Source organism: Dromiciops gliroides, chromosome 3 (assembly GCF_019393635.1).
Source record: "Dromiciops gliroides isolate mDroGli1 chromosome 3, mDroGli1.pri, whole genome shotgun sequence".
NCBI classification, from domain to species: domain Eukaryota; kingdom Metazoa; phylum Chordata; class Mammalia; order Microbiotheria; family Microbiotheriidae; genus Dromiciops; species Dromiciops gliroides.
This window is the reverse complement of record NC_057863.1, coordinates 466,283,908-466,355,996: the sequence shown is the minus strand read 5'-3', so window position 1 is coordinate 466,355,996 and position 72,089 is coordinate 466,283,908.

Below are 72,089 nucleotides of genomic sequence, written 5' to 3'. Positions count from 1 at the left end.
GCTTATCTTGATTTCATTATTCTTTCTGGGGTACTACCACTCACTCAACCTCCCACATTTGTAATCTTGGTGTTATCTTACTTTTCTTCATATCAAATCCATGTCCAGATCTGGTTTCCATGTCCATATTTTTACTGGGAATAGCAAGTGCATATCTCTAATCCCTGGTATTGGGGAGACGGAAGCTAATGGATTACTTGAATTTAGGAGTACTGAGCTGCAATATCCTAAGCTGATCTGGTACCCACACTAAGTCTGTGAGAGATTGGGGGTGGGGCAAACTAGCCCAGGTCAGAAACAGAACAAGTCAAAACTCCCTTGCTTTGATCAATTGTGAGATCAGGACCATGAGTGGTCTTGCACTTCCAGCCCAGGTGAGATAGGGAGAACTAGTCTCTCCCTCCCTCCCTCCCTCCCTCCCTTTCTCTCTCTCTCTCTCTTTCTCTCTCTCAATTACCCTTATATTTGTTCCTTAATTTCTCTTTCAACTGACCAACTTAATACAGGTTCTTATTATAATTCATATGGACTATTGCAATAGTCACCTTAAAGATCATTTGACATTCTCTCTTGCCAGATTAATCTTTCTTTTGCGTGGATATGCTCATGTCCCCCCCCCCCCCTTCTCAAGAATCTTCAGTAGCTCCCTGTTGCCTGCTAAGGAAATTTCAAATTCCTCTGCCTGGCATTCAAAGTCTTTAACCTGATCTATTTAGTGCAAACGTACTAGCCTAGTGAACAGGTTTCTCCATAATATGTCACCAACTTATCTCTCTAGTCTTATCTCATACTACTCCATCTTGTGTACAACCATATGTTGTTGGCTTTCTTATTTCTGCATCTTGGTTCACAATGTTCTCTATGCCTGGAATGCACTCTAGCTTTTCATAACCTGCTCATCCTTCAAGGCATTTTTTAAAACGCAGCTCAAGCACCGCTTCCTCTTGATTTCTTTAGATGGAATCATCTTTCTTTCAGCATTTTCTTTTTCACCAAAGTACTTTGCACTCATCTCAGATACTTCTCATATTCTAATGTTTATTATATTACATGCCTTATCAATCCTGCTAGACTTACAGCTCTAGAATAGGGATAGTATCATATTTATCCTTGAATTTCCCAAAAGTGGCTGACAGTATATTGCATGCATTATAATGCATAGTGAATGAATGAATGAATGAATGAATGAATGAAGTTAAGGGAATATGAGATATCTCATACTTGAAGGCCTTCATATTCTCTGTGAAGTGGGAATTGTGGTTATCTCAGATTGAAAAAGGATTTAAGGAAAAAGGAAAATATCTGGTATTCCTAGTGGGCTAGGAAGTTAATAAGAGATGAATAAAAGGACTGACAAGAATTGTTGCTATTCAGTCATGTCTGACACTTTTTGACCACATTTGGTGTTTTCTTGGCAAAGATATTAGAGCAGTTCGCCATTTCCTTTCCAGATAATTTTATATATGAAGAAACTGAGGCAAACAAGGGTAAATGACTTGCCCAGGGTCACACAGCGAGGAAGTATTTAAGATGAGATTTTAACTTAGTTTGTCCTGACTCCAGGTCCAGTGCTCTATCTAGTGCTTTATCCATTGAACCATTTAGATGCCTCCAGATGAGAAAAAAGCCCAGTTAAAGTTTGATTAAGAGGGGGGATCCATTGATCATCTCAGCTTCTTAAAATTAATTATCTTTGCTAGGTAAGAACAATTCTTGACAATAGCTTGGATGTAGAATTCTGCCTTTTAAGGATGAAGTATAGAGTACAGTCAAATTGGTTTCTGATTGGTGGAGACATGAAGAGGGAAAAAAAATTTTGAGATTAAAGATTCCTAAATGTATCATCAATATTGATGTTGAAATCATTTAAGATGAAAATAAGGGACAAGGTAGATAGGATCCAGGTGATCCAGGTGGTTGGACATAGGTGACTCAGCAGGATAGGGATTATGCTTTAGCTAAATTTTATATTTCCCCTGCACTTAACACAGTACTGCTTTCACAGTAGATGCTTAATAAGTGCTTATTGAATTGAATGATGGAAGGACCTACTGAGTATGTAGTTTTGCTGGAGCAAAAAGATTAGGGATGATGATATGAAGAGGGAGGTAAAGTTACATGGCATAGACTTCAATGATAAGAAACAGAGAGGTTGATATTTCCATGGTTCGATATCTGTTTTTCTCTTACTGAATTATGGAAGTAGGGGAACGTAATTTTCTCATAACAGAGAGGTGAGAGAAAACCAGATTACACAGTATCTTTAGGAGAGAACTATGTTACCACTAAGAAGAGAGATAGATTTTGTTAATTATTGGTAATGATATATTAACATACCATTAGCTTATTATTCTAGGATATTAAATGTGTGAAGGAGTAAGTGTACAGCTGAGAGTGTGTAACTTATTTTTATAGGGAGGATCTAACATTGTCTCAATCCATTCTTATCATTGTGTCATGCTTAGTATAGTGCCTTATCTAAAAGTGAGGCAGCTAGGCAGCTCAGTAGATGGAGCACTGGACCCAGAGTCAGGAAGACCTGAGTTCAAATCTGGCATCAGAAACAATCTCTGTTACCCTACTTAAGTCAAACCTTAGTTTCCTCAACTGTGAAATGGGGACAATAATAGTACCTACCTTCCAGGGTTGTGATCAAATGAGAAAATGTTTTTTAAAATGTTTAGCATAGAGCCTGGCTCACACTAAGAACTTATAATAAATGCTTATTTCCTTCACCATTTAATCTTTTTTTTGGCGGGGGGTGGGGGGTGGGGTGGGGTGGTGGTGGTGGTGGTGAGGCAATTGGGGTTAAGTGACTTGCCCAGGGTCACACAGCTAGTAAGTGTCAAGTGTCTGAGTCTGGATTTGAACTCAGGGCCTCCTGACTCCAGGCCCCGGTGCTCTATCCAGTGCACCACCTAGCTGTCCCCACCATTTAATCTTTACATATAAATAGGTAAGGATCAGTAATTGGGATGATAGTGCATTAGACTGAAAGAAAGTTCTAGGTTTTGAGACCTTGTATTTCTTATAGTGGTCTGAATTTTCTCTAAACACCTTCTTCTCCAGCCCGTTTTCTCTTCCTTTTTCTTGTTATCTTCTGTATTGAGAAATTTCTATGCCAGAAACTTATGTCTCCTATATATCCACAATGGGCAACTAGGTGGCACAGTGGATAAAGTGCTGGGCTTAGCATCAGTAAGACTCATCTTCCTGAGTTCAAATCTGTCCTGAGACACTTAGTAGATATGTGACCCTGGGCAAGTCACTTAACCCTGTTGACCTCAGTTTCTTCATCTGTAAAATGAGCTGGAGAAGAAAATGGCAAACCACTCTAGTATCTTTGCCAAGAAAACCCCAAATGGGGTTCACAAAGAGTCTGACACAACTGAAATGACTGAGCAACAACAAAAATACCCACAATAATTAACACTTCCCTGTGATATCAGAGATGGGAAAACAATTATATACACCTAAACAAGACCTACCCATCAGTATAAAACCCCTACTTTTCTTTATCACCTTTAATGGGCCCAGGAATCTCACCCACCAAAAAGATAGTGAGAGAAATGTCAAATGCAACTTGAAAGAAGAGATATGAGATAAGAGATATTGTTTTGTTTGAAAAGGCACCTCCGACCTACTCCTTCATGGAGGTAAAAGGTGGACAGGTATTGCACATAACACATATTTTCTGACCTTTTCAGTGTATTGATTGTGTTGGTTTTCCCTTCTGTTTCTTTTCTTTTGTCTTTTTAACATATTTGTTATACAATATGGCTCTTGGGGAGGGGGAAGGGAGAGGGAGACTGGGGAAAACTATGATGATGTAAAAACAAAAGGCATCAATAAAAGTTATTTAAAAAAAAAGGATAGTGAGGGTTTGAAGTTAGATATAACAGGTTCAGGGGACATGATTTTGCAAGAGCATCATAAGACTGCCTTCTGGTGATGTGACTGGAAGATAATCAATATCTGAGGCTCTGGCAACATCTCAGTTATGTTGTCTTCCTTCCCTGTTCTTTCCAGGCACATCTGGGATATCTCCCGGCTTGAGAGCTGCTCTAATTTTGTCAGGGTTGACTCCGCCTAAATTGGGACAGTGGGTTCTTCTTTAGTATCTTTGCTATGTTGCCACTGTCTCCTCCCCGTTCCTTGTGTTGGGCATACCTCAGGAAACAAAATTTCTGTTAAATGCCTCCCAAAGGACTATTGCTTTCAACATAGAATGTCTGGTCCATTTCCTTTGCAAAACAGATAGTGTTAGATATTATTTGAGGAAATTAAGGCCCAAGAATCCTGACCACAGAATGAGTCAGTGTTAGCATTATGAAGTTCATGATTTTACAACTTTTGCTTAATGTACTTCAGCCAAATGACCACTCCTGACAGCATGGCTCCCTATCATCTCCAGAATCAAGTATAAAATCCTCTCTGGAACTCAAAGCCTTATATAACCTGGTCTCCTCCTACATTTCCAGTTTCCTTACACTTAATTCCACTCCATGAACTGTGCAATCCAGGGTCATTGGACCCCTTGCTCTTTCTTGCGTGATATTCCATCTTCCAACTTTATGCACTTTCATTGGGAATTCTCCATGTCTGGACTTCTCTGCCTCATCTCTGTCTCCTGCCCTCTTTGGCTTCTTTCAAGTCTCAGCTAAAGGCACCCCCTCTGCAGGAAACCTTTCTCAGGCCTCCTTATTCTTTGTGCCTTCCTTCTAAGAAGACCCCCAATTTCTTCTGTGTGTATCTTGTTAGGATATAGTCTTTCACATATTGTCTCCCCTATTAGACTGTGCACTTCTTGACAGCAGGGACTGTCTTTTGCTTCTTTATATTCCCAGAATTTAATACATAGTAGATGCTTAATAAATGCTTGTTGCCTGCTTCCTTTTCACTTATCCATAGAATCCTTCCAGCTGTATTTTGCCCTGAAATCCTTCTTTGGGATTTAGTGATTGGGAACTAAAGAAAAAAAGCCCTTTTCCAATTAGTCATAGCTTTTGGTGGAAAACAAGTGATTAGAAGAAAGCTTGTTAGCAAATGAATGTAAAGGTAAAGGAGAGAGAGGTGAATTTTTTTGCATTGTCTGTTCTGAACTATACTTACCGAGTGCTGATAACTCTTAGAGTAAAGGATGGGTGCTGCGTGGTTCTGAGGTACACCAGGAGCAGATACTTTGCAAGTGGGTTTTAATCAGACCTTGCAACAGACATGCTCCCAGCCCCTTTAGAAAAGAAAATGACAGGTGTGCTAAAAAATACTGTCAGTTTTGTGATAAGGCACTGGACAGAGGCCACCAGGCTCTTGGCCCTCAGGATATTGTTTCCTTTCTTTCACCTCAACATCTGGCACACTTCACCGGATAACCACCTTTTGATGTTCCTTTAAAGGGGGTATATTTACATCGTGCCTTTGTGCAGACATGCATCATTCGCAGTGGCATCTGTTGACTCTTGTTTGTGATGGGGCCGAGCTAGTGACAATTTACCCACAGTATTCTCATTTAATTACAATTGAAGGAATAGCTCATGTTCATGTCACATGCCTCTGCATCATGGCATTTTTAGCATCTGGCACTGCATGTGCTGTCGTTAGGCTCATATGGCTATGTTGCAGGAGGAGGATGCCCAAGGCAAACAGAAATTGAAAACAAGATGACAAATACAGCCCAACTAACTGCACATCATTTTGGAAACATTGAAATATGGAACAGAACCTTAATATGGGCAGCAGATTCTACACATTCTTTTCCCCTGCTGTTGGTGGTGAAGGCAGTAATTTACAAGAATAAGAAAACTGATTGGGCCAGAAGCACCAGAAAAGAAGCCAAAAAGTATCCAGGAAAGAGAAAGGTTTGGCTATTTTGTTTGCTTATGCCACAGTGGTAAGAAGAATCATACTATGGTACAGTGGAAATGCAGTGGTTCTAGAATCAGAGGAACTGAGTTCAAATCCTGCTTCTGACAATTACTTTGTGTTTGCATGTCCTTAGTCAATTTGTTTAACTTTGTATAGGGCAGCTACATGATGAAGGGGAAAGAGCACTAGGTTTGGAATCAGGAATGCTTGTCTTAGTGGGTTAAAATCTGATTTCAGATACTTACTAGCTGTTTGACCCTGGGCATGTCACTTAACTTTGTTTTCCTTAGTTTCTCATCTGTAAAATGAGCTGGAAAAGGAAATGGCAAATTGCTCCAGTATCTTTGTCAAGAAAACTCCAAATGGGGTCATGGAGAGCCAGACACGACTGAAAAAACAACTAAACAACTTTGTGGGCCTCAGTTTTGTTGATTGTAAAATAAGGGAGTCGGAGTAGATAGCCTCTGAAGTCCTTTTTAGCGTGAGATCATTGATCTTTGTACCCCTCTTCCTCTTAGCATATTAATACATAGAAACTTAGATTTACAGAATGGGAAAGAACTTCACAGATGCCTTACTCTGACCTGCCACCCCCTTGCTGATGTATGAATTCTCTCAACAACATTCCTGCCAAGATCTCATCTGGCTCTGACTTGATCATCTTCACCAAAAACTCATTACCTCATGAGGCAACTCATTCCTTTTTTCAGTCAGCCCTAATTGCTGAAAAATTCTTTCACGTATAAAGCTCAAATCTGCCTCAACCTTAAAGCTTAGATTATGTGAGCACTGGTTCTCTGGTTAGTGTGTACAGATTTACAAGAAGCAATAACAACATGTAAAGAATTCCAAAAGACAAATGAAGAGAAATGAGATGAGGAGGGCAAATAAAAACAAATGCATTTTGGATTGCTTTTTAGAAATTCATTTTCAAGTGGAAGATGCCAGGAGAGAGAAGGTTTAAAGAAAGAGAAGAAAATACTCTCTACATTAATGTAAAGGGTTCTCCTCCAATTTCACTGTTTCCAGAAAGGCTCTCCTTCCTTGGCCTCCCTTCTTTCAGACTTTTCTTTTCATAGAATGGTGTCAGGATTAAGGTTCCTTAAATTAGTGCCAGCTTTGTTTGTAATTGAATAAGCATTGTTCATCAACAACCAATAAAACAAAATGCCCAATAAAAAGATATGTATGAACATGTGTGTTTTCTCCTGTGAATTAGTTCTTTGAGGACCAGGGCTACCTGTAAATGGTCTTCTTAGCATACTGTGCTTAAAGCCTAGAAGTTGAACAGCATTGTGACCCTTCCTTCCTTAGGCCTAGAAATGAAATAATGGTTATTTATATTAAAAGTAAGTAAGGAATTTCAGTGTTAACAATGCTACTTGGGATTGGTTCTTATAGTAAGCAATGAGAGCTTTTATTGATTTACTTCACAGGACAATTTCTATTGGCTTTCAAGAAAAGCTCTTCTAAGGGCAATATGGTTACTCTTTACAATATATGTGTCTGTCCGTCTTCAGACACGGGGCAGCTACATGGCACAATAGATAGAGCAATGGGCCGGAAAACAGACCTGTGTTCAAATCTAGCCTCAGACATTTACTAGTTCTATGACCCTGGGCAAGTCACTGAACCTCTGCTTGCCTCAGTTTCCTCAATTGTAAATGGGGATAATAACAGTACCTACCTCATAGGATGAAATGAGATCATATTTGTAAAGTGCTTAGCAAAGTGCCTGGCACATAGTAGAGACTATATAAATGCTTATTCTCTCCCCCCCACCCCCAACCCCGCCACCTCCAAACTTCATATGCTGGAATTTATTCTTTCTTTTTCTTTCTTTTCTTTTTTTTGGTGAGGCAATTGGGGTTAAGTGACTTGACCAGGATCACACAGTTAGTAAGTGTCAAGTGTCTGAGGCCAGCTTTGAACTCAGGTCCTCCTGAATCGAGGGCCGGTGCTTTATCTACTTGCACCACCTAGCTGCTCCTGGAACTGGTATTTTCTTACTGTATCCTCCTGCTTATCATTCTCTCCTCCATCTTTGTCTCACTCCTCTCCAAACCACCCCACTAAAAAAGAGAGAGAGAGAGAGAGAGAGAAACATTCTTTCTGGCCCAGGTTTTAAAACCTAGGTGTCACCCTCAACTCACTATCTCTTTCCCCCTTTCCCCCTCCACCCCATATCCACTCTACTGCTAAAGCCTGTTGATTTCACCTTTATAATATCTTTTCCATACCCTCCCTCCTCTCCTTCAACACTGCCACCACTCTGGTGAAGGACCTTATCACCACATACCTAGACTATTGAATACCCTGCTGCTTGGTTTCCCTGACACAAGTCTCTTCCCCATCCCAGTCCATCTTTTTTTTCTTTATATCCTTTCTTTTCTTTTTGCTGGGCAATGAGGGTTAAGTGACTTGCCCAGGGTCACACAGCTAGTAAGTGTCAAGTATCTGAGACTGGATTTGAACTCAGGGCCTCCTGAATCCAGGGCTGGTGCTTTATCCACTGTGCCACCTAGCTGCCCCCCCACCAGTCCATCTTTACTCAGCTGTTAATGTGATCTTTCTAAAAATGCAAATCTGATCATGTCATTAACCCATCCTTAATTAACTCTAGTGGTTCCCTATTACCTTCAGTATCAAATATAAAATCTTTTGTTCCACATTCAAATCCCTTCACAACCAGGAATTTGCCACTTTTCTCTCCTCCCCCTACTTTCCAGTATTATATATTCCAGTATTATATGTTATATATTATATATCACCTTAGTGATACTGATCATCTTGCTCTTTCTCAAACAAGATTCTCCATCTTTGAACTCCAAGTATTCTTTTCCTTTCTTTTTTAAAAGGATTTTTTATTGCTATTTTCTGCTTCTTATATCACCATAGTATCCCATAGTATCTCCCACTCCCCTTCTCGCTCCCAGAGAAACATCCCATAAGACAAATAGTATTTTTTTAAAGAGGAAAAAAGTCACACTAACTGATGAATACACCGAAAAAGTCTGAAAGCACATGCAATGTGTAACTCCTGTGGGCTTCCTACCTCTCTGACAACAACAGGGTGAATTGGGGGGTGGAGAGGGTCTTTTCATATCTCATCATTTAAATTTTGGTTAACCTTTATAATTTTGTTACATTTATTTTTAATTTTTTGGTGTGTCATGGTTCTTTCCATTTGCAATGTAGTTAATGAGTGTATTATTTTGTTAGCTCTGCTTACTTAGTTTTGCAGCAGGTCATATAGGCCTTTTGTTTGTGTGTGGGGTAATTAGGCTTAAGTGACTTACCCTGGGTCACACAGCTAGTAAGTGTCAAGTGTCTGAGACCAGATTTGAACTCAGGTCCTCCTGAATTGAGGGCTGGTGCTTTATCCACTGTGCCACCTAGCTGCCCCCATGAATTTTCACAGACTGTCTTCCATGCCTCCAGTGCCCATGTTCCTCATCCCTCTCTCTTATTTTTCCTGGTTTTGTTCAAATCCCAGCTAAAATCCTACTTCCTACAGGAAGCCTTTACTGATCTCCCTTAAATCTAGTCCTTCCCTATGTTTATTTTTAAAAATTCATCCTGACTACAGATTGTACATAGTTGTTTGCATGGTTTCTGCCCCATTAGACTGTGGTTTCTTGAGATGAGGGACTACTTTTCTTTGTATCCCTAACATTTATCACAGTGCTGGAACCTAATAGGCATATAATAGGTATTTATTGACTGACTGACACCCTTCCACCTTCTCATTTCATAAAATAAACAGAAAAATCTATACAAAGATGTAGTCTGTGCCTTACCCATGTCATTTAGACATGTTATGGACACCTAGAAGAGAAAGTGTGTAGATAGAATATTGAATGAATGATATAAAAAGTATTTATTAATTGCTTACTGTGTGTCAAAAATGATGCTTAATTCTCCGGGTAAGATGAAAAAAGAGAGAGACATTCCCTGCTTGCTTCAAGGAAGCATTCTAATTGTAGAAGACAACATATGTATTGCATTACATTCTAATTGTAGAAGACAGCATATGTAGGGTAGTGATGACCAAGAAAGGAAGTTTGTTCTGGAGAGCCTGAAGGCAGGGAATAGCAGATACCTAGCCGTAGGCAGATGGTGATGAAGCCTGAGTGAATGGCTGAATAGGAAGTGAAATTGAAGCATGGTCTGGTAGGGCCAGCAGTATATATAAAAGGCTAAATGAGTTAGTTTGCACAGACTCAGTCATTAATTAACTGATGCTCCCAAGGATGAGAGCATCAAAGATGAGTGAGATTAACTTTGGTGGGGGGTTGGGGCACATAGATTCTGGAAGACTCAGATGTGCAGGTCTGGAGTGCCTTACAAATGTTGAAACTAGATCTCCTAATGGCAGAAAGTCTGGTGGAATACATTGGCATCATCAGGAAATAAACAAGCACCTGCTTTTCATTCTCATAAAAATGCCCATAAAGTTTTTGATCACCAATGATTATAAAATTACCGCAGTTTCCTATGTTGATATAATACTGCTTTAACTAGTTGTCCTCATTTTAAGTATTTTACTCCCCCTGCGCTATTCTCTCTCACAATAATTAGCAATAGAGGATGGAACACAATTTTGTTGTGCTTACCACCATCAGTGAAGACAGCAACCATTTAAGTTCTATGTGTAAAACATGCTAATACAGGCACAGTGTGTTAATTTACCAATTTCTGATGAATAGATTTTTTGGGGGTGGGTAGGTGGGAGCTGGATCTGTGACTTAATTGATATAGGAACTGTTAGTGAGGAAAATCTACAAATGTCAATCATAAAGTTAAGGGACTTGCCCAGGGCCACCCAGTCAATATTGTCAGAAATGAGGCTTGAACTTGGATCTTATGGACTCCTAATCAAGCCCTTTATTGACTGTTTCATTGCCTCATGAGGAACTGCCTGAGTGCATGCACTTTATTTCCTGTGGTATGGAAGAAGGAATGCATATGAAAAGTAGTGTACACATATGCACTATAGAAAAAGAAAAAAACAACCCAGTTATATTGTCCTTTTTCAATGATAGTAACATCATTGAAACATCATTGAAACAAATAAGAATTATGATATAGCCCAGAAAGTGATGGTATTCTGCCAAAGATATTCTACCAAATTCCAGCCAACTAAGTTTTTTTGTGGGTTTTCAAAACTTTGTATATATTCATGGAAAATTCAGTGTACGTGAAATAATATTTAAAATGTATTGGCAGGGTAGAGTCAAGGTAGTGGATTAAAAATAGCAAACCAGGGGAATTCTCTACACATCCCCTTTCAAACAACTTTAAAATAATGCTTTAAGTCAAATTTTGGAGAGACGCAGCCAACAAAAGGATAGTGTGAGACATTTTTCTGGTCTAAGAAAATTTAAGAGGTTGGCAGGAGAGGTCTGTGACATAGGGGTGGAGGCCTGTCTAGAGCACATACATATAGTGGCAGTAACAGTGGTGGACCTTTGAGATGGAAGCAACAGCAGTGGGGGTTTGGGAAGCTCTCAGTCCAGAGACAGCAGAGGGGTTGGAAAATGGTCAGAAAGAGATTACAGAGAATTCTTTGCTCACACTGGGTACAGTTGTTACTGATTGGCAGCTGTCTTGTCCATATGAAATTCTGGGTCACAGTACCAGGGAAGAGGGGAGCACAAGGGAACAGGGGAGTATTAGTGTTTGTGGCTGCAGGGGATCAGCAGCCCTTCCTGGGCAAATACCAGAGCTCAGATCAGGAGAGCAGTGAGCAAACCTCTCCTTAGATCATATCACCTTGGAAGCAAAACTCTCAGAACTAACTCCAAAAACAGCAGCACAAAAATCCTAAATTTTGGGACAGTTCACCCCCAACTCCAGGTTAGCAGAGATTCAACTTTAACATAAAGTTCAAAGTGAAGAAATAGGCTGAAAAATGAGGAAACAATAAAAAATAACTTGACCATAATAAGCTAGTATGGTGGGAGGGAAGACTAAGACATAATATCAGAAGAAGACAACGAAGTTAAAAGAGCTAAAAGCCAAGCCTCAAAGAAGACAGCTAATTGATCACAAGCCCAACAAGAGTTTCTGGAAGAGTTAAAGAAAGAGATAAGAGTGGTAGAAGAAAAATTGGGAAAAGAAATGAGAGCGATGTGAGAAAATTATGAAAAGAGAATTAACAGCTTGGTAAAAGAGCCACAAAAATACTAAAAAAAACCCAAAAAAACCCCCCCAAACCTTAAAAATTAGAATTGGCCTAATGGTACAAATACAAAATTTCACTAAAGAAAAGAACTATTTAAAAATCAGAATGGGTAAAATGGAAAAAAAGGTACAAAAACTCACTGAAAGAAAATAATTCCTTGAAAATTAGAATTGGGAAAATGGATGCTAATGATTTTACAAGATATTAAGAAACAGACAAAAGCAAAAGAATGAATAAAGAAGGAAAAGTGAAATATTTCACTGGAAAAATAACTGGCTGGAAAATAGATTGACAGGAGATAATTTAAGAATTATTGGACTGCCTTAAAGCCATATTCTAAAAAGAGACTGGATATCATATTTCAAAAAATTATGAAGGAAAACTGCCTCAATATCTTAAGTTCCAGAGGGTAAAATAGAAAATGAAAGAATCTACTGATCACCTCTTGAAAGAGATTCCAAAATGAAAACTGACAGAAATATAGACAAATTCCAGAGCTCTTAGATCAAGATGAAACTATCACAAGTAACCAGAAGGAAACAATTCAAATATCATGGAACCACATTTAAGATCATGTAAAATTTAATAGCTTCAACATTAAAGGAGTGGAAGTCTTGGAATATGACAATCTGGAAGGCAAAGGAGTTAGGATTTACAGCGAATTATAACCTACCCAGCAAAATGGAATATAATCCTTCAGAGAATTAGAGGAATAGAAGACTCTTCATTTTTAAATTTTTAAAAAATTAAAAAAAAATTTTTTTGCAGGGAAATTAGGGTTAAGTGACTTGTTTAGGGTCACACAACTAGTAAGTGTCAAGTGTCTGAGCCCGGATTTGAACTCAGGTCTTTTTGAATCCAGGGCCAGTACCTTATCCTCTATGTCATGTAGCATAGAAGACTTTTAAACATTCTGATGAAAAGATCAGAACAAAATAGAAAATCTGACATTTAAAGACAACACTCAAAAGAAGCATAAAAATGTAAACATGAAAGAGTAATCATGAGGAATACAGTAAAGTGAAATTGTTTACCTTCTTACATGGGAAGATACAACATGTAACCCCTAAGAACTTTATCATTATTAGGCTATGGGTTGGAGTCAAGTATGTTGGAATGATTAAAAAAAAATGAAGGGGTGAGTAAAAGGGGTACATTGGAAGAAGGGGGAAGGGAGAGGTAGAATAGGGAAAGTTTTCTTCCATAAAAGAAGCAGGCAAGGAAGTTTTTTATAATGGAGGAGGAATTGTGGGGTAGCTGGCAACACTTGAACCTCACTTTCATTGGAATTGGTTCAAAGAGGGAAATACACACACACACTCAGTTTTGTATAGACATAGATGTTACCCAATAAAGAAATAGGAGGGGAAAGGGAAATGAAAGAGAAAGAGAGGGTGATTAGAAAAGGGAGGGCAGATTAAGGAAGTAAGTAGTTAGAAGCAAAACAAACTTTTGAAGAAGGACAGAACAAGAGGAGAGGAAGAAGAAACAGAAGTAATTGGGATGGAGGGAAATACACAGTTAGAAACCATAACTATGAGTGTGAATAGGATGAGCTCACCCATAAAATGGAAAAAGAAAGCAGTGTGGATTAGAAATCAGAGTCCAATATATTTTTTTTTAAACAAAAGACACACTTGAAACAGAAAGACAGCGTTATAATAAAGGTTTGGAGCAGAAACTAATATTCTTTACAAGAAGTAAAAAAAAAGGCAGGGGTAGCAAGACAAAACAAAAGCAAACATAGCCCTAATTAAAAGAGAGAATAAGGGAAACTACATTTTTCCTAAAAAGTACTGTAGTCAATGAAGTAATATGAAAAAATTTACAGTAAGTTTCTCTGATAATTTGTCAAACTATATTGAGTATGGAATTGAGTAAAATTTATAAAAATAAGAGCCATTCTCCAGTTGATATCAAGGGATATGAATAGGCAGTTTTCAGAAGAAGAAATCAAAGCCATCTATAGTCAATGAAAAAAGATGCTCCAAATCACTATTCATTAGAGAAGTGCAAATTAAAACAACTCTGAAGTATCACCTATTAGATTGACTAATATGACATAAAAGGAAAATGTTGGAGAAGATGTAGGAAAATTAATGCATTATTGGTAGAGTTGTGAACTGATCCAAACATTCTGGAGAGCAATTAGGAACTGTGCCTAAAGGGCTATTAAATTGTGAATACCCTTTGATCCGGCAATACCACTACTAGATCTGTATCCCAAAGAGATCATAAAAAACATGAGTACCTACATGTACAAAAATATTTATAACGGTTCTTTTTGTGGTGGCAAAGAATTGTATTTTGAGGGGATGTACATCAATTGGGGAATGGCTGAAAAAGTTATGGCATATGATTGTGATGGTGCTATTGTGCTATAAGAAATGAGGAGGGATGTAGTTTCAGAAAAAAACATGGCAAGTCCAAATGAACTGATGATACAAAGTAAAGTGAAAAGATCTAGGAGATCATTGTTCACAGTAATAGCAAGGTTGTTTTAATGATGTTTTAATGATGATCAACTGTCAAATATTTGGCTACTGTGATCAATCCAACAATCCAAGACAACTTTAAAGGACTCATGATGAAAAATGCTATCCACCTCCAGAGAGAGAACTGATGAACTCAGTACAAATTGAAGCATGATTTTCTTAAAATTTTCTTGCTTTTTTTTTTGGTTTTGCAATATGACTAATATGGAAAATGTGTATCCCATGATTTCACATATATATATATATATTTGATGTATTGCTTGCCTTCTCAGTGGATGGAGGAGGGGTGGGTGGAAGGGAGAAAATCTGGGACTAAAAATTTAAAAAGAAAAGAATCCTAAAAACAGACAAATAAATAATTATAAAAGAAAATGTATTGGAAAACTGACCTAGTTTTCTTTGTGCTCAACATAGTGTCTCTGAGAGATGCACTAGGATCAGGCAAACCTGGGTCCAAGTTCTGCCTTTGACACATAGTAGTTGTGTGACCTTGGGTAAGTCATTTAACCTTAGTTTTTATATCTATAAAATGAGGAAAATATTAGCACCCACCTCACAAAATTATTATGAAGTTCAAGTGAGAGGAATAAATGAAGAAAATAGGCACTTTTATTTCAAGTGCTGTGTAAAAGTGTTGGCAATTCAGAAACAAAGGCAAAGATAATTTCTGCCCTTAAACGATAGGGAGTAAATGTCTATTAATTGACTACTATATGCCAGGCACTGTTTTAAGGGCTAGGGAATAAAAATACTAAAAAGAAAAATAGTCCTTGTCTCCATGGAACTAAAAATATGATGAGGGAAGACAATACACAAAAGGAAGTTGAAAAGGGTATCATAGCAAGGAGAAGGTCTGATGAATCTGAATGAATGCAGCTGAGTGGGAAATGAAGAGATGCTTTGTCCAAGCTTTCTTCTTAAATAGAGGTTTTTGTGAGGAACTCTTCCTCTAGTTCTCTGATCAGGGGGCAGAGGATACTGATTAAGTGTGAGTACCAAGGCTGATGTGATCTTGAAGGATGATGAGGTTCCTGGGAAGGGGGGGGCATGGTTGAGAAGGTCAAAGGAGTGTCTGTGTATGTATGTATGTATGTATATGTATATGTGTACATATATGTATATATGACTAGAAAATTATTTAGACAGTTTGGAAATTGAAAGTTATCACTCAGCTTTTAAAAAATATTTCTGCCTGATAGTCTGGCTTTTGTTTAAGTGATATTCTCAAATCATTCCCATATCATATATGTATATATGATACACACATATATAATATACCAGCTCTTTAATATATACATACGTACACACATACAAAGAGACAGACAGACAGAGAGACAGAAAGAGACAGAGAGCACCAACTTTAAAGTGCTATACAAGTGTCAGCTAGTATTATTACAACTTAAAAAAAATACCTTTCTTTGGATTCATTTTGCAAAGCAAACAATTCTTGGAAGCCATGTACAGTTGGATTTTTGTTGAGCAAGTTTGCTTAAAGTAAGGCATACCTGCATTCTCTCTCTCTCTCTCTCTCTCTCTCTCTCTCTCTCTCTCTCTCTCTGTAAGTATATGTATATGTGTACGTATATGTATATATATTTAATTAATTAATTATTATTATTATTTTGTGGGGCAATGAGGGTTAAGTGACTTGCCCAGGGTCACATACCTAGTAAATGTCAAGGGTCTGAGGCTGGATTTGAACTCAGATCCTCCTGAATCCAGGGCCAGTGTTTTATCCACTGAGCTATCTAGCTGCCTCATACTCTCAATTTAAAAAAAAAAAGCCTAATAAAGTCATTATTTCATAAATTTTTCCCTTGCAAAGTTGATAGGTTCTAAAAAATGTTAGGAAATTATCTGCACATTTGAAGAACAGTTAAGGGAACATTAAAATCATGAAGTTTCATTAAAAATGGAATAGATTGGAAAATGTAATAAAAATGCTTAAATGGAGGTTCTCTCTACCTCCCTTCCCCCATTGTTGAAATAAAAAAAAAAGAATCCATCATTCTCTTGGTAGAAAATGTAATTTCTGAAAGCAATAAACAGACTCCAAGGCATACACTTTTTTCAAAATGAGGGAATAATTTTATAAAATTAAAAATCAAAGGAATGAGATGTACTCTCTTTGGCAGAGTAAAAGAGGGAGATAGTCATCACTATGATTTGGGAATATCATTTAAACAAAAGCCAGACTATCAGGCAGAAATATGTTTTAAAAGCTGTGAGTGATAATTTTACATTTCCAAACTGTTGAAATAATTTTCTAGTCATAAAAGATAGGCACATTATTATGCTTATGCAAATGGCCACAGCTGAATCTCTTAAATGATACTCTGACTATCCAGAGATAAAGTCTCCCAACCTCCCAAATTATTTTTTGTCCTGGCTCATATCTTGCTTTAATATTAGAATTTATTGAACCAGTGAACAATGTTTGACTAGAGAATTCCCATGAATCATGACTGAACTGTTAGATCACACTGAGAGACTCAGTTAAAAGTGTGTAATATACACTTCATACTCATCATAAGCTAAGGTTAAAACTATACCTTAAAGAGAAGTGAAAATCCTATTTTATAACAATGACAACAGGGAAAGGTCATGATGGATGGTATATGTGGGGAGATCATTCTAAAATGCTTTGGAAACAGAGAATTTTGTTTTTGCTGAATGACATATTTTAGCTTTTGACTTAGATTGGCCTTTACTGATGATCTATATTGGTAATAACTGCTCAAATCTCTAGATATTTGCCAACTTCTTCTGTTATGTTCTATGTAGACCTGTCTACCTATTCTTTTTCCTGTGTAGAAACTGAGAAACAGGAGTTGGTTTTACCTTCATGCTCATCGCTAGCCAAAAGTTAACTCATCCATCCACTTTTTCTTCTTTTCCAGTTTGGTGATTGAGGATGACACGGGAAGAAGGTGGGCAGAATCTTTCAAGGCAGGGATTCATAGCTCATATATTTAGAGCTGGAAGTTCTTGGAATTCATCTCTTCAAATCTATTTTAGAGTTGGGAAAACTAAGACTTGGAGAGGGAAAAGGAATAGCTCAAAGTAATAGTAAGTTCTAGAACCAGGATTCAAACCTAGGCCTTCTGACTACAAATTTAGTGCTGTCATTGACCTTCCCAGTACATGTCATGGACCAGAAACCCTAGAAATAAAACTTGCTTGTAAGAAAGAATACATTCACTTGCATTCCTTTTTGGTTGATTAAATGCATCAAACATAATGTGTCAATGTTGGAGCCATTTTCCCCAGAGTTACTCTAATAGTCTAAGTGATAGTTTAATACTCTTTAACTAATAGTGTTAGCATACCATTCTTCCTCATATTACTTTGTTCTTGCTTTCCTGTGTCATAGGGACTGGAGGATGTCCAGAGAAAAGCTGGAATTCTATTTGAAAATGGATTGAGGGACCCACATGTACAAAAATATTTATAGCTCCTCTTTATGTGGTGGCAAGGATTTGGAAGTAGAGGGGATGCCCATCAATTGGGGAATGGCTGGACAAGTTGTGGTATATGAATACAATGGAATACTATTGTGCTATAAGAAATTATGAGCAGGAAGAGTTCAGAGAAACCTGGAGTGTCTTGTGTGGGCTGATGATGAGTGAGATGAGCAGAACCAGAAGAACATTGTACACAGTATCATCAACATTGAGTGTTGATCTACTGTGATGGACTATATTCTTCTCACCAATGCAATGGTACAGAAGAGTTCCAGGGAACTCATGATAGAAGAGGATCTCCAAATCCAGGAAAAAAAAGAACTGTGGAGTATAGATGCTGAATGAACCATACTATTTCTTTTGTTTTTGGTGCTGATGTTTTTCCATTTTGAGGTTTTTTGTCATTGCTCTAATTTTTCTCTTATAACACGACAAATGCAGAAATATGTTTAATATTATTTTGTGTGTGTGTGTGTGTGTGTGTGTGTGTGTGTGTGTGTGTATAACCTATATCAGATTACCTGCTGTCTAGCGGAGGGGGGAGGGAGGGGAGGGAGGGAGAAAAATCTGAAATTGGAAAGCTTGTATAAACAAAAGTTGAGAACTATCTTTACATGTAACAGGAAAAAAATAAAATACTTTATTAATTAAAAAAAAAGAAAATGGATTGAAAAGAGCTTGGAGACCAGAGGATTTTGTAGGGACAGGATAGTAGAGTTCAAGTATTTGAGGTGCTGTCACATGTAAGAGGTATTATTCTTGCTCTGTCCAAGAGGACAGAATGAGCTGGCATGAGTAGAAATTGTAGAGAGGCAGGCTAAGGCTTGATGTAAGGACAAACTTTAAAACAATTAGAGTTATCTGGACTCAAACTCTTGAGGCAAGGGGCTGAGAGAAGACAATATTACTTTCTATTTCATCTATGAAATGGAAAAAAGCTGTGAAAAAGCTCAATATGGATGTTAATTATTGCTAACCAGAGGATGGGGAATTTTCTAGGAATCTTGTATTAACATGACCTTTGATTAGTTTATCTGTATGGATCAGCTTATCTTTATTGATCTGTCTACTCTGAGCCCCAATGAACAACGTTCTGCAGAACGGGAAAAAACTGATTGGCCCAGTTTAACAAATGAGGTTTGGGGGATTAGGGTTAGTGAAGTTCAGCATAGGGTTGATAGATTCTTCTGGGAAGAAAATGTGGATGCAGTATTTGAAAATATGGTTCAATTTTTCATTTACTACTTATATGTTCTGCCTTGCTGAATAGTCAGTTGGTTGAAGAGTAGTGTGCAATTGAGAAAAGTTATTTCATTTTTCAGTTGTTTTCAAGTCTTCATGACTCCAATTGGGATTTTCTTGGCAAAGATATTGGAGCAGTTTCCTTCTACATTTTATAGATGAAGAACTGAGGAAAACAGTGACTTGTCCAGGGTCACATAGCTACTGAGTGTCTGAAGCCACATTTGAACTGAGTATGAGGAATCTTCATGACTCCAGGGCCAGCATTCTATCCAATGTGCCACCTAGCTGCTCCAAAATTAAGAGGAAGTAGGTGAAATTAATCTGTTCAGTACCTGAACCAAGGACTTTCTCTTTGATATAAAAGATAACTTCTATCACACACAGCTCTTTATCTCATTGAGCACTGATTTCTTTCTAGACCCCTCACATTAGTTGATTTGATCATTTCTGAGTCTAACTTCTTTAGTATATGTCCAAAGAATGTTTATTTGCCATATGGACATCATAAACTTTTTTGGGAAACATTAGAATGTAGTTTTGAAATGGAGAATTTGAAGAAAATCTTATGTTCTTTTCCATCTGCATTCTGGACTTGCTCTACCATGCCTGAGAAACCTTTTCATCCTAGAAGCTCAATCCAATGCTGGAATTCACACACTGGAAGTACTTTCTTTGCCTCTTAGGTGTCTCCTTCTGAATGGATGGTTCCTTCCAGAACCTGTATTTAAGGAAGATTGCCAGACAAGTCAAGTTTCATTGCTCTCCTAGCTTTACCCAGATTTCTTCTCCATGTCCCCATAGGTTGAGTATGTTTGTCCTTCCTTTCCTGCTTTTTGGCTTTGAATTTTTTTTTTTTTGCTTTTTAGCTTTTAAAAATGTGTTGAATTCCCCCATTAGAATGCAACCTCCTTGAGCAATCTGGAACTATGCCCAAAGGGCTATAGAACTGTGCATACCCTTTGATCCAGCAATACCACTGCTAGGGTTATATCCCAAAGACATCCCCCCAAAGAAAAAAAAGATCTATTTGTACAAAAAATTTATAGCTGCTCTTTTTGAGTGGCTAAGAATTGGACATCAAAGGAATGCCCATCAATTGGGAAATGGCTAAACAAGCTGTGGTATATGATGGTGATGGAATATTATTGTGCTATAAGAAGGGACAATCAGGATGATTTCAGAAAGGCCTGGAAAAACTTGTATGAATTGATGTATAGTGAAGTGAGCAGAACCAAGAGGATGTTGTGCATAGAGACAGCAATATTATTTGATGAAGAACTGTGAATGACTTAACTATTCTAAACAATATAATGATCCAAGACAAACCCAAAGGACTATTGATGAAACATACTATCCACTTCCAAAGAAAGAACTGATATTGATGGAACACAGACTGAAGCATGCTCATTTTCACTTTCTTTCATTTTTTTCTTTTGTTTTTTTTATACAAAATGACTAATATGGTAATGCTTTACATAGTTGTACATGTATAACCCATATCTAATTGCTTACCACCTCAAGGAGGAGGGAGGAGAAGGAAGAAAGGAGGGATAAAAATTTCTATCCAAAACTGTAAATAAAAATGTTTATTATTTAAGGAAAGAATGCAACCTCTCTGAGGGCAGATGCTGTCTTTTTGCTTCTGTATTATTTAAAAAAATTTAAAAAATTTAAAAAAGTTTTTATTGATATATTTTGCTTCTTACATCACCATAGTTATCTCAAGTATCTCCTCCCCTTCTAGAGAACCAGACCATATGATAAGTAGTAATTTTTTAGAGAGGAGAAATAAAAGATAGCATAATTGATGAATATATTGAAAATGTCCAAAAACATGTGAAATGTCTGACAACTCGGGGCCTCTGATCCCACACAAAGGAGAGGGTTGTGAGTATCTTCTCATACTTCTTCATTTGAATCTTATTTGATTTTTATAATTTTATTACATTTACTTTAAAAATGTGTTGTTGCTCTTTCCATGCTCTTTACAATGTTGTAGTTACTATTTTGGTTCTGCTTGATTTACTCTGCATCAGTTCATATAGAGCTTTCCGTCATTACTTACAGAACAGTTGTATTCCATTACATTCATGTACAATTTGGACATAATTGTTTAGACATTACCCAATTGATGGGCATCTACTTTGTATCTGATTCTTAGTTATCATAAAAAAGAACTGCTATAAATATTTTGGAATGCCAAAGAGATCATAAAAAGGAAAAAGCACCCCACATGTACAAAAATATTTATAGTATCTCTTTTTGTGGTATCAAAGAATTGGAAATTGAGGGGATGCCCATTGATTGGGCAGTAGCTGAACAAGTTGTGATTATGATGGAATACTATTGTGCTATAAGAAATGATGAGCAGGCAGATTTCAGAAAAACCTGGAAAGACTTATATGAACTGATGTTGAGTGAAGTGAGCAGAACTAGGAAAACATTGTACACATTAACAGTAACATTGTGTGATGATCAACTATGATAGAGTTAACTCTTCTTAGCAATAGAATAATCGAAGACAATTCCAAAAGATTCATGATGGAAAATGCTATCTGCCTTCAGAGAAAGAACTATGGAGTCTGAATGCAGATTGAAGCATACTATTTTAATATTTTTGTTTTTTCTTTCTTGTGTTTTTTCCCCTTTTGTTCTGATTCTTCTCTTACAACATGACTAAAGTGTAAATATGTTTAACATGATTGTAATGTATAACCTGAATCAGATTTCTTGCTGTCTTGGGGAGGGGGGAAAGTGAGGGAGGAAAGAAGAAGAATTTAGAACTCAAAATTTTACAAAAATGAATGTTGAAAACTATCTTTACATGTAATTGGAAAAAATAAAATGCTATTAAGTGGAAAAGATATAAATATTTTGGAGTGTATGGGGACTTTTTTCTTATCCATGGCATACTTGTGGTATAAGTCCAGTAAGGGAGTCTCTCGTTCAAAGAGTATGGACATTTTAATCACTTTATCTGCATAATTCCAAATTGCTTTGTAAAATGGCTGTATTATTTCATAGTTCCACCAAAAGTGTATTAATGTGCCTGTCTTTCAGCACCACCTCTGACATTGACTGCTGTCAATCTCTCACCTACAATTATTGGGGTGTGAAGTGAAAGCTCAGAATTTTAAAAATTTGCATTTCTCTTATTATTAGTGATTCAGAACATTTTTTTCATGTTGTTGTGAAACCTTTTCAGTTCTTTGGAGAATTATTTGTTCAAATCTCTTGACCATTTATCTTTCGTAAAGTGACTATCTACATTTATATTTTTATATATCTATCTCTAAATTATACATACACACATTTAATGCATACCAAACCCTTATCAGAGAAATTTACTATGAAATTTTTTCCCATTTGACGACTTTCTTTTCATTTTAGATGTATTAATGTTATCTGTGTAGAAGCTTTTCAGTTTCACATAATTAGTTATCTATTTTATCTTTTGTAATTGTCTCTCTCTCTTATTTTGTTAAGAGTACATATCTTACCCATACCTATAAGAGCTATGATCTATTTGTCTTATTTTTAAAGTGTAATCTTTAATATTAAAGGCATGTATCCATATAGAATATAGAGTATGATATAAGCTGATAGCCTAAGCCTAATTTCTGCCAAGCTATTTTCCAGTTTTCCTAGCTGTTTTTTTAGATAAAATAGGAAGTTTTAACCTAAGCAATTTATGTTTTCTGGTTTATCAACCTTTGTAGAAGTTCTATTGTTTCTGAATTTCCCTTGTTACATTTGTACCATTGATCTTTTTCTTTGTTTTTTAAGCAGTACCAGATGGTTTTGATGGCTGATGCTTTATAATATAGTTTGATGTCTGGAAGGTGATTACTCCTTCATCTTTACTTCTTTTCATCATTGCCCTTGATATTGCCGATCTTTTATTTTTCAAACTGAATTGTGTTGTTATTTTATCAAGTTCTGTAAAGTATCCTTTTGGTAATTTGATTAGATAGCATTAAAAGTATCAAATAATTTTGGTAATATTGTCACCAAAAATTCAGATATTTGCAGTTCTGGTGTTATAGGACTGTGGCCCAGATTTTTGTTTCTGAAGGGCTGAGGTTCCACTGACTTTCTGTGGCAACCCAAGTAAATTTCTGCTTCCTGGAGCTGAGGTCTCCATGGCACTGAAAAGAGTGAGGGGGTCTCAGGTGTAAGGACAGATTTTGTTGTAAACTTGGGTCATGTCCTTGGATGTTCTGGTGTGGCCTTGACACCAGTAGCACGGGAGGTGGGGGAAGGATGCTGAGTGGGATCAGAGTCAGTAAGTGTCAGTTCAGGGTTTTGAGGGCTTTTATTATTCTTTTGGATTCTGGGTGTCCTAGACCATGGAGACAGTTGAAGTTGCTTTGTCTTTGGTGCATAATTTCTGTTTGGAGGGGATCAGAGAAAAAAATCTGGTCCCTCCAGATTGTTGCTCACATGACCTGGAACTTCCTCAATAATCTCTGCTTTTATTTGTATTCCCAGAATTTAGCATGTAGTCCTTAATGAATGCTTGATGGTTGAAAGGAGACTTTGCTATGGTGAGGGTGGTAGTGGAGTTGGGGAAGGAATCTTGTTTGTCCTCAGGCAAGGTGGATATAGTTCATTGAAATTTCTTGAAACCTAGTAAGAAAAATGTACCCTGTCAGGGTCAAGAGTATGTTTTAGAAATACCATGCTGAAAATATATTTTTCTCCCTTATTATCCTCATTATAAACCTTAAAAAATACAGGTTTGACTATAACTGCCATTTTAACCTGAACCACCTCATTATGACTTCAGTGCTAGAATACTCTTGCTGGATGGGTTTTTGTTCTTTAGCAAGGCACACTGATGCTATGTTTAATTGGCTCAGCTCTTGTTCTTAACAGTAATTCATTCTGCATGCCAGGGTGTAGTGCCTGATTTTTGCAAAGGTTAATCTATAGGTGTAATGAGAGATAAAGATTAAACATCATTGACATTCTGCTTTCACATCCATTGTAGCTAAAATATTTATACTTGAACAGAAATCAATTTAAGAAGCAGGTGTTGCTTTGCAATTTGTCTCTTTAATCAGAAGTTTTAATTAACAAATGCTTCCCCTTGATGAGTTATTTTCAAATATACCATGGAGTGGGCATTTCCAAGAGAGTTGCCTAGAAGATTTTTCTTTCTTCTTGTTTCTTTTTTCTCTCTGGATGGGGGGAGGAGGGAATGGAGGTGAGAGATTAGTTTTTAAAATGAAAAAAAAGTTAAAAGCAACCATAAACTTGTAATTTGCAGGCACTGGTCCCCCTATCCGTGTGTGTGTGTGTGTGTGTGTGTGTGTGTGTGAGAGAGAGAGAGAGAGAGAGAGAGAGAGAGAGAGAGAGAGAGAGAGAGAGAGAGAGAGAGAAAGAGAGAGGGGAAGAGGGTGGGGGGAGGGAGAGAGAATATGGAGAAAGAACATGTCATTAGGAGTCAAGAGACTTGTCACAGTGCCATCACTGATTTATAATCCATAACTATAAGCAAGTCACTTTAAGGCTCTCTGTTGCTTTAAGATGAGAATACATTCCCTTGTCTACTTAATAGAGTGTTATGATTATAATATTTTTCTGAAATCTTCTCAGAGGTCAGTGAGGATGAATTAGATTTTTAATCTCTGAGTTGTTTTGAGCTTCTCTGAGAAAGGTCTAGAAAAAGGCAAATTGTTATTAAAATTGTTATTTCATCAACTTTGGGAAATTTCTAAGGTGGAGGTGAACTACTCACTTGTCTTTGATGGCTGAATTTTTTTTGCCACTCCCAGAATGGGAACATAGCTGTCATTTTATTTATTTTTCTTGAAGTGCCTTTTCTTTTGAAATTGTTGGCTCTTTTGCTTTCTTCTTCAAAGCACCAACATTTCTCATTCCTTCCCCCCACCATTTTAGGGTGGGAGGTGAAAATAGAAATCTAAATGAAATGTTGAAAGGAAGCAGGGAAGCTGTGTGGATCTCCATTTTGAATCACCTGTTGAAAAATTTAGCTATTTTTTTGTGTGAAGTGAGAAGGGCTCATAAAAGTACTTTCAAGTACTAGAGATTCTCTCACTAATTCTTTTGCCCCTAGTCTTATTTTTTTTTTGGAGGGGGTGTGACAGTGTAGCTATCCTATGCAAGATCTTTAACTTTACCTTCCTACTGGCTCTCATGCCTGGGATACTCTTCCTCTCAAACTCAGACTCTTATAATTCCTGGCATCTTTTATTTGATTTGATTTTTATTTTTGTAGGGCAATGAGGGTTAAGTGACTTGCCCAGGGTCACACAGCTAGTAAGTGTCAAGTGTCTGAGGGCAGATTTGAACTCAGATTCTCCTGAATCCAGGGCTGGTGCTTTATCAACTGCGCCACCTAGCTGCTCCCTGGCATCTTTTAAGACTCAATTCAAACATCACCTTCTACAGTAGGTCTTTTCTGCTCCCTATAGCTGCTATTAATTTTCCCTCTAAGATTCCATTTACTCTATCTTTACCTCATATGTACTTATTTATCCAAGTTGTGTCCACTAATAGAAGTTAAGATCCTTGAGAGCAGGAAATGTTTTTTGTTCTTTATATCCTCCATGCTTAGCATGGTGCCAGCATAAAAGAAGCACTTAGCAAATTTTAGATGATATGTTTGTTTACCTGCCTGCCATGATTTCAGGGGTACTTGTAAAAGCCTCTGTTCCCCTCAAATATATCAGTCTTATCCACCCCACTGATATAGTAAAAAATTAATGATGGCTGATGCAAAGTACTTTGTAAATATTATGTTACTGGATTCTCATAAAAACCCTTAGTGGTACGTAGTAATGATATAATTATACTGTACTCATTTTGCAGAAATAGAGGTAGCCTTGGAATCTTGATAGCTGTAAGCGCTGGCAGATTCTACAATGTTGGAAAGGCTTTGAAAATGGTCACAACAACAGAATAAATTCACTAAGGGCCAGTCTAACAAAATACTGTGAGAGACTTGTCATCAGTAGCTTGGCCACTTGGTAATGAAATTTTTGTCAACCTATAGAACAAAGAAAAATACCAAAATGGTCCTCATCTCAGTCATTCATGGCCCTATTCTGCTTCTGTCATGATAGCAGTAGAAGGGCAGGAAAAGGGATAGAGGCTGCTAACAATGACACAGTTTTGAGATTGTCTCTAAACTTTTATGAGATCACTGCCCAATGATGAATGAGTGGCCACTCTGCTAGAGGAAGAAAATCATAACAGTCTTGACATTCTTACTATTAGTGAAACTGAAGAAAGGATTGCATCTAAATTGAAGACTTGCTCACAGGTATCTTCTTGGAAAGGCAAAGAAAGGATTTGACAGAGCTGGTTCCATCTTTCAAATGACAATTTTTCAAATACTTGAAGATGGGATTTTTTTCTCTTTTTTTCACTTTTTCAAACAAAACACCCTAATTCCTTCAACGGATCCATTTGTGATATGGTTTCTATCATTCTTGCCATCTGGTTCACCTCCCTTGGATTGAATCTAATGCACTTCCTAAAAAGTGGCACTTAGAACTGAACAGAATTTTACAGATGTTGATTGACCAAGTCCAATGGTCAATCCCTTTTTCAACTCACTTGATAACTCATAGATGATCCCTAACATGGCCCCAAGTTTCCTTAGCCTATTTGAATATGATTCTGGTGCACCAACATTTCAATTTTTTTTAGTGAGGCAATTGGGGTTCATGACTTGCCCAGGGTCACACAGCTAGTAAGTGTTAAGTGTCTGAGGCCAGATTTGAACTCAGGTACTCCTGACTCCAGGGCTGGTGCTCTATCCACTAAGCCACCTAGCTGCCCATAACATTTCAATTTAAAGGTCTTTTAGCATTTAGCCTTTAAGCATCTTATGAATAAGATTGATTGAGACATGTCATAGCATGGCTGATTAAGGTATCAAGGTTAAAATAGTAGGGTTGGTTTCAACTCTATCCTTACATATGTAAAATGTGAAAGTTGGTTTCTGTTTTAGGAGGAAAATCAAAAGGGCTAGAAGAAGCTATCTTTCTTCTCTTCATGTTTTCATGGAGAATAAAGTGCTCCTTGTTTTAAGTTGTTGTTGTTGTCATTCAGTTATTTCAGTTGTGTCCAACTCTGTCACCCAATTTGGGGTTTTCTTGGCAAAGATACTGGAGCGCTTTGCCATTTCCTTCTCCAGCTCCTTTTACAGATGAGAAAACTGAGGCAAACTGAGTTAAGTGACTTGCCTAGGGTCACACAGTAAGTGTCTGAACCTGGATTTGAACTCAGGTCTTCCTGATTCCAGGCTCAGCACTCTATCCACTGTACAACCTAGCTGCCTATTCTAAATTATTGGTCTCAATTAGTTCAGATTTAAAGTAAATCATCTCTTTGCTCTGCCAAAGTCACAGACCTTTCAGTATGCTAAAACCATTAGGTCTTTTTCATATGAAATGCTGGTATACCTCACCTCCCAGTGCTTATACTTGTAAAGCTGACTTTTTTTTTGGAAACCAAGTATAGAACTTAGTATTTCTCCTTATTGAGTTTTGCCTTATTAGATTTTACCTTTTCCTCTATCCTGTTGAGATGTTTTCAGAATCTAATTCTGTTGTTGAGCATATTATCTGTCCCTCCCAGCTTTGTGTCAGCTGCAAACTTGATAAACATACTCTTGACACCATTTTCAAGTCACTGGTAAAATATTTTAAACATTACAGTACCAAGGAAAGATCCTTAGCTCTTTCCCCTGGAAAGAGCCTCTTCTGATCTGTTAATGACTTTTTCTTTGAATTTGGGGTTAAAACAGCTCCAAACACACCCAACTACTACTGTCTAATCCACATCTCTCCATTGTATAATAACAATTAGTATTTACATAGTGATTTAATGTTTGCAAAATGCTTTACAAATATCATCTCATTTTAATCTTTGCAAAAATTCTGGAATTGTTAATTCTCCTCATTTTACAGTGACCTGTGCAGGATCAAACAGCTAATAAATGTCTGAAACTGAATTTGAACTCAGGTCTTCCTGACTACAGGTCCAACATTTTATCCACTTCATCACCTAGATACCACAAATATCTTTTGCATCACAAGGGAAACAAAAAACTTTATACAAATATTTTTTCATTCCCTTCATCTACCAATATAGTAACCTTGGGAAAGAAGTAAATGAGTTTTTATGACCTAATTTGTTGATTTTCCCCCAAATTTCTTCTTTATTTTTTCCAATTACATGTAAAGATAATTTTAAACATTCAATTTTTTTTTGCAGGGCAATGAGGGTTAAGTGACTTGCCCAGGGTCACACAACTAGCAAGTGTCAAGTGTCTGAGGTTGAATTTGAACTCAGGTCCTCCTGAATCCAGGACTGGTGCTTTATCCATGGCACCACCTAGCTGCCCCCTCAACATTCATTTTTGTAAAATTTTGAGTTCCAAATTTTTCTCCCACTCTCCCTTCCCTCACTGCCCCCCAAAACCATCAAGCAATCTGATATAGGTTAAACATTAGAATCATCTTAAACATATTTCCACATTAGTCATGTTGTAAAAGAATCACAACAAAAGGAAAAAAAAAACACAAGAAAGAAGAAACACCACCAACAACAAAAAGCAAAAACAAAAGTGAAAATAATATGTTTCAATATGCATTCAGACTCCATAGTTCTTTTTCTGTATGTGGAGAGTATTTTCCATCATGAGTCTTTGCAATTGTCTTGGAGCATTGTATTGCTGAGAAGAGCTAAGTCTATCACAGTTGATCATCATACAATGTTGCCGATGCTATGTACAATGTTCTCTTGGTTCTTCTCATTTCACTCAGCATCAATTCATGTAAGTCTTTCCAGGTTTTTTCTGAAATCCACCTGTTTATCATTTCTTACAGTACAATTAAGTCCTCATATCTAAAATATATAGAGAACTGAACCAAATATATAAGAAAGTCATTACCCAATTGAGAAATGATCAAAGGATATGAACAGACAGTTTTCAGATGAAGAAATTAAAGCTATTTATAGCCATATGAAAAATGTTTTCAATCACTACTGATTAAGAGAAATGCAAATTAAAACTACTCAGAGGTACCACCTTACACCTATCCAATTGGATAATTAATACACTGTTGGTGGAGTTGTGAACTGATTTAACCATTCTGAAGAACAATTTGGAACCATGCCCAAAAGGCTATAAAACTACATACCCTTTGACCCAGCAATACCACTACTAGGTCTATAACTCAAAGAGATCATAAAAAAGGGAAAAGGACCCATATGTACAAAAATATTTATAGCTGCCTTTTTGTGATGGCAAAGAATTGGAAATTGAAGGGATGCCCCTCAATTGGGGAATAGCTAAACAGATTGTGGTATATGAATATAATGGAATATGTAATTTATTCTTGATTAAGCCAAACTGGCCTTTTATGGTCACTTACAAACCATACCTTAAAAGATATTCTGGACTTTTACTAGGAATAGAAATCAAACTCATTGATGTACAGTTTGCTGTTTTTACCTTCTTTCTTCTTTTGAAAATTAGAACATTTGCCACATGTTAGTTGATCTATATAATGACAAATGTGAGGGTATAACACCTACATGAGTAGTTGTCTTCATCTTTGTTCCTTTTCTGCACTTTAGGTAAAGCTGGTTTTTTGCTGTGTGTGTGTGTGTGTGTGTGTGTGTGTGTGTGTGTGTGTGTGTGTGTATATGTGTGTGTGTGTGTGTGTGTGTTTTACCAGCCTTTGTTATTTGCCCTCAATTTCCGGACATTAGCTTATCATCCCTGTATTTTAACCCCTAGTCTCATTATCCAAATTCTCTTATTAGATACCATTGAATTAATTAACTGTTCACTTTTCAGATATTCCTTTCTTTTCTGAATCCCTTGTCTTCAATTAGCACTGAGGACAACATTGCTGGCATCCTAAAATCATTGGGGTTTTATCCAGGATTTCATAATCCATGTTTTCTTGGTTCTTGGTGGTATCAATTTATCTCCAAATAAATGACCAAGAATGGGTAGTAGTCGTCAGGTTTAATGAGTCTTGAGATACTCTCTGTCACATTCCAATACCTTCCCAGGGAATCCTTTCTATTTATTTTAGGTGAGGTTGATAAATTGTTTCCTTGGTATCTCTCCACAGGAAGTGATTAACCCTTAGTACATGTTACTTCTTCCCTAGTCATTATGAGATAACCTCCTACTGGATGTCCCCTGGAGAGCCAAATCATTGTTGTTTGTAGCCTAAGAAACTGACTTCTTCTGAGATGGTCTAACTGGCCTATCCAGGAAAAGCCTCATAGCTATTACTTAGCTACAGACGTCCGTCCTGTGGTCCTTCTATTTCTCATCCTCTGCTGGATCACATCTTCTCACTGTTTAACTGTGACGTAGGTGAAAATTCTCTGTGCCTTTTCACATACTTTTTTCTTCTTTTTCCTTCCTTGAAACACTTCTTAAACTCCTCTAAAGAGTACTTGATTTTCCTTGGTAACACAGAGAGTAGGAAGATGGCTTCTTCCAGTCCTTTTGACTTTCTCCCTAAAACAGAGACCAACTTTCATGTTGTAAATATGTAAGGGTGGAATTGAAACCAACCCATCCAGTTTTTTTTTTTTTTAATTTTTTTTTTTTTTGTGGGGCAATTGGGGTTAAGTGACTTGCCCAGGGTCACACAGCTAGTAAGTGTTAAGTGTCTGAGGCCGGATTTGAACTCAGGTCCTCCTGAATCCAGGGCCGGTGCTCTATCCACTGCGCCACCTAGCTGCCCCCAACCCATCCAGTTTTAACCTTGATGTGTTAACCAGATCGCATGTCTCAACCAATCAATCTTACTCATAGGATTTAGACTAAATATTAAAAAGCTTTCGAACTGGAATGATGGTGCACCAGGATCATGTTCAGATAGTCTGAGGAAACTTGGGGCCACCAAGGAACATCCATGTTATCAAATGAGCTGAGTAAGGATTGATGATAAAAACAGGAAAAAAAAACCTGGAACATGGGTACTTTTCCAAGACACCCCTGAGGAGAATCATGGGGGAAGGAGAAGCTTTAGCTTTGGCCTTGACCAGGTCTTCTTCCTCTCTAGTCCCCTTTGCTTGGAAGAGGCCTTTGTGACTTTTGTGTCTCGAAAGGGTCTAGAAGGATTTAGATTTCCCATTTTCCCATTAACATCCTTGTAGCACCCATGGATTAGCTGGCAGTAGAATCTGAATCGGTAGGTGAACACAGATTCACGGTGCTCCTGGAGAACTTCTTGACCAACTCACCAATGGGAGAAAAGGACTTCCTGCAACCAAGACCTGTGAATTTTCCTTTTCTGCTCTCTAATATTGATCCCACTTTCCTCTGGACTCTGTAGGTACTTTTGAAAATGGGGAGATATTTTGTATCAACCTTTCTTAATTTAACACTGATAAATAAACCTTTCTAAAAGCTACTGAAGGCTGGTTGACTAAATGATTTTCTACCAGTGATTTTTTGGGTGGGGAATAGATATATTGAGATTGGAGTTGATGGCATAAGAAAGCCATCCCATAGCTCCTCTTGGCTACTAAAATCTTGAGGGGAGAGATGTAGCTAGGTGACCTGCCTTGTTAGTTGAAGGAAGGGTTGGGATAAGGGTCTTTAGAGCTTATGGGGGCATATAGGCATTTTAGGGTACAGGAAGGGAAAAAAAAACACTCTTCAGATCACCATAAAATTCTTCTTACCCTCTGTGCTTACTTGGAGCTAGTTTTAGTCCTTTGTGTTTTTGATTAATTTCATAGTCCTCTTGGCTGACTCCTGTGGCTAACTGTTCTTGACTTAACCTTGTGGTTAGACTTTTCTGCTAGGTGGTTCTCTTGGTTAAATCCTGTGGTTAACCTGGACAAACTGCTTCATGCTTCCCTGACAGTCTGGCTTTTTATTCCCACTGTTTGCATATGGGAGACTTAATTGATTTAGGGCAAGCTTTTCTCACATAGTCTTATCTGATATCTCATCCTGAAGTGGTAGTAACTCTGAGTTCTCAAAGACAACAAGAAATATAATTTCATAGAATATTTATTCTGCTTATATTAAAATGATCATTATAAACATTTGCAAAAATGCTGCCAAGCAAATAATTGCTATTTATCAAAAGTTGCAGAGGAAAAAACAGTAAAGATGTCTCAAATTAAGTCAATTAAAGTGTGATACTTGGAGGCTTTAGAGCAAAGGTGGCAGGGATGAGTTTGGCAAAAATATAGTCTAGGACTAAGGAATGAAATAGGCCAAAGGGCTGTAGACTATCCAGAAACCTCACATCTATATATCATGAATATTTTCTCTTAAGAAAAACATCTGAAGGCATTAGATGGGATGAGTATCAAATAACATTTAAAAAAGTATAATTACTATATTTTAACAAATAGCAAATCACTTATCACTGATGTGGGAAATAGTTGCCTCATACAATTAGACCATCAACTTAATAGAAGAAAGAATAAAATGAGAAAAGAAACATGGCATGCAATTAAAACAATTCATAACTGGAGTATTTAAATGGGCTATTGATTATGAAATATGGGAAATTGATAGAGAAAAGGACTTCATTACCAATAACAATGATTTCATACAGAAACTTAACTGATGTCAATCAATTTCTATAACAAGGAATCTTAAAACAACCTTAGTCAGCAAACATTTGATTTACTTGCCAAGTGGAGACATATGGCAGTGAAGGGGAACAGTGGATTAGAATATAAATCCATTTGTAAAATATTATGAAGAAGGATGATGGTAGACTGTGGGTAGTATGGCCTCATAAGACAACACTCAGTAGAAGGAAAACAATATCTTAAACAAATCTTGGCAAGAGACCAAACTTGTCAGAGTCATCCTGGAGACATTTTAGAATGAAACTAGAAGACAACAAGCAGATGAAACTACAAAGATTTTTATAACAAAGTCTTTTCAGCATTGAGGAGATTAGAGCCAACACATTTTGATATGCTCATTGAGGAAGTAGAAATGAGACTAAAGAAATAAAAGGTGGAAAAAGTAGTTAGTACAGGCTAGGAATATGTGGGAGACTGTGCTAGAGGTGATACCATTTTGAGGGTGATGAGAGATTGAAGGAGAGAAAGAAAGATACCAAAGATGAAAAAAACAGCACCTTTAGTAATGTTATTAACCAAAAAAGTATAGAAGAACACTGGTAACTACTGCCTATATATATACACACACATACATACATTCGTGTGTGTGTGTGTGTGTGTGTGTGTGTGTGTACAATCTATACATATATCAAAGAAATAATCACAGGAAAAATCAAGATTGGCTATTGCCCAAACTATCATGTATAGTTGAATAGGCACTGTATTTCTGTGTTCATGCACATACACAAGACACATATATACATGCATACATACATACATACATACATATATACATATCTAATTACTTACATACATACCCACATCCAGAGGAGAGCAGGCTATATTTCCTTTGGGAATCTGCAAAGTTTCTTTAGTGATGCCAAGTTTCTCTTTAAAATGAAAACCCATCTTTTTAATACCAATATTCTTCTGGTTGTTTGATGATTGTTAGTCATGAAACACTCTAGTCTCCAAAGAAATGAAACTGAGGATCACCAAAAGGTCAATAAATAAGTGAATGATGGACTTAAGTAGGAAAAGCAGAGTAAGGTTTGCAAAGTTCTTTTTTTGCTATCTATATAAGATACGCTATCTTATAATCCTCACAACACCCCTTGGAGATAGGTGCTATTACGATTCCCATTTTACAGATGAGGAAACTCGGGCTGAGAATGATTAAGGGACATGCCCATAGTCATAGAGCTAGTAAACTTCTGAGATAGAATTCAGATTCAGGTATTCCTCACTCCCATACTCAAAAGAATCTGGGTGGGAGTGAGTCCGAATTCTACTTCAGAAGATTAGGAGCTATGTGACCCTGGGCAAGTCACTTAATTTTTCTGACTGTTCAGCTGCCTTTAATTATCAGTGATTGTTATTTCCTCCAAGGTCTAACACAGAGACAAACAAGCTAATTCACTAACAGAAATCCATATCGAAATAGCTTTAATTGCTTTCCTTCTTCATTCTTGCTCTGATCTCCAGATATTTCCTTATATTTTCCTGGACTCTTGACTTAGTGTCCTCAAAACTAAATTTTGGAAAGTTGCTCATCTCTCTTAGACTGAGCTGATGACACATCTTAAACCATGTAGTTCTACTTTCCTTTCTCTGAAGTCTTTGAAAACTGTTCTCCAAAATTCTAAGGTATATGTCAGACTCTGCCTTTCTTTTCCTTCTCTATTATAAATTCTAAGATAGAGAAATCACTTTTCCCTAAATTTCCCATCATTTCTTTGCTATGATTACCTGTCTGTATGAAAACTTCATTCTCAAGGATTAAATGCAAGAGGGACTTTGTTATCTGTTAAATGTATTGCTTGAGAAAGGTAATGAGTGCATTAAGGATTACCAGTCATGTCCATGGCAGTGTAAATGAGTTTATTAGGATTTTTTTCTGAGAGCGGATTTTGATAGGAGTGAGCACAGAGAGATCATGAAGAGGCCCCATCAAAGCTGTAGAAGGATACAGAAAAGTATGGAGGACAATGAGGACTAACTTTTGCTTATTTAATTATTTTGTCCCATATGGTGATATTAGAAATTCCCTACTTTCTCTCCTGCTTGACGATGTGGGTCAATCCTAGATTAAAATTTTCAAGGTGATAAAACAATTAATAAAGATAGAATTTTAAAGAAAATAAAACAGAAAAAGGAAATAAAGAAAATAAACCAATTTACAGCAGCCATGTTCTAAGCTCCAGGGATACAAATATAAAAGCAAAAATATTCCTTCACCTCAATATGTTTACATTCTAACGATGTGAGAGTACATATATAGGGGAGTGGTAGGGACAGAGAGAATATTTTGATTTGTAAAATTACAGGAATGATGACTAGAGCTGTAGGGGAGTATACTGATATACCTCTTCTAGAACAATGGCGTAGTTGATTTTATTAAGGTTCTAGAGCTGGAAACTGTGTGGGGGTGGGGTGGGGAGAACTGGGATGGGTAGGTTGTGGTACAGAGAGTGTGTATGTCAGCAGGCAAGATGACCTAGAAGTGAAGTGTGGCAGGAGCTAGTACTAGATGTAGGGAACAACTGAGGCATTTGCCAATCTGTAATCATACCCCAGGACTGGAGTTCCAGTCAAGAAAGGTATAAGTTCCTTGAATATTTGCAAAATAAGGGTTCTTGTAATCACAGAAGAATAAAGCTCTAGAGCTGAAAGAGATTGTCAGGAAAATCTAGTCCAAATGATTCATTTTGAACATGATGTAATTGAAGTTCATAGATGTGACTTGGCTAAGGTCATGCAGTCGAAAAAATGGTTGAGCCAGGGTTTGAATCTAAGTATAATGCTATGTTTTTAAAAAAATTATTCCATCAATTGATCGGCTCCATTGCTGACATTAATTGCTTTGCTTTCCTTTTTTGAGGAAGCCCAACACTCATAGCCCTTCATGGGAGTATGACATAACCCTGGGCTAGATTTTTACTAAAATCAAACTTTAAAAACAAAGCAAATAAATAAGAATAAAATGTCCCATTGCTTTAGAGGCATCTCTTTTCTCTGAAGATCTTTGGAATGAAAAAAAATAATATATTTTCTTTTTTAAATTTGGTATCAAAATTTCTTTAATATCCCAAAACATAAAAGCTTAGAACTTGCCTTTTATTACTGAGCAGGCAGAGGTAATGATTAAAACAGCTGAAGTCCTTGTTATATCCCTGTTCTCTGCCATATGATTAGGACATCACTTGAAATATTTTGATAATTATTTTAAAAAAGTTTTTCTTCATTTTATTTTAATTTATGGAATAAATCAAGCATTTCCATAACATAGTCTAATAAAAAAGATGATTGCACATGAAAATGCAAATCTATTATGTACAGCTTGCTATTCCTTTAAAATATATAATATATAATAAATATAAATATATAATAGTTGTAACATAAATTCCTTAAATTTTTTTCTCCTCTCCCCCTTTATCCCTTTAGACACAAATATGTGTGCGTGTGTGTATGTTTGTGTGTGTGTGTATGTAAAATCATTCTATGCATACTTCACTATGTCAGTTCTTTCTCTAGATGCAGATAACATCTTTCTTCATATATTCTTTAGATTTTTTTTTTTCAGGGCAATGAGGGTTAAGTGACTTGCCCAGGGTCACATAGTTAGTAAGTGTCAAGTGTCTGAGGCCAGATTTGAACTCAGGTCCTCCTGAATCCAGGGCCGTTGCTTTATCCACTGCACCACCTAGCTGCCCCAATATATTCTTTTTTTTTTTTTGAATAGAATTTTATTTTCCAAAATATATGTAAAAACAAATTTTAACATCAATTTAAAAAAAAATTGTTCCAACTTCTCTTCCCACCCCCACCCACTAGAACTCAAGCATTTCAAAATAAATTATACATGAGTAGTCATGGAAAACATTCCCACATTAGCTAGGTTGTGAGAAAAAAACAGTCAAAAAACTCCCAAAATTTCAGACTGAGGAATTGTCAAAGGGAAAAAACATTTTTTTAAAAAATGTGTTTCCAGGGGCAGCTAGGTGTCGCAGCGGACAGAGCACCGGCCCTGGAACCAGGAGCACCAGAGCCCAAATCCGGCCCCAGACACCCAACACCCACCAGCCACGTGACCCCAGCAAGCCACCCAACCCCAATTGCCTCACCAAAAAAGAAAAAAAAAGAAAAAAAAAGAAAAGAAAAAAAATGTGTTTCCATCTATTTTCAGATACTATCACTTCTTTCTCTGTAGATGGGTTGCCATTTTCATAAGTCCTTCAGGGTTATATTGGACCATTGCCTTGCTGAAAATAACCACATGCTTCCCAGCAGATCATTTTACACTATTGCTGTTATTTTGTATAGAGTGCATTTCACTCTGCTTCAGTTCATGTAGGTCTTTCCAGGTTTTTCTAATAGTATCCTGTTCATCATAACCTAAATAATGTACCTTAAACTTGACAAAGAATTTTCTTCATATTAGCCCAGCAAAGTCATCATAACTATTTCCCTTCATCCTATTCCCTTCCCATGATATTTACTCTATTTTCTATCTTCTTTTAAACTATTCCTCCTCAAAAGTATTTTACTTCTGACTGTCCTCTCCCCTACTCTGCACTCCCTTTTTTTTTAACCCTTCCTTCCTTATCCTCTTCCCCTCATACTTTCCTATAAGGTTAAATAGATTATTCCTCCCAACTGGGTGTGAATGTTATTCCCTCCATGAGCCAACTCTGATGAGTTTAAGGTCTTTGAGCTAATTCTATGTTCCAAATTTTCTTCCTCCCTCTCTCCTCAACCCTCCTTATGAAATCAAGCAATTCAATATTTCATACTTGTGCCATTATGCAGAACATCTTCACCTTCCTTGAAAGTATTTTGCTTTTTACTACTCTCTCCCAGAATCTGCCCTTCCCTCCTTCCCCTCTTCCCACCCCCCTTATCTCCCTCCCCTCCCTCAGGGCAAAATATATTACTATACCCACTTGAGTATCTATGTTAGTCCTTCTTTGAGTCAATTCTGATGATATTAAGGTTCAATCACTCCTCAATTCCTTCCCCCTCTTCCCCTCCCCTCCATAAGCTTTTTTCTTGTTTCCTTCATGTGAACAACCTCTCCCCAGACCATCTCTCCCCTTCCCCCTCCCCCAGTCTATTTCTCCTACACCTCAACCCTATTTTAAGGATGTCATTATGGGTTAGTTAGGTGGCACAGTGGACAATGCATCAGCCCTGGACCCAGGAGGCCCCAAGCCCAAATCCGGCCCCAGACATAAGACACCCCACAAAGAACAAAACATAACATCCCTTCATATTCAGTTCAGACCTGTGTCCTCTGTATTATCTTCCCATATAGGGATGTTAACAGTTTGAACTTTTAATATCCCTCATGAAGTCTTTTTCCTGTTTATCTTTTTATGCTTCTCCAGGGTCTTGTATTTGAAAGTCAAATTTTCTATTCAGTTCAGGTCTTTTCATAACAAATGCCTGAAAGTCTTCTTTCTCCTTGAAGTTCCATGTTTGCCTCTGAAAGATGATGCTTAGTTTTGCTGGGTACGTGATTTTTGGCTGTAGTACCAGTTCCTTTGCCCTTTGGAATATCATATTCCATGCCCTCTGGTCCTTTAATGTAGAAGCTGCTAGATCTTGCTTTATCCTTATTGGAGCTCCACAGTATTTAAATTCCTTTTTTTCTAGCTGCTTGCAATATTTTCTCCTTGACCTGGGAGTTCTGGAGTTTGGCTATAATATTCCTGGAGGTTTTCCTTTTGGGATCTCTTTCAGGAGGTGATCGGTGGATTCTTTCAATTTCTATTTTAGCTTCTGCTTCTAGAATATCCTGGCAATTTTCCCTCACAATCTCTTGGAGGATGGTGTCTAAACTCTTGTTTTGGTCATGGTTTTCAGGTAGTCCAATGATTTTCAAATGATCTCTCCTAGATTTATTTTCTAGGTCAGCTGTTTTTCCAAGGAGATATTTCACATTGCCCTCTATTTTTTCATTCAATTGGATTTGCTTTACTGTGTCTTGGTTTCTCAAAAGGTCACTAGCTTCCATTGTTCAATCCTAATTCTTAGGCAATTATTTTCAGCAGACAGTTTTTTAATCTCCTTTTCCATTTGGCTTTTCAAACTGTTGACTTTTTTCTCATGACTCTCCTGCATTGCTCTCATTTCTCTTTCCATTCCTTCCTCTCTTTCTCTACATCTTCATTCTATCTCTCCTACTTTCTCTTCAAAGTCCCTTTTGAGAGCTTCCATGGCCTGAGACCAGTTCATATTTTTCTTGGAAGCTTTGGATGTTGGAGCTTTGACCCTATTATTATCTTCTTCTTCTGAGGATGTATTGTGGTCTACCTTTCCCCCAAAGAAGTTTTCGATGGTCTTCTGCTTTCTCTGCCTACTCATGCTGGCTTACTGTTTCTTGGCTTTTTACTCCTTAAAGTGTAGCGCTGCTTCCCGGACACACCGTTTGTGCTACAGCGTGGCCCAGCGGGTGATTGGGCTTCTTCTCAGCCTGCCTGGCTTGTGAGTAATCACAGTGGCTTTCTCTTTGACCCGGAAACAGAAGTCTGATTAAGCTCTGATTCTCTATGGTTGGAAGCTTGGCGTGCTTTTACCCCTCCCCCACTGGGCCACCACCACTGGATTCAGCCCACTGGTTCAGACTCAGGGCGCTTTGCCCCAACTCCAGTAGATACTGCCTCCACTTCACCCCGGCCTACCTCCGAACCCCCTCACCAGTCTGTGATCGGAGCCTCAGAAGCTGCTGGTGCTGAAGACTCTGACATGTGCTGGAAGCACTGTCCCTGACTGGGTCCGGACCATGCGCTGAGCTGTTCAGCCTGATCAGTAGGTGATCAGAATTGCCCTCTTTTGTGGAGAAACAGTCTCATTCTGTTCTTATGTGCATTAGGCTGTTCTGGGTTTTGATTTTTACCGCATTATTTGGGCGTGAATGGACTGGTTTATCTGGAGCTTGTGGGAGTCACAGCCTCTCCTCCGCCATCTTCCCCCCATATATTCTTTATAGTGAATTAGGGTATCTATATTAGACAAAATAAATTATTCACTCAAAGTCATTCTCAAAACAATATTGCTGTTACTGTATATAATATTCTCTTGGCTCTCCTCACCTCTCCCACCATCATTTCATGCAAGTCTCTCCATGAATTTCTAAGATCATTGAGTTTATCATTTCTTATAACATAGTGGTAGTCCATCACTGTCACATACCACAGCTTGTTCAGTCATTCCCCAACAGATGGGCATCCTTGAAGTTTTCAGTTCTTTGCCACCACAATTTTAGAATATACAGACTCTTTTTCTTTCCCCCTAATCATCTTTGGAAACAGACCAATTAGTGGCATTGCTGGGTCAAAGGCAGTTTAACAACTCTTTAGGCATAATTCCAGATTGCTCTCCAAAATGGTGACCATTTTACAATTCTACCAACAATGAATTAGTGTCCCAAATTTTCTACATCCTCTGCAATATTTGTTGTTTTCCCCTTCTATCATTTTAGCCAATCTCATAGGTGTAAGATGATATTTCAAGGTTATTTTAGTTTGCATTTCTCTAATCAGTAATGATTTAGAGTATTTTTATATAACTATAAATTCTTTTGGTTTCTTCACTGGAAAACTGCCTGTTCATATATTTTAACCATTTATCAATTTGGGGAATGACTTGTGTTCTTATAGATTTGACAAGGTTATTGATATATTTTAGATATGAGACCATTATCTGGTAAACTGTTTATAAATCCCCCCCTGCAATTTTCTGCTTTCCTTCCAGTTTTGGATACATTTGTTCTATTTGTAAAAAAAAAAACCCTTTTGTAATTTGATGTAATTAAAATTATCCATTTACACCTAATTTTGCTCTCTATCTCTTGTTGATTCATAAATTGTTCACATTTCCATAAGTATGATAAGTATTATGTTCCATGTTCTTCAAATTTCTTGAAAAATTTCTCTTTATATCTAGGTCATGTATCCATTTTGACTTTCTCTTGGTAAATGATGTTAGGTATTGGTCCATGCCCAATTTCTGCCATACTACTTTACAGTTTTTCCAACAATTTTTTTTACTACATAATGAATTTAAGGGATGTCCATTGGTTGGGGAATGTCTAAACAAGTTGTGGTATATGTGATGGACTACCACTATGCTATAAGAAATGATGAGCTCAATGATCTTAGAAACTCATGGAGAGACTTAAATGAAATGAGGAAGGGCGATGGTGAGGAAAGCCAAAAGAGCATTCTATACAGTAACAGTTTTAAGAATGACTTTGAGTGAATAGTTTATTTTGTCTAATATAGATACCCTAATTCACTATAAAGGACATATGAAGAAAGATGTAATCTGCATCCAGAGAAAGAATTGACAAATAGAAGTATGTATAGAATAAGTTTACATACATGCACATTTGTGTCTAATGGTAGCCATCTCTAGGGCTGGGGGTGGGAGAGGTCAGAAAAAAAAAAGAAAATTACATGATAATTTTGTTGCATATTTGAGAGGAATATCAAGTTGTGCATAGTAGATTAGCAATTTCATGTGTAATCATCTTTTTTTATTGTACTGTTGAAATGCTTATTTTAGTCCATAAATTAGAAATAAAATTTTGAAAAAAGAACAAATAGATATATTTTGACTAATGAGAATTCTGTACTCTAATGATACTTACACAAGCATATTCTGGGTTTTAAAAGACTGGTCTTGCCCTGTACAGAACTACTGAAAGTCATTTGCCTGATTTTTATTTATTTATTTATTTTTTTGGAATCCTGGCTGCTTGAGGCTGTAGATGTTAGAGTTTGCCAAAGGAGTTTTTAATGAGTTGCTAACTCTAATTGCTTATAGCTAGGACAATATCTATTCCTGTCTTCCAGACTGTTTTCCCTCATTTTAAGCCCTTGGGTTTCTTTCCATGGTCCCAGCAGGAAAGCTTCTTTCATGTTCACTCTCCCTGTGGCTTAAAAGTGAACTGAAACTCAAAGGACAACATGATGGCCAGGTACCAAGCACTGTCGGCATCATTTTATGATGCTTTTTCTTTAGTTGGGAAAGGCTATTACGGTCATCCTCTTTCTGGCCTATCATTCCATTCACTCTCAGCTCTGAAGCACAGATTATGAAATTCATCCCTCTAAGTTCCTTTCCCCTGTCTAAGGTTAATGACAACCACAGCTTACATTTATACAGCCCTCTGGAGTTTACAACATATTTTCCTTACAACAATCCATGAGATAGATTGAAGCAGTGATTTTATTCTTACTTTATAATGAGGAAACTTAGGTTTAGAAAACTTCCCCAGAATCATATAGCTAATGAGTATCACAGACAGGATTTGCAGTATCTCTGAGCCAAGGTCAAGTGCTTTGTAAACCATACTGTGATGACTTCCTGATCTTCTCTATGCAGTATCTCCTACTTAAGTCAACCACTTCTGTTTCTTTTCTGGGGCATCTTAAATTTTGTTTTTATTTAAAGACCAAATAGGACAGTCTTAAAGTACATAGTTTCCTCACTTTTCTTTTTTTTTGTTTTTTTGTTGTTTTGTTTTTTGCGGGGCAATGGAGGTTAAGTGACTTGCCCAGGGTCACATAGCTAGTAAGTATCAAGTGTCTGAGGCCAGATTTGAACTCAGGTACTTCTGAGTGCTTTATCCACTGCGCCACCTAACCACCCCTTTCCTCACTTTTCATAATAACTCTGCCTGACTTTCAATCATTATGGGAGTTTTACTCCCTTGTTGGAGATGCCATTTTGGTGAAAGTAGGGTCATATCTTATAGAAGGAATGGCAGCCCCTGATGAATCTCAAGAGACCCCTAAGTTTCACTATTATTTTTTTTAAACACATAGTTGAAATATATCTTTAGGGAATCAGTTCCTTTAATTCTTTCTATCATTTTGATCTGATTTGGTTGCACTATCCAACTTCACATTCTTCTAGATTGAAGCCAGGAATAACATGTAGCTTCCTTATCTTGAAATCATTCTCCAGGGAGTTGACTTTAAGGGCAAAGACCTGAGGACCTTGCTTCTATGAATTTTGGATAGTAAGGTGATTTTTGCGATGACCTGGAGAGAGTTTATAATTTTTTCTTTTGCCATAGTGAAGAGGCCAGTTCAAATTGCTCAAAGGGCAATTGGATCTTCCTGGCCTCTCTTGTAAGAAAAGAAGGCAAAGAAAGGGATTTAAGGGATGCTTCATCTATTCTCTGGGTTAACAGGGAGAATGAAGTTTGCCTTAAAAAAGTTAGAATCTAGGGAATTAATAAAGTATTAGTGAGATATCAATGACAAATGACAAAACAAGGACATGATAATTGGATGAGAAAATTTGGACTTTATAACTAGAGCTTAAAGATTAGTTTGCTGCCTTTGTTCTCTAAGAACAGGTTTTAGGATCACTCTTCTATTCTCAGTTATATGCATGCCATAGGTATTCTCATCAATCCTTTTTTTTTTTTTTTTTTTGCGGGGCAATGGGGGTTAAGTGACTTGCCCAAGGTCACACAGCTAGTAAGTGTCAAGTGTCTGAGGCCGGATTTGAACTCAGGAACTCCTGAATCCAGGGCCGGTGCTTTATCCACTGAGCCACCTAGCTGCCCCACTCATCAATCCTTTTTAACATGCAATATAGACTGGCGTGGGTTTGAAAATTTGAGGCCAATTAATTTAGTTGAAAATATTTGCCCTCTCACATGAATGTGGCTTCACCATTGTTTAATGTGTGGGATAATTGTTTATGGGATAAGAGAGTTGGCCTTAGACTTAGGGAGACCTGATTGTGAATCCTGCCTCTTATACTTAATAGCTGTGAGATACTGGGCAATCAGTTAACCTCTTTTAGTCTCAGTCTCCTCAGCAAGAAAATGGGAATTATTGTTATTATCATCCATGTCTCAATGATAAAAATCATGTATTTCCATAGGAATATGTCCCTTACCTCAAAAAAGTAACAGAATCTATATTTTTTTTTTGATTTGAGGTTAAGTTTAATTTAATAGACCTGCCTGTTTATATTCTGCCATTTAATTATATTAGCTGCATGATTTAACTTAACCTTTCAGTGCCCAAGGCACTGTAAGAATCCAAGTAATCAGATTGTCATGCATCATGGGTCCAGATTCCCTTTTCTCTCCACACAAAAAGGACTCTCAGCTGTGTACAAAAGATATCTTCTAATTCAGAGCAGTGTGGATGTTGGAGTATCTGGCTAAATATCATTACACACCTTTGAAAAGATAATATGGTAATGAATGATCATATTTCCAATTGCTGTCAGGTTAAAATCATTTTTATCTTTATGGCTTACTTACTTCATCAAGGTTTTCTAAATGATGAGAAGAGTTGGAACCAACTTATTCCTTCTACTGTCTAAGGTATTTGGTCTCGGTTAAATAAATATGATATGCTGCCTAAGTTGTCAAGGAAACAGGATTAAAAGAACTTGTTTTTTTTGTAAAATACAAGTGTGATTCTTGAAAAATATCATTAGGAAGCATTTCAGGGAGGGAGACAGCTTAATAATGAACATTTATTGAAGCCCAAATGTCTGATTCTCATCGATGGCAGAGAATTGATTGCTCTGCAGTGTTGTTGCCCTGTTGAATAGAAGCCTGTATTGTCAGACATAAACTTGGCATTTAACAGCTATACAAGTAATGTTGGAGAAATGGACAGTAAGAAATGGAAAGCTCTGGAGGTGTGTGTGTGTGAGTACATCTCAAAAGATTTAGCATTGACTGTTGCTTCTCCTAACCTATTGTGAGGAGAAAAGGAGGGGCGTGGGTGGGGGAGCTGGGGCAGAGAATTTCACAGGATGACTCTTAGCTGTATAAAGGGTATATCAAGGTAGCTGGGTTTTAAAAATTTTATTTTTACTGAAATCCACAGAAAACTGACTGTTTTTTTTTGCCAGAAGTTAATAATCCAAACAAACTGAGACATGTGATCCTCAGACATAATATTTTTTCCTCTCTTCCTTCTTCTCTCCCTCCCTCTCTTCTTCCTTTCCTCCCTCCCTCCTTCCCTCCCTCCCTCCTTTTCTTCCTTCCCTCCTTCCTTTCTCATTTCTATAGATGACCTAATTTAAATTGTCAAGGAGATGGATTTATGACGTTTTTGGCTTTAACCAAGTAAGCACTTGTTATAAGAACAAGAAAGGATTCATTCAACTGCCTTTTTAGGATGCTGAGAAAATAAGTCATGACAAGCAGAGGTTTGGAAAGAAAGTGTTTTATTGCTTTCTTGTTAATTTTGTTTTCATCATAATGTAATGGACAGTGTTTGGTTTTTGTTATAGATAACACTTCACATACAATCTTTGGATTGTAGTCTTGGATTGTGGTTTTAAAGGAAAAAAAAGGAACTGAATCAAACTATTTGATAAAAAATGTCAGTAATTAAAAATAAAAACTTAGATGCTGTATTAAAATCATGGGCAAAGGTATTTTGTGATCTTTTCATCTGGCCTATAGGCCTCAGGCTATAGGACGGACTGAAAATCATAATGGACTCAAAAACCTCATCTTTCTCAAGCTTTTAGGAGGAAATTAGACCCCCCCCCAAGTGGGAGCAAATGGTGCCTCAAGAACTCTGCACTCTGCATGACAGCCCCCACGGCCCCTTGAGACTATACCCTGACACCCACCACTCACATCCTGGTCCTTGCTTCACTCTGTAAGGCAAGGCAGATGCCCTCAAATGACACCCTGAGGGTCCTCCTGACCACTACCTCTAAGGGATACCCACACATTTTCCCCTTGCAATGATAGGGGATCAGGGTTTGTAGGAGGGTGACGTAGTATAGGTGTCAGACAAAGGAATGGTGATGCAATAGAATCCGTCTGACCGCAGGACGAAGGGAAACACGGTACCAGTAGTACAGTACCAGTGATTAGACCACCTCAGACCACCACACTGACAGGTGGAACTAGGCCCATTTTGCCTGAAATGACCTGTCTTAGCTAATTAGCTCAACACTCTATGCAGATGCAATGTGGGGACCATCCTGACCACGCACCTGCCCTCATCTCCTGGCCAGCTTCAAGTAGCTAGGAGAATTTGGAAGGCACCCCACAGTGCTAGCCAAGGTATGTGAAACCTCAAATCATATCAGTTTCTTGAATTCCATGAACTTGTCTTAACAACAATGTCCTGAAAAGGCCCCCCATCTGGCTGGCTTGTCAGAGATGCTCATTATCAAAGTGTAATTTTCACATGGCAATGACTAAAACCACTGCCTTCCACACAGAACCTCACCTCAAGCTGGACATGCTATAATCCACCAGAATTCTGGGGTGGCCCATTCACCACCACAGCTGACTCACACACCTAACCTCACTAAAGCTTTTCAACCAGATAAAGGAAAAGCAACTTTTAGTTTTCAGCCAGCCATTGCCCACAGACTGCTTCAGCCCAATAGTATAGGCTTCTGTGACATTTCTGACAATACCAGTGGTGTCACAAATTTCTTAGGTACTGTCCTCATAGGGTGTCCAGATGAAGATATGTGCCCCAGCAGTCAAACTTGGACTGAGTCAGCAGACTTCAATACTACAATGGTTACCTGTATGTATTAAACCCAAAAGGCTGTGCCAGAAGGGATGTGTTGGGCATGTGCACCACTGGTTCTCCAGTACCTTGTCTATGTGTACACTCTTGCTTTATTTGACATATATCTTAGTCACCATGGAGGTTGACTTCCTTCACCTTTTGCAAGGATGCACCAACAACACTCAGAAGACCCCTGAGCATCTTGAACCATGCATGACTCATGTATAGTAGGACATGTTCTGATAGGCCTGTGAGCCCTTATTGGACTCAACCTGGGGAACTGCAGAAGGATGCAGAGATAGCTATTGCAGAACGATTAAAGGATCAAAGTGAGGACACTGCCAGAGGACTTGATAAATTGGCTAAAGGAAAATGTACTATGGGAACTATGGTGAGGGAGTACTTGTTTGCCTTGGACTATCTGTTAACCAGCCATAGAGGAGTTTGTAGTTTTGTAAATGCTTCCTCTTACATGTGGACTGTTCCCTCAGGAGAAATAGCTCTCATCATGGACCATATGAGAAACCAAGTAAGGACTGTTAATGTTATCATCACAGACATATTTTCATTGATCTTTTCTCCTGGATTTTCCCAGGCAAATGGGTGGGATTCCTGTGAAGAGCCTTTGAAGTTATTGTAATTATTGTGCTTGCTGTGATTTTGCTTAGATTACTGCATAGGTATGGTAGTATATGATGGTGACCAGGGGAAGATTGCATCGAAATTGTATCTTGCTCTGGTACCCCTGACCAACCCTTCCCTTCTAGTCAATATAGTGAGTTTAGATAGAAATAAGACTGCAAAGGGGAACCTGAAAGTCATATACAAACTACCCTAAAGATCAAAGGAACTTAATTTATAAATTGTATCATATATTAACTAAGATTCACACCTTGGTAATGTGTCAAATGAAGGGAAACCTTCTAGACTTTGCTTGTCAAGGTTCTAGTCTTATGATATGTAAATTCCAGATAAAATCCATACCTCTACATATCTAGCCCAACAGAACATAAAAAAGGTGCTGAAAATTTTGAGATGATGACTTTGAAGTTTTACCAACAAGTTTGAGATGATTTGGAAATGTTAATGAATAACCCTCATGGCACAGATTGAAGCTTGTCTGTTCCCCCCAAAATGCCCTAGAAAATTGAGACCTTTCCCCAAGTACTTTCCCATCTCCACTGGGTCCATGCTGACTAGTGCTCCCAAGTTTAATCCGTGGCTACATGAGTGATATTCTCTGTCTTTCCTCTTCCCATCCTTTTCCCCATGCTGTTTTCCTTCACCATTTCATCCCTGTCCCAACACCGCCATCTGCCTCTGTACCACTTTCTAGTGCTTGTCTCTGTCTTTATGGGCTTTTTGCCTCCATACCCTCTGTGTTTAATTAAAATGTGATTGCTACCCTGTTTCCCACTGCCAATCATGTCTTTCCTGGCGAGTACTCAAAGAACCAGCATGCCTGCCCCTATTTCATAATTTCATAAATTAATTATCAATTCAGATGCATGCTATGAAACTGTGCGATGAATTGATTGTCCAAGGCCATAAGAGAAGTAAAAAATGGAACAATTAAGGTATTTAAAAGAACTGTTTATCTAATTAATACAATGCTAGAAGAATCATCCAATGATACTAGGCCTAGCCAAAGTAGAAATAAAATTCTACTCTTAGAAATTCACTCTTTAGTTTCCAGAGGCTTTTTGATCTCATCTCCATCTGGTAAAATCTTGGTCTTCCTTCAAGGCCTAGGTCCACAATTTCCTAATCTATTAGACCTGCCTTATTATTCCCTACACACCCTTTCCCATCCCTAGCCAGAACTGATCTTTCTTGTGAAATTCTATGTCTCTCACATATGTTGACACTTTTGTTTGTATTACATTTATTTTGTACCTGTATCCTACTACAAATGTAAGCTGTAATATAAGAGCAGAGACTAGATCTAATTCATCTTTGTATCCAGCCCAGAGTCTAGCATATGATCTTATATATGGTAGACCCTTAAAACACGAGTAAATGATTATGCAATAACCCCTCACTCTGCTCCAATACCTTAAACAATTAGGAAAGAGTTTGTAAGTCACCCTAGAGTAGTAGAGGAAGGCAGCTGACTATAGTGGATAGAGAACCAGCCTCTGATTCAGGAAGACCTGTGTTCAAGCATGACCTCTGACATAATGGCCAAGTTGGGCCCAACCCTTTAATGTCTCATTGACCAATACAAGTCTCTGAGATCATTGGACTGTAAGCTCCTTGAGAGTAGGGACTATCTTTGGCTTTTTCTTGTGTCCCCAGTGCCTGGAACAAAGTAGCTGCTTAAAAATGTTTATCAAATTGAATTGAATGATAAATTGCAGAATATAATGATAGAGGAAATTTCCTTCTAGGAAACTCTAAACACTGATGAAATCACAGGTCTGGTAGAAAAACAGGTTAATCAGGGATTATCTTTTAATGTGGTGCCTAGTTGAGAAAATTGGCTCTTTTGAAATATGAAATATGATATAAGATGGGCGAGAACATCAGGGTGGAGCAGAGGAACTCTTACTAGGGCAGGCAGGTACTGCCCAAATTTGACTGAAAAAGGCTTTGTGGAATGGTAAAGAACAGAGAGAAGGGACCCAACCAACACAGAAAACAAACCTATTCACAGTTTTGACTTAAGAATCAAAAGACTATACTTAAAATTTTTCTAATTGTGGTAATAGATTTGCACACAAGAATCCTCTTGTGATCTTATTTGTAAGATGGAAGTAGGGTTATAATCGGAGGTCATTAATGAGAATGGGAATGAAACTGACTGGTTCATGTGAGAGTGTACCCTGACCTTGACTTAGAGAATAAATACTTTTTTTGGAGGGGGGAGGAAACAAACAAATATATATTCTTCACTCAGGAAAAAATGGAAAATTTGGCTAAAGTGAAAGATATAGTATCATAAGATTTAAGATCAGGAAGGGGCTTTAGAAATCATCTAGCGCAAGCAATGCTTAATTATTATTTTGCTTTTAGATTCTTTTCAGATCTTAACTAATTTTTAAAATTTAAGAACATATGACTTGGGATACTTATAAAACTTGGCTTTCGATATTGTGATTTTAGCAGCATGGGTACTCTCTTCGCTTATATAGACTGTGATTTTTTCACAACTTAGTATATGATCTCATGAGTTGCTGTGGCCAAAAAAAAAATGCTTTATTTTGTATGAAGAAATAGATTAATGAATGAATGAAAAAAAAATCAAGTACCTTGCTAGGCACTGAGAATACCAGCACAAAACTAAGATAGTCCCTACCTTCAAGAAACTTTCATTCTAATAGGAAGATATAACTCACTTGGGGAGTGATGATCAGATTTTGGACTAGAAAGTCACAAGCATGGTGAATAGAACAAGAGGGTATTTGTTTTCCATGTTCTTTCCAGGATCAGTGATAGCAGTTATTTGGTTTCTGTTCCCCAAACAAGAGGTGGATGGAGGTAAAAAGGTTCCTCAAGAGGCTAGAGCTGGTGTAGGTTGAAGGGTTCAGTGCTAATAGCAGCAGGGTAGAAGGGATCATAAAGTCATAGCTAGAAGAGATCTCAGAAGCCATTTAGTTGGACTCCTTTATGTGGATGAAGAAACTGAAGGTAAGGGAAGTTGTAACTTTCCTGAAGTCACTGAGGAAGTAAGCAGCGGAGGCTGGATTTGAACCCAGGTCCTCTGAGATCAAAGGCAGTTCTCTTTCCATCCTACCACGAGACCTCAGGAGATGGCTGGAGGTGAAGAGCAAGGATTGGGAATGGCAGAAGTTTGTTTTGGTAGGTGCATATGGTGGCCAACTTTCTGGGAATGAGTCTCTCTGAAATTAGTAGTGCTGATCCTCAGAAGACAGACACATTTCATCACCAGGACCGTACTATAGCTGATGTCCCTCTAGCCTTGTGGGACTTGACAGAGCATGTCCTGTGATACAGCCTTCAGAAGTCTGAGGTTATCACTTTACCATAGTGAGGCCTCTCACAGTAGGACTTAAATGTGAGCTCATTATAAGTAGGATTTTTTTTTTCCTTCTTGGTACTTGTATTCCTAGCACTTAATACAGTGCCTGCCATATAGTAGGTATTTCATAAATTCTTCTTGAATGATGAATGTAAAATTTAAATATACATTTTAGACAGCTTTTTGTTGACCTTTTCAGAAAGTATAGGACCAAACTATGTAACTTTCAGGAATCTAGGAACTTTTTTTATGAGAAGTAGGCAAACATGTTAGAACAAAAGAAGCTGTAAAGAAAAGCAAAGGGACCTGGAACAGTTTCCTGTACTGTCCAGGACCAGAGACAATTGGAAGAAAGCATTCATTTTAAGGAAAGGAGCACCATCCTCCTGGTTTCTCAGGTTCTCAACCCGGTTGTCGTCCTCCAGTCTTTGTCATTATCCACACATATGCATCAGTTGTCAAACCTTGCCATTTCCAGTTCCATGATATCTTTCACATACAAGCTTTTATCTCCTTTCAGACACCTTTCACTTTAGTTTAGGTCCTTCCAATTCTCGTCTGCACTATAGAATAGGCTCATATTCAGCATCTCTGCTTCAAGTCTCTTCAGCTCTTCCCATTTGAATCCATTCTTTGCACAGCTACCAAAAGGATTTTCTTAAAGGGGAGGACAATGCCATCCATATCATTGTTCCCCTTTTTTTCCTGCGTGTCCCCTCACCATTAAATAAATTCCAATGGCCCTCTATTTGCTCCATGATCAAGTAGAAATGCGTCTAGCTGCCATTTCAAGCTCTTTAAAAACCTGTCCCCAACCTGCCCTTCCAGTCTTATTCTGTATCATTGTTTCATTGGGATTAGCCTAATTGCTGTTCATCAGATAGGACACTGTCTCTCTATCTCCTTACCTTTGTATTGTCTGTCTCTGAAGCCTGGAGTGCTCTATCTTTTCATCTCTATGTGTTAGAATCTCTGGTTTCTTTTGAAACTTAGTTCAAACACCACCTTCTACATGATGTCTTCCCTAATTCTTCTAGCTGCTTGTGCCTTCCCTCTCAAATCTACTTTATGTTCTTTTGACACATATTCTGTATATATTTATATATGTAGAATTATCCCTCCCACATCATGACTTTCCCCATCACAGTTTTGATATATTGCCGGTTGGCATAAGAAATTAAATTGGAATTTTAGGGAGTTTTGAGGAAGCCACAGATGACATGCAAAGGTCTGCAGATGACACAGAAAAAATTTAGAAGCTAAGCAATGCTTAAAATATATTCATAGTATTGTATAATATCAACCCAAATTTTGCAATAAAATACTGTAAACACCCCATAAAAGAAAAAAAATTAGTTTTCTCTGGTACAAAGGGAGAGCCAAAAAGTTTTATATAGATTTTCTAGATTATGGAGGTGCCACCCTCTGATCTGCCCCCCCCATGATGTGGAAGGGATTATTGTATATGCCATCTCAAACATTAGATTGTAAAATCCTTGAGGGCAGGGAGTATTTAACTTTTTTTGTATCTCCAGAATTTTGCAGATAGTTTGGTTCATAGTAGGTACTTAAATAAAATGGTCATTGATTGATGGATTGAAGAACACTTTACTGAGAATTAGGAAAACAGGATTTTCATCTTGGCACTACTGCTAATTAGCTGTTCAATTTTATTTTGCTTCTCTGGGCACCCCTTCCTTATTAAAATAAGGAGGATGGATTAAATGATCTCTAAGGTCCCTTCTATCTCTGAAATACTGTACCTCAGATAGAATGCCTTAAATTTTGCATAGGCCTTAAATTTTAATATCTTTCTGGGGTTATGAAATCTGGATATTTTCTAAGATTGTGACAAGCTTCTGGCTCTATTTACATCTTTGTTAATATCTTGCATTGACACGAGTATTTCCAAGTAGAAGCCATTTTCTTTTACATGTTGCAGAAGGCAAAGTGATATGGAACAGAGAACAAGCAGGAGGGGTTAGAAGCTGAGTTATGCAGAGGCCATGTGACTATTCTTTTTTTGATTTTTTTGTGTTTGTTTTTTGCAGGGCAATGAGGGTTAAGTGACTTGCCCAGGGTCACACAGCTAGTGAGTGTCAAGTGTCTGAGGCCGGATTTGAACTCAGGTCCTCCTGAATCCAGGGCTGGTGCTTTATCCACTGTGCCATCTAGCTGACCCAGGCCTTGTGACTATTCTATATGAGCTAGATAATTGGCAGGATGACAGACCACATTCCTGGGCCTGAGGACATAAATAAATACCTTTCAAATAACAACCTCTAAGTGTGTTGTGCATCTGTAATTCAGTGAAATTCAGGTACATCCCTTGTATTTCTACCTGTAAGTAAATGGATTCCATTGCCCATATTCACTCTACTCACTCCATCATTTGAGTTTCAACCAGGAAGGCAGGAACAGGTCCATTAGCACTGCTGCATAATAATCACTGTACAAAATTTTTGCAATGTGAAATTTGAGAAGGGACATAGTGTCCTATCCCTTTTGAGGAAAGCCTCACATATACTAGTCATTAGTCAAACCTCTAGGCAAGGGAATGCAGGCAATTTTTGTTTATAGAGAAAGGGTTGGAGGGTGTCCTGAGTTGCAAGGAGAGCCCATGGAATCTCAAAAGGTAGATACCAGCATGTCTGAGGAACTTCAAAACCTAATAGACTGAAATGAATGGTAAGAGAGGTCACTGGAATAGAGATGTAGGAATTGCTGAGTCCAAATTAGATTAGCAAGCCTGAGAATGCCTAGGAGGTAAATTTATCTGATTCAACTTGAATCCTTCAAATCCGATGTCTCTTAGCACCTCAATCTGGTACTGACAGAGATGATGTAAGTAATAACAACATGGCCATAGGTAGGGTTAACCAAACCTCCTCCTGTCTTAGCAGCCCCTTTCAGATCATGGACATACAAACTATCTCTTTCCTTGAAAATTTTTCTGGGCCCCAAAGCTGTGACTCAGTGGTAACATTGGCAGAAGGTCTTTACCAAATTTAGACCATGTACACTGTGTCCTAGTTCCTATGTCCTCTTTTTTGGGTCCTCTGATTTTGGCCTGCCTACTGGATTTCATCATCTCCACATGTCAAGGATATCCTTATAATAATGAATCTTGCCTTCTGATCCACAATAATTGGTGATGGCAATATCATAGCAAAGACAGGTAGAATATGGAGTAGCTATAGAATAAAGAGAAAAATCTGAGTTGGCAGGCTAAAGGACTGACTACCTGAGTGATGTGATAGAAGCTCTGGCCTTTCTACCACTTTTCAAGAAGTTGTTTTTGGTGAGAAAGGTGTGGGAAGATAGCTAGACCTGGTCTCCTACATGGAAGTGTTCCCTAGGGCTAACCAGGGTCAGACCTACCTTGCTTGTATGATACCTTGATGGCACATAGGATGTGAGTAAGCTGATTTGTGTGATGTATAGGGTGAGTTCAGGAGAAAAACAACTGTTAGACACTAATGTTCAAAAACAGAGATGAATTTCAAATCCAAAACTAATGAATCCCTAATTCCACTTGTTTTCTATATTGGCTGGTTTTGCATACTCTTGGTGAACACTCATCCCCTGTTGGTGAAAATTAGAAGTAAAATAATCAACTTGCTTCTGATGGGCAACTGAATCCTCAACCTTTGGACAATTCATTCTTGTTGATATTTTTTGACAGAGAGAATGGAACTGATGTATATTATTACCCAAATAATTTTTCATTGAATATAGAGTATGCTATATTAGGTTTACATTTTTGTAGGTCAAAACAATTTCAAGTGGCTTTTAAACAAAACATATATTTAGTGTGAAAGAAATGTTTTGAAGAATAGTTGACATTAAAAATATACCAGTATCAGAAAAAATAATCCTTATATATTCAACATAATTTAATGTTCTAAAATTATTTTTCTTGATTTGCCCAATATTTACTATATTTTTGAGTAAGAAAGTCATTACTTTATGTAAACCTTAAAATATGCCTGTTTCTTTATACATACTTCTTGATAAATTTTGTACACAAAATAGTATTGCAATCTGCTTTTTAGCCTTTGGTGCCTTAGAGTTATTATAAATATGTAATGATATATACATAATGTAAATGCTGCCAAAAGATCCCTAAGGCCAAATATTTTCTCTATTTATATTTTACTGCACTTACTTTCTATTCTTATGTTAGTCTCTTTTATCCAGCTTTGTAACAGTTATAACATTGTGGCTAATTTCAATGTTCACTTTCAATAAATCTGAATTTGTTCAAAACAACAACAAAAAGAAAAACAACTGTTAGTGAGAATCATAACTGGTATAGGAAGGCTTGTTTTGGATAGGTAAGGAAGGACCTGAGTTATTATAAAACTGATAAATCTCTGAATTATTTTAAAATCAGTCCCAAACAATAGGATCACCCACTTATCCTGATTAAAGGAAATGTAGTGCCAAATACACTATTCCAGGGAACTACTGCTAGTCTTCATGGAGGTGAGTACATCTTACTTCTTTATGGATTCCATCTTGTGGGGATCCATGTGCTTCAGCAACTTCAACTGTTCCTTCTAAAATGGACATTTCTTCAATATGGTGTGATGAAATAATGGGATTTAGCAGATACTCAAAGACCCACCTGGAGATTAATCTAAACTGATTGAATCAAGTGAGAGTGATTGACTGCTGATTAGCCTACTTCAAAGTTAACTAGATTGTAATCACACCTGGCTAGCCCTTAATGGATTTGGAGGATGCCAACCAATCAGCTGGAAGCAGTGTGTAAGGACCGCCTCTGTTCCAGACCTATAAAAAGCTTCCACAATCTGTTTGCTAAAGAGTTCCTGATTAAAGCAGGGTCGTGGAGAAGGACTTGAGGAAGAACCCAACCAGGCTAGAACTCTATTGGAGATAGACCTTTTCTTAACTTTCTGAACTCCATGTTAATCCCTGTATGCTTTAATAAATGTTTAATGCCCAAAGACTGGTGCTGAAGCTTACACTTTAATGTGACCACAACATAGATTTTAAACATCACAATGGTAAATAGGTGGTGTTCATATAAATGATGAAAGATGGCTCTGACTGATTTGACATCTTAGGTGGGATTCTGAGAAGAGATAATGTTATCATTGAAATGAACCTCCATGACCTAGTTCAATAGATCTTAAACTGAATTCAGGCATTTCTGTAAAACTAGTGAATTTGGCACAGCCCAAACACAAATCAATGTTGCTATATGATCTATTAGATCGGGAGAACCATATTCCATTTGTTGTTCCTTCATGTCAGGACTAAACTGTAAAGTTCTTAGAAGTTAAATTTGGGGGGCAGCTAGGTGGCTCAGTGGATAGAGCACTGGCTCTATCCACTTTTCTTTTTTAATGACTAGCTCTGGGGTTCTGTCATCTGAAGGGTCAGATGAACAAACCCCTGCTTCTAATAATAGCTAACATCTATGTAATGCTTTAAGGTATGCAAAACTCTTTATATATATTAAGTAATTTGCTCCTCACAGCAGGCATGGTCAATAGGTATTATTATTATCACCATTTTACAGTTGAGGAAACTGATATAGAGATTCAACCAGAGATTAAATGACTTGCCTAGGCAGACAGAAGTTTAGTGACTTGCCCAGAGTCACATAGCTAATGTATCTGAGGCCAGATTTGAACTCAGGTAATCCTGAAAGATTGGGGTCCTCTGCCCCAAAACTCCCTATGCCAGTTCAGGATTTGTCTATTTAAGCATGTTAGACTGAGTTCATTTGACTATTCTATAATCCCATGCATACTCTCAGCCAATCAGGAAGTCTCTTAATTATATGGCATATTTTGAGATGTCCTGCTTATATTTCTACATGACTGCTTGCTATGAAAGGTAGCTCAGTATATGGCATAGTGAAAGACAGAATGACAGAAACACAGATTACTGGACTTGGAGTCAGGAAGACGTGGGTTTAAATTCTGCCTTAGTTTATTATTATTATTATTATTATTACAGGTCAATGAGGGTTAAGTGGCTTGCCCAGGGTCACACAGATAATAAGTGTCAAATGTCTGAGGCCAGATTTGAGCTCAGGTCCTCCTGAATCCAGGGCTAGTGCTTTATCCACTGCGCCACCTAGCCGCCCATTGCCTTAGATCATTATCAATTGTGAAACACTGAGCAAGTAAGTCATTTAATCCTTCTGTGCTCTGGTTTCCTTGTCTTTAAAATGAGACCCTTACCTTCTTCCATTGCAGGAGTGGAGAACTATGAGCATGGAATATTGTATATTCTGTAAGGTCTGGTTGATGTGTTGACAAATTTTGCTGTACTTTTTCTTTTTTCTTTCTTTTAAAATCTTTGTTATAAAGGATAGTTTAATTAATTGAATTGACAAATGCAATATAATTGCATTTAAATGCAGTTGACATTTAAATTAAATTTAAACTGCATTTAAATGAATCCCTCCAATAGAATACAAATTTTTTTTTTTTTTCAGCACAGGGACCATGTTTCATCTTGTATTTGCATTCTCAGTGACTAGTACATAGAAGGCACTTAACAAATGCCTATTGAGTGAATCGAAAGAAAGGAAATATGTATGTATGCGTGTATGTATTTTCATGCATGTATATTTGCATCTCAGGAGAAATGAGATGCTATTACTGATGTCTGTATGGCTGTTCTAAAAGTTTTGGGATCTTGCTAAGAAACTGTATATATCACTGCGATCAAATCCAAGTTCTTGTAATCAAGCTGTTTCCTAAGGGCTCAGAAAGAAGAGGGCTTTACAGAGGGTTAGGTGAAGAATCATGAGCATAGCTCAAGAGGTTTGGGTGGAACATGAGCCAGTTTTAAAAATACAGCAATAAATGGTATTGTCTATTTAGAAACTTTCAGATACAATCAGTCTCAAGGAGCCATTCTCTTTCCTCCTACTGATCTCCATAGACTGGGGCAAAAAGATATGTGAAACCTCTAGTGTTTTGAGAAGAGTGTGAAGAAAAGTGTCATGCAGTAGGCCAGTAAGAATCTCAGAAGAGAACCATAAGTTATAGGTATTTTAGAAACAAATGTCCTATTATTTCTCTGCTTGTTGCTTAGTAGGATGACACTAAGGAAATTACTTCAAATTGGTAACTTCTCTTAAGGTCTCAGCATGAGAGAAGAGGTATGAGGGGAGAGAGATAGATCGAAAGACATAGAGACAAAAACACAGACACAGAGATAGAGTGAGACAGAGGCAGACAGAAGAAGAGAGAGTGGCAAATGGGGTGATGTATCATAACATGGTACAGTGAGGAAAATGTTGGAATATAGAGTCAGAAGACATGAATTTGACACATACTGGTTGAGTGACTTTGGACAAATTACTTAATGTCTCTGAGACTCAATTTCCTCATTTGACAAAGGCACTAACTATTTCACAGAGCTGTTGTGAAGAAACTTCATAAACTTTAAAGAGCTATAAAATGTGAGATATTTTTATTATGAAAGCTCTTAAATTGGGAAATTTGTTGAATGACCTGATAGAAGCATCAGTGTTTTTGGTTGACTGCTTAATAGCTAGTTTTGTAGGATCCAGGTTTTGTATTATTACATAAAGGTTTGATTATGTAGCTCTTATTCTTCAAAGAAATCAAAGAGCCCTCAAAATTTCTCACAGCTGCATGATGTGTCTAAGGTATGAGTCCTAAGGCAAATTACATTGAATGTTATCACCATTCCATAACATCTGGAAAAAATAAATAGAAAGGGCAGCACTGTTCAAAAGAGTTAATAATATTAGGAAATACTAGGGGGGTAGCTAGATGGCACAGTGGTAAAGCACTGGCCCTGGATTCAGGAGTACCTGGGTTCAAATCCAGCCTCAGCACTTGACACTTACTAGCTGTGTGACCCTGGGCAAGTCACTTAACCCTCATTGCCCTTCAAAAAACCCTAAAAAAACCAAACTAAACCAAACCAAACAAACAAACAAAAAGAAATAGGTCAGTAGGTGCAATTATTGTGAAGAAAAAGCAGTGGCCAAAGGGGCTGTGGTCTTACAGATGGACAAACATGTAGTTTGACAGGCAATTATAAATGACAGAAGGGGAATTATGCTCAGTAGTCAGCCCTAGTTATTCCTCGTATAGCACTTTGCTTTTCTGAGTAATATGCAGTTCCAACTCCTTGATTCTCAAATGCCCTGGGGCCCAGGATGATTATTCTGTATGATATTTTATATTCTGAGCTCTGTAATTAGTTTGGCATGATAGAAATAACATTAGACTTGGTTTTAGAAGGCTTTTGAGTCTGGTTTGAGATCTTCTTCTGTCCATATGTGACTTTGGGCAGGTGTAAAGGGTCAGTGCTCTTGTAGTAGTCTTAGCAATGCCAAATAAGATGCCCATCGGGCTAAACTCTAGGGAATTAACAGGAAAGACAGATAGAAAGTTTTGTTGCCTTTTAGGGAAAATTAATCCTTGTCATATGAGGAAAGGAAGAAGAGTGGGAATAATGTAGCAAAGGGGACAGAGGGAGGCATGGACCTTAACACTGTTATGGGGAAATGCTTATAGATGCTCATATTATCACACAGAGAGAGAAATATGTCAGAGAAAAGAGATTTAATGAAGACTAGCAAGGATATTAGTAACTATTGACCCATATATCTAATTGTCATTTGTATAAAATTTTTATGAAAATTATCTATCTATCTATCTATCTATCTATCTATCTATCTATCTATCTATCTATCTATCTATCTATCTTTTTTTTGCAGGACAATGAGGATTAAGTGACTTGCCAAGGGTCACACAGCTCGTAAGTGTCAAGTGTCTGAGGCCGGATTTGAACTCAGGTTCTCTTGAATCTAGGGCCAGTGCTTTATCCCCTGCACCACCTAGCTACCCCCTTCAAGATTTTCTTTCTTTTTGTTTTTTTTTAAATAAATTTATCTCTATCCATTTATCTATCATCTGTCTTTATCTCTCTTCATCTATCATCTATCTATCCATCATCTATCTGTCCATCTGTCTGTCCATCTGTCTATGTCTATCTCTTTTCATCCATACATCCATTCATCCATTTATCTACCAATCATCTATCTATTGTCTTCTTCAATTAGAATTATGTTCCTTAAGAGCTGGAACTCTTTTGCCTTTTCTATTTTTTATCCCTAGTACTTAGCACAGAATCTAGCAATAATAAACTTTTTTTTGGTCAGGAAATTGGGGTTAAGTGACTTGCCCAGGGTCACAAAGCTAGTAAGTGTTAAGTGACTAAGGCCAGATTTGAACTCAGGTCCTCCTGAATCTAGGGCTGGTGCTCTATCCATTGCGCCACCTAGCTGACCCCAATAATAAGCTTTTAATAATAGGTTTTTTTTTGTTTTGTTTTTTTTAGGCAACGGGGGTTAAGTGACTTGCCCACGGTCACACAGCTAGTAAATGTCAAGTGTCTGAGGCCGGATTTGAACTCAGGTACTCCTGAGTCCAGGGCCGGTGCTTTAACCACTGCGCCATCTAGCTACCCCAATAATAGCTTTTAAATTAATTAATTAGTTCTTTTTTTCCCATTTAGTCATCAATAAATAACTTTTTTTGCAGGGAAATTAGGGTTAAATGACTTGCCCAGGGTCACACAGCTAGAATGTAATAAGCAACTTTAAAAGGAATGTCACTATGAAAGCTGAACTCCAGTGGAAATGAGTTATTTGAATTTCATTACAGGCAAACTTCTGGAAAAATCAGGGTGCAGTCTTCAGAATTGTCCTTGAAAGAGGAGGGGCAGGCAATCAGATTCCTCTGTAATGAAATTTGAAGACTACCAGTCTGGGGTGGGGGGGCAGGTAGGTGACACAGTGGATAAAGCACCAGCCCTGGATTCAGGAGGACCTGAGTTCAAATCTGGCCTCAGACACTTGATACTTACTAGCTGTGTTGCCCTGGAAAAAAAAAAAAGATTATCAGTCCTTTTACTGCACATATCATTAAAAAAAAAAGAGGCCAAGGAAGGAAAAGTGTCTTACTCAAGGTCACACAGTTGGTGTCAGAGCTGGGACTAGAGTCCAAGTCCCTAAGCTTCTATTCCAACACTATTCTAATTTTCAAAGAGTGAAATTTGCTATATACAGTTTAAAAAAAACCCCAGAATCTGAAAGTATTGGCCAAAAAACTGTGCTGTTTTATTTATGTGTGTGTATGTATGTATACATGCATATATATGCACAAATATATATGTAAGAAAAGTTTGTATAAATGTATATATGTGAATATTGGACAGAGTTTTTCCATATCTCTCTTTTACATCTCCACCACAACACTGTGCCAAGTTCTAGACAAAGATACTTCCTTCTGTAGTGCTGACAGGCCACTCTGTCTAGTGATAGGGAGAAGCAGGCTCAATATTTATAGTGTGTAAAAAATACTTTCATCACATGTAGATTAGACTCTTGGACTAAAGAAATTGATCTGGGCAGAAAAAAGAATCTTTATTTCCCTGTTTAATAGAGAAGATGTGAATATGCAATGAAGAACTGAAACAGATACTGCCATTCATCTTGAAGTGAAGAAAATGCAACCTGAAAAGAAATTCCTTATGGTTCAAATGACAAAGATTTAAAGGTAAAGTTGGAATAAAAACAAAATGTTTTTTTAAAGAGAATTCATGATAGGAGGGTGTCTTAGATAAGTAATCTCTAAAAGTGGATTTGGAGGGATGACAGAATTTGTCATGTGAGCCAAAGAAAAAAGGAAGAATATTTTTATATTTGAAGATAATCATCCTCATTTCAGTAAAGTAGAATATCACCTACTCTTTGAAGTAAAAATATAAGGTCTATATTTTTAAAAAAACAAGGTTAGTTAGCCTTGAATTTGTTGTACTCATTAATATACAGCCACTGAAATCAATGTCTAGTCATGAACACACAGAATGGTACTTAATAGTGACAGCAAACTCTAAGTGATTTTTGTAATAGGTTTTAAGCATTTTCATCTGGTGGCCTGAAGCAGTATTCTTGAATATAAAAATGAACTGCCTTAATTTTTAATTCTCCAAATTTTTAATGACCTTAATTATTACAATTTGGATAATTCTAGGCTGCTTTCACTCAAATTTCAGTTCAATTACTCTAGCATATAATATGAGCTTGTTGTTTTTCCAGAATCACTTGAGTCAATATGATGGAAATATTCCATAAACATTCAATTAAAATGCACCTACCCTCTATCAGATCTTGAGCTAAAGGGTTATGTCCAGCATCAAAGGCATGGAGATCAACCCAGCTCCTCTTTTTCCTCTTACTCTTGAGCTTTGTTGCAATTTTTTAAACCATAAATCATTTTCTAAGTCTAAGTGAAATAATAATAAAGGGCTATGAAAGTCCATGTGGCTTTACATATCTATGGGACATGCCATAACTTTCTGAAGCATTGGTTTTGATCATTTTGATAATGGAGCTACATTGAGATCTCTTTGGGTCACTTTGTGAATCATTTTCACCTTGACATACTCTCCAATGAGAATTCTCCATTTGTGGCTCAATCTCTTCAGGCTTCCATCTCACTGAATGAATAAGTGAATAAATGAGTGAAAAAGCATTTATTAAAGGAGCACTTACTCTGTTCCAGTCATACTAAGTAGTGGGGAAATGAATATTTTTTAAAAAGGACACAACCCCTATCCTTGAGGAATTTACTAATCTAATAAAACAACGTAGCGCTTATAAGGGAGTGGTCACCAGGTTGGGTGCTTTGTTCTGGGGAGGTGGAAAGCAAGAGGTGAGAGGCATGCAGGGGTGGTGGCAGGTGGATCTTGAGGTGGTCTGGGTATAGATGGCAAAGGGAAGTGAAGATGAAGTATGGTCTGGTGTCTCCTGCCATCTAATAGTTATGGTGGGCTGAGTCACCAATCAACTAGAATGGGCCCTGGGGCCCAAAGATGAGTCTGCTGATTTCTTGAGAGACTAGATATGGATTCTGTAGGACCCTGTATGTAGGTACAGGTCTTAGGTCTAGTATGGAGAGTACAGGTAGGAGAGGAGAGCTGGTCAGTGGTGGCAAATACATGGTGAGATGGGCTGGGTGGGCGACTGGATGGGATGCGAAATTGAAGCTATTAGATCCTAAATGCTAATGAATGAACAATTTTAGAAGCTATAATATGAAAGGTATAATGAGGGGAAATAGTCAGTGGTGGAAAATGGTTATCAAAGAGTAGAGTACATAGTGTTGGGGGGGGGGCTGCATGGTTGGGGAGACAAGGGCTGGATATACAACCCATATAAAGGTTTTAATTGAATTTCTATGAAGTTTTTTTTTTGTGAAGATAGATAATCCATATATAATACAATCTATTTTATTGATTTAATGCACTAAATATTGAAAGCAATGTGATTCAGGGCAAAGAGCAGTCGAGTCAGAAGACCTGGGTTCTAGTCTCAGCTCCTGTGTGTTCTTGCAGTGTAATGTTGGCAAATCATAGAATAAAATAAGTTACAGAAGAGGTCAGAGGTCATTAGAGCTAGAAGAGAGTCTTAATGACAGCTACAATCATCACCACAGCTGGCAAAACCCTATGAGATAGGTGCTATTTAAAAAAAATTATTCATTGCTAATTAGTGGCAAAGCCAGGTAGAAAATCCAGGTTTCTTTACTTCCTCTCTAGGGATGTCATTAAATCTCTCTGAGTCTCAGTTTCTCCCATCTATAAAATGAGATTAATAGTACCTGAGAGGATCAAATGAGATGATGGATACAAAACCACTTTTAAATAAATTTTAATATTATACATATTGAATTGAACATTATACACATCCTATAAAAATAATAACAACAATAACAATAATTCTTATTATTACTACTTTGCTCTTTAGATGTATTGTTTTCTCATTTGTGTGTGTCCCAGTGGTGCATATCACAACATTTCCACACTTTCAATCCTGTGTGTTTTTTTGTTTATGCCTTTGCATTAATCTTCTGCTGAGGATTTAACTTATGAATTTGCCCTTGTCTTTGCTGATGTGTTTTTATCACATTTTATGCATAACTCATCACTGGTAACATATTTCAGTATACTTACATTCACTAAACATCTCTTTGTTTTGGAGAGATAGAAAGTACAAAGTGAGTGTAACATATAGGGATGGTGGCAGGCAGATGATGGGATGGCCCAGGTAGATGGCTAGGTAAGCTGTGAAATTGAAATATAGTCTCATGTCTGGGACCATCCAGTTTAGTGGGCTAAGTGGGTTCATTTGCATCTTCTCAATCACCAATCAACTAGATTGGGCATGAAGGCCTAAAAATGAGTGGGAAGATCTCTCCAGAGATTAGAGCATATATTGTATCTGGAACATTGTGATCAGTCTGCCTGTCACTTCTTTTTTAGAGGGGGAGGCAAACTGGGTTAAAAGTAACTTGTGCAGGGTCACAAATCTAGTAGTCTGAGGTTAGATTTGAATTCAGGTCCTCATGATTCCAGGGATGGTGCTCTATCCACTGAACCATCTAGCCACCCCTAGATGTCATCTTTCTTTTAGTTTTTAATTTTCTTTTTTAAAATTTTATTCTGAACTTAAGAAATAAAACATGCATTTCCATAACATAGTAGAGCAGAAAAAAGATGATTATCTATAAAACTGCAAATCCATTATGTACAATTGCTATTCCTTTTAAATATTTAATAAAGTTATCATGTAACTTCCCCCCCCCCCGGCTTTTTTTTACTTCCTACCCTAGAGATGGCTACCATTAGGCATAAATATGCATGTATCTATACACATACACAATGCACACATATACATGTTTATACATACACACATATATTTGTGTATATGCACATATACATACACATACATGCAAACACACATACATACACACATATACATATACACATGCACACAGCCTTGAGGTTGTGGCCTATGAAGAACTCAAGAAGCTTAGCCTGGACAACAGAAGAGTGAAATGAGCAGAACCAAGAGAATGTTGTATACAGTAACAGCTATATTGTTTTAAGAACATCTTTGCTCCTAGTTCTGCCCTCTGAGGCCAATCCTCTGGGCAGAACCAGGAGCAATGGTGTGGAAGTCACAAAGGGGCATGCTGAGACTTAACGCAACAAAAAATTCTTAATAATTGGACTATAAAGGACATATGAACAAAGACGCTATCTGCATCCAGAGAAAGAACTGATAAATAGAAGTATGTATAGAATAATTTTACATACACACCCACACATCCCCCTATTTGTGTCTATTGGTAGACATCTCTAGAGCAGGGAGGGGGAGAGAAGGGAAAAAAAAGAAATTTATATGACAATTTTGTTGTATACTTGAAAGGAATAAAAATTTGTACATAGTAGATTTATAGTTTCATATGCAATCATCTTTTGTTTTTACTATACTATACAGATGATTGTTTTATTCCATAAATTAAAAGTAAAATGTATTTTAAAAAACAAAATAGATAAAAAGGAGATCTTGATATCCTAAAAACTAATGGTTTCCTAAAAGTGGATTTGGAGGTGGCAGACTCCCCCTTACTAGAGGTCTTTAAATCAAGATTGGGTAATTCTTTGTCATTCAGATTGTAGAAGGGATTCTTGTTCAGGCATGGGTTTGACAAATGTCCTCAGAGGCATCTTATAACTTGAAAATTCTGTAGTTTTGTGGAACATTACTCTCTTGTTGACTCTTTGCTACCAATGTTGGGAAAGCGCAGCTATTTTTTAAAGCCTTTTCATTTTATTGTAGGAAACTTGAGACTCGAAATACTACCCCTGTCCCTGATAACAATTGTTATCTATTACAGAAATAGCAGAGCAATGCACTTTCACATTTTGAAATCTCAGGTGTTGTCTGTCAAAATACCATAAGGGGTTAGAACAAAAATTCTAGTTGGGAGGAAAAACAGCTTTGATAAAAAACAAAATATACAAAATATAGTTCCATTATAAGTCTTACTTAAATACAAATTACTTTCTGTTGTGTAGTTCAAGGAATAAAAAAACCAAGCACATGTGTCAGTATGATATTAACATGTTATGCTATTTGGCTTACTATTTAAAAAAAATATTTGTTTTTGCTTGTCATCTGTTCTTTACTCTGTGCTAGGGTTTAACCTGGTATCACTGTGTCTTGTTGTGTGTCATTGTGTGCGTCCTACTTCTTTTTTGAAGTGCTAGGATGAATGAGAAGAATAATCAATTAAAAACTTGTTTATCACATGCTATTAAACTAGTACTCTGATGGAGCTCATAAGGGAAGAATGTAAAATACACTTGGATGATTAGAATCATATGGTGAATTAAATTTGCCCTGGAATGCTAAATCATTGACAAAGAAGATGACTTTTGTGCAACATGAACATAATGTCTTTAAATAAACTGTAACTGAAAATGAAATATGGACAGAGTGGCATGCCAACAACTTAATGAAGGGAAGACAGCTGCATTACAGAATTGCAGTTCCACTTCAGGAGACTTGTAAAAACACATCTTTCTGTATGTGATATAGAGATCAGAGACGCTGCAAAGAGATTAGAAAAATTCTAAAGGATGCCACAAAAGTATTACAGTCAAGTATTGAACCTTATTCTCTTCACAGTACATAGAAGGTGATAGGGCTGAGTCAATTTACAGTTTTATGAGTGAGGAGGAGTGAGAGGTCATATTACTATTAGGTATATTGATGTCTATGTATGCCCTCTCCAGCTGGGGAAGATTGAGTAGCATTGGGAAGTGGATAAACAGGGCTGAACCTGAAAGTGTTCTAGCATGATTCTTCCTTGAACTGAACCTGCTATGTACCTCCCAATTGTGACTAAGATGCTTATATTTCTGATTGTCATGAAGCATACCTGGGGATGATTACTGGGTGATTTCCTAGGATAAGTAATTGGACACCCAGATGTACCAGAGAATACAGAAATGGGTCAAAGGGAGATTCTTCTTACTCTGTGGTGAGGATGGTGAATATGTGATATCCTTTTAAATTACAAAAGGAAGAAGAAAAATAGAACTGATAATGTTCCCCAAATCATGATCATCTTAGACCAAAAAGGAGCTGAGTCATAGTTGATTATGAAATGACCATAAGTAGCTATGTAGTGAGGGTAGGTGAGTTTTAGAGAAGTCATCCTAGAGAGCACATGACCAGAGTTCCCCTGGAAACATCTGGGGACTCCAATGACAAGGTGACTTATTCTTTAGGCTTTTGGAAATAAATATTTTCACTGCTCCTGGTTATGTGGTGGTATAGCATTGAAAGGACTTTTTGGCACTTTAGAATGATATGAGATACTTTCAGTTGGTGGCTCTCTTGGTTGCTTCTTTTTAGATTGACAAAATGTGATTCACTGAGGGGTGAAGGACAGTCCTTTATACTCTGATAAAATGGTGTCAGAGGCTTTCCATGTTGGGTTTGGTCTCAACTAACTGTGCTTATACCAAGGCCTTTGGCTGCCCCTTGCCTTTCTTTAACATTGAACTTGTGAACACTGAAAGATCCCAGAAGGCCTGATAATGTTGGTGAGAAGCAGCAGTGTCTACTGTAATGATTTTGCAGCATCAACAGTAAGAATGATCTGTTGTGAAGGAAGAGTTGACTTTGGAGAGAGGAAACCACTGGAAAGAAGATTATACTTGGCATTTGATTGGATTATGTTCAGTGGTGTGTGTGTGTGTGTGTGTGTGTGTGTGTGTGTGTGTGTGAGACATGTATGATGGCTAATTAGTAGCACTGCAATAACTATTTATGTCCCAACAAGCCTTGAGTTTTAGGCCCCTAATTGATTCTACTACTGGTAAGTTACTAGATTTTGGTCCAAACATTGATATATATATATTTATGCTTATCATTCCTTTTACTTACTGGGAATAAACATTTTTTGTACTTGATTCCTATTTATATATTGAATGCCTTTTTTTTTAACTCCTTTATTTACCCTTTGGGAAAACTATAGACTATAATAAGCAATTTTCCTCATGAAGCCAAGGAAAGGATGATGAAAAGTGAGAATTGGGGAGACTATATCTCCTATATAGAAGTTGTTTCCCTTAGAGCTTAACACTGGGCAGGTAGATAAAGGACAGAAATTGGTCTAAGTTGCCAGCCCCTGTGCCCTCAACATAGCTGTGTGTAGGTAGTCACTGTACTATGGATGGTAATTCTAGGAACAAAAGCCCCAAACTAATAATCAGGAGTATATAGGAAATTGCAAAGTAACTTTCTAATGCTATAAATGCTGTAATTCACATTTAAGCTTGACAAGGTGTTTTCTCCATAATAACTCAGTGAGGTAAGTAATGCAATAAACATATTTGCTATATACTTATAAAAGTATTTTGCATTGTTTTAGGCTCTCTAAACACATGAAAAACTTACAGTGGACTCAAGAAACGGATGGAAATAATTAATGAGACAGAGAATGGTACCTAAGAGAAACAGTTCAAAGAATTATTGATCTAGAGCTGGAAGGGGCCTCAAGACCTTCTGGTCTCCTCATTTTATACAAAAAAATTTATGTCCAGAGAGATTAAATAACTGGCCACAAACATATGGTGGGGCTTGAACCCAGTTTCTCTGACACCAAAGCCAGCATTCTCTCCACTGTATCAGTTTACTTCTCCAATAAAAGGGAAAGATAAAAAGTGACATAACAGAATTAAAATATAAAGGTTATAGTGATCTGTTACTCTCCATTTATATGAAATAGAAGAAGACTAAATGTTTTGATAAAAGGCAGTTCAAGTGTCTAGTAGATCTCTCATTTTAGAGCAAGATACCATAGAAGACCATGGAATCTCTGTCCCTAGAAATTAAGGCTTTGTCTACTCGTTTGGAATTATAACCATTAACTTTTAGTCAAAGGTTATGCCAGATTCATTGATGTCAGATTCATGTGGGCAGACTAGTTGATTGGTTTGACCAAAGGTGTAAGAAAACCTAAACCCCAAACAAGTAGAAGTGAGACTTAAGAATTGATAGCTCTCTGATATGGTTTAAATGCGATCTTTCCTCTATGCAGAGGAATGGATTAAATAATCTCTTTCCATTTCTTCATGACTATCAAAAGCTCTAGCTATATAACAAAAGATGTGTCTATGTGTTATATGTGGTGAAAATATCTAGATTGCCTAATTTTTCATAGCTCATTAAGATAATCCTTTCTATCAGTGGTGGGGCTTATATTTTCCTCTTCATGGCATGGACCACAGCAAATCAGATAGGATTATATATTAAATACAGTTAACATATTATATTTATGTTATATTAAATTATATATTATACATATATTAAATGCAATTGACAATAATGTAAGAGACATGACTAAAGATTCAATTCTGAGAATCTGAAATTTGACAGTCAATGTGAATTTTTTTCATTATAAGGTTATGGGCAGTGAGACCTACTGAACATATTACAAATATAACACAAGCAATGGGACCAACTTATTGTATTTTTCAGAGAAAAGTGACATTTTCTCCTGAGGAAAGTCTGCAAGTTTGATTCATTCTTAGTAAAGAAAAGGCCAATGCCAAGATTATATAATATAAACAATGTTGATTGACAGGAAAATGGATCCATCTTTTATGCTATGTGCTAGTTTGATATAATTCTGGTTTCATGATTATTAATATCCACTCATTTATACTCAATTCTAAAGGAAGATCCTGTTGCTTAGAAGGAGAAATCAGGGGGGAAATCTTAAAATGGTTTCCTAAAGGGAGTTGGAAAATGGCTAAGGAATTTTGCATCTAGTAAAATCTCACTTGTAAAATATGATTTCTTTGGATTTTTCACAAGGAAGGGATGATGAAAATGAAAGTGAGAATTGGGGAGAATATGTACTCTACATACTCTACAGCTTAACACTGGACAGACAGAAAAAGGACAGAGATTGGCCCAAGTTGCCAGCCCTTGTGCCCTCAACAAGGCTGTGCCTAGCTAGTCACTGTGCTATGGATGGTAATTCTAGGGGAAAAAGACCCAAACTAATAAATAACTAGGAGTACATAGGAAATTGCAAATTAACTTTCTAATGCTAGAAGTCCCTATAACTCATATTTAAGTTTGACAAAGAGGAAACAGGAAGTTTAATAGGCAGCTGAGTTACATATCTATATATCTATATGTCAGTGTAATGAATACATGTCTTAGAAAAGAATTATTTTTCTTGTCACTTTCTACTCTTTGTCTCCTTGCTTTCTGAAGCATAAAAACAGGTTCCACATTGACACATCACTTTTCCATAATGGAAAAACACATGTAGGATTCTGGACCTAGGTACAAATAACTTTCTTGGAGAATACAGTTCAGTTTCTGTGGAAATTTTTGTTCAGTAGCCTCTATATTGAATATGATAACCAGGTTACTAATGGAGATAGACTTCTGACCTGTTAGGTTGCTTTTTTTTTTTTTTAAGTGAGGCAATTGGGGTTAAGTGACTTGCCCAGGGTCACACAGCTAGTAAGTGTTAAGTGTCTGAGGCCGGATTTGAACTCAGGTACTCCTGAATCCAGGGCTGGTGCTTTATCCACTGCACCACTTAGCCGCCCCTTAGGTTGCTTTTTAACATTTCCATCTTAGAGTTGCCATTTGGGGATAAACTGGTATGCCCTAATTGTCCAGTGTTTGTCCAAAACAACAACAACAACAACAAAACAACTGCCACACATTTTGGCTTCTCCATTTGCTTGCCCCGGTGGAATTGCTTTTCAGATAAATAAACTTTAAGGCATGCAGAAATGAGGATATGGAAATCTGATCATCAGTTTCCCCCTCTCTGAAATATCTTCTTAAATTGTCTTGCTTACTTCTATGGAATGCCAGGCCCTTAGGTTTAGAGAGGAGCAAAGAAATCATCTGGTTCACTAATTTACCTTGGTGAACGTGGACCATATACCTTTTTCTGGGCATTTCATTTAGGTACTTGCTTAATTCTTTTTTTTTCAGGTGAGGAATAGGGAAGATAGGATCCTTACTAAAATGTTAATGGGTGGTAGATAAACAGGTAACAAAACAAACTTCCAAAGTAAAATGAGAGTTTAGAGAAGTGTGAGAGTTTAATCTATTTGCAGATTAGTCTTACTCTATTTTTATTATACTTCTAAGGTTAGAAGAGATGGTAGCTGATTCCTCTACTTTTAGAAAGGAAAAGTAAAGCATATATTCCAGTAAGATATAAACTTCTAAAGGGTTGGATGGAAGGGCTAAGTCATGCTGTGGAAAGCATTATTCTCATGGTACTTATAAAACTATATAACCATCCTTGAGAGCCTTGTGTCTGGGGTTTGAAGCCCAGAGGGAATAAAAGCTTTCAGGCAACCTGTAATTGTTAACAATTAGTAGAAGCTTTCATGTCTGGTGACCCTTACTCATCCATATTAAAGGAACGGCTTGAGCATCTCATGATTTGGTCTATTTTGGGAGGCCGTGTGAATATTGATTAGTCTTACCACAGAGGCAATGGGAGGGACACACTGCAACTTTTCCTGTACTCCCTGGTTACCATATGCTGTGTGATTTTCTTTCTCATTAGTAGGCATTTAAAGTCTGATCTATGATAATTAAATGTAGATTAAAATGTGACAAGATTTAATATAGACCTCCATGCTTCCAAGGTAACTACAATTAGGGGAGCTTATATTCTGGACACATTTTTTTTCATTGCATTATGATCTGTGGTGTTTATTTCTTCATTTAGCTAAAGGTGGCTGATTTATTCGCCGCTTTTGAGGTGGGAAGACATTGCCTATCCTCCTAGAAAAGGTTGGCAGTTTTCCATTTTGAACAGATGGTAAGTTATCCCAAAGAGAACCATTTATCCCCATTGCAACGTTATGATGGAGAAAGCAGTTGTGGACTTGTGCTAAAGATGGCTGAGGTGTAAGAAGGCATAGGAATGAGTACCTCCTGAAACCCCTTCACCAGTCATGAAAGGTCAGTCAAATTCCTCAGCCCACCAAGAGTGATGAGAAAAGAAGCTGGAATAAAAACATAAAAAATAATAAAGTGGAGGGAACCACCAGGAAATAGAAGGAGACTGTAAAGATAACTGCTGCCCAGGGAGCCATGCAGTCTGGAAATGCTTAGAGCCTTGGGTCCATTGTTGATTTATTGAGTTGACCTCTCTGAACCTCTCTCCATACCCTTAGATATTCTTGCAGGATCAGTGTGAGAAGGCAAAGGTGCTGGGGCCCCTTCCCACCCTATCTCATCTCCTGGCTTGTGTTGACTTGTTTATCGGGTCTAGGGTCATAATCTACCCTTGGACAGACCAAGATATTAGAACCTGGGGTATCCAGTTGCCTGATCCAGCTCCCCTGACTGAAATGAGTCTCAAGTCTTCTCTGCTCTCCAACCTCAGTTCTTCCCACTACCAATCAATTAACCAGAGTGTTATTAAAGCCATAAGCACTTCCTTCTTTGGGATTTAAGCATTGTCCTCATCTGTCCAAAGATCAAAAAGTCCAGATCCTCCTTGATTCATGTCACTCCACCTCAGTCAAGTGTGGGAGAGACTGCAAAGGTGAAACAATGGATAGACTAAAATAGTCTAGAAAACATAAGAGATGAAATAACAATGGTAAATTGATAACAACAGTCTACGAACATCTATGGGGGCAGCAAGAAACAGAATCAATGAAATCAAGCAAAGATCAAAAGATAATAGAAATTAAATAAAATTGAAAAACAAACCAAGGAAGCAACAAAACTGAAACAGAAACTAAAGTATTAAG